At 35.9% G+C, this 72,089-nt stretch overlaps 3 protein-coding genes and 1 pseudogene across 13 annotated transcripts; all 4 read left to right on the top strand.

Annotated features, from left to right (window-relative positions):
- The first annotated feature begins 18,000 nt into the window (after nucleotides 1-18,000).
- LOC107647944 (RNA-binding protein BRN1-like) lies at nucleotides 18,001-21,312 on the top strand (annotated as a pseudogene). Its single transcript, XR_002348255.2, has 4 exons — nucleotides 18,001-18,079; nucleotides 20,304-20,645; nucleotides 20,771-20,898; nucleotides 20,982-21,312. The product of XR_002348255.2 is annotated as an RNA-binding protein BRN1-like (transcript).
- Nucleotides 21,313-31,683: 10,371 nt separating this feature from the next.
- On the top strand, nucleotides 31,684-65,759 carry LOC107645585 (uncharacterized). 10 transcript variants are annotated; one of them, XM_088491366.1, is made up of 13 exons: nucleotides 31,684-31,991; nucleotides 32,294-32,526; nucleotides 53,801-54,208; nucleotides 54,511-54,583; nucleotides 54,680-54,763; nucleotides 55,123-55,227; nucleotides 55,809-55,919; nucleotides 56,031-56,317; nucleotides 56,406-56,576; nucleotides 57,972-58,115; nucleotides 58,214-59,060; nucleotides 59,137-59,254; nucleotides 60,634-60,817. In XM_088491366.1, exons 4-8 carry the CDS (start codon nucleotides 54,553-54,555, stop codon nucleotides 56,171-56,173), a joined length of 474 nt encoding a protein of 157 aa, XP_088347492.1. In that variant the 5' UTR covers nucleotides 31,684-31,991; nucleotides 32,294-32,526; nucleotides 53,801-54,208; nucleotides 54,511-54,552; the 3' UTR covers nucleotides 56,174-56,317; nucleotides 56,406-56,576; nucleotides 57,972-58,115; nucleotides 58,214-59,060; nucleotides 59,137-59,254; nucleotides 60,634-60,817. The 10 variants fall into 10 exon arrangements, with proteins under 10 accessions (XP_088347492.1, XP_088347485.1, XP_088347491.1 ...); XM_088491359.1 differs by lacking the exons at nucleotides 31,684-31,991; nucleotides 32,294-32,526 and adding exons at nucleotides 65,294-65,418; nucleotides 65,523-65,759 and having other exon boundaries at nucleotides 55,123-55,299; nucleotides 60,634-60,666; XM_088491365.1 differs by lacking the exons at nucleotides 31,684-31,991; nucleotides 32,294-32,526 and adding exons at nucleotides 65,294-65,418; nucleotides 65,523-65,759 and having other exon boundaries at nucleotides 55,123-55,299; nucleotides 56,031-56,320; nucleotides 60,634-60,666.
- LOC107646339 (indole-3-pyruvate monooxygenase YUCCA4-like) lies at nucleotides 31,851-49,099 on the top strand. The gene is made up of 3 exons (XM_088490359.1): nucleotides 31,851-31,917; nucleotides 32,294-32,526; nucleotides 48,731-49,099. Exons 1-3 carry the CDS (start codon nucleotides 31,851-31,853, stop codon nucleotides 49,097-49,099), a joined length of 669 nt encoding a protein of 222 aa, XP_088346485.1.
- LOC110270253 (uncharacterized) lies at nucleotides 49,283-52,464 on the top strand. Its single transcript, XM_088490358.1, has 4 exons — nucleotides 49,283-50,530; nucleotides 50,848-51,439; nucleotides 51,523-51,962; nucleotides 52,120-52,464. The coding sequence occupies exons 1-4, from the start codon at nucleotides 49,283-49,285 to the stop codon at nucleotides 52,462-52,464; spliced, it is 2,625 nt and encodes an 874-aa protein (XP_088346484.1).
- Nucleotides 65,760-72,089: the final 6,330 nt, after the last annotated feature.

Raw genomic sequence — 72,089 nt, 5'->3', positions numbered from 1 at the left:
TTTCGGACTTAAAAATGCAGGAGCTACATACCAACACTCGATGGATAAAGTCTTCAAACAACAAATCGGTCAGAACATTGAGGTCTACGCCGATGACATGGTGGTCAAATCAAGATCTGAGGCTAAACATGAAGCCGATCTCCTGGAAGCCTTTCAACAAATTCGGAATTATGACATGCGACTAAATCCAGAAAAGTGTGCGTTTGGAGTGTATGGGGACAAATTCCTCGGGTTTTTGCTAACACACCGGGGGATAGAGGCAAACCCAGATAAATGCTGCGCTGTGATACAAATGCAATCTCCTCAGACAATTAAAGAAGTACAACAACTCACCGGTCGCATAGTGATGCGTGAGCATCTTTCCTATCTTTTCCTAGTGAATTTGAATTTAAATTGTTGAGTTTAATCAAGAATTAATTATCTTTTAGCCACTATGGATGATACTTTGAGTTGTGTGCAGTTCTGTTTATTTTAGGTAGCATTTGACTGGATTTGATGGAGTATTCACAGAAAAAGAGAAGAAGGCGAATGATGCTGTCAACCCTGACCTCTCTGCACTCAAACATAAATAACTCGAGCTACATAAGTCCAATGGACGTGATTCTAGTGGCGTTGGAAAGCTAACTTCTAGAGCTTTCCAACGATGTATAATAGTTTATACTTCTTTTCCAAACACACTATTGTTGTGTCTTGCAAAAATACAAGGAACACAAGAAACCAAGGAGCTGACCAGTGAGGAACGACGCGTGCGCGTATCTGACGCATACGCGTGACACCCGAAGAAGACCATCGATGTGTACGCGTGACTGACGCGTACGTGTGACATGCGCCACATGCAGAAAATGCAGAAAACGCTGATTGCTATAATTAATTCTGATTTAAATTTAAATTTTTTTTATTTTAAAATTAGGAAAAGATATTATTTAGTTTTAAACTAATTAGGATTAGATATAAAAGAGGAAAGAAACTTTTCTTCTGGGGATCATTCCACCTCAGCCCAATTTACAATTCACCAGAATCATAGTTTTCACTCTTTTCCATGAGCAACTAAACCTCCACTGTTAAGGTTAGGAGCTCTGTCTATTGTATGGATTGATTTTATTGCTTTTTCTATTTTAATTCATGTATTGATTTATAATTCAAGAATTGTTTTCATTCTCTATTTTATAAAATTGGGTGGAACGGAAGTATGACCCTCTTTCTAATTGAATTCTTGTATAACTTGGAAAAGCTTTTTACTTGAACAACAGCTTGAAAATATATTCTCCTGAATTTTTAATTGTCTGTATTTAACGGGATACATGACATATAATCCTCTTATATTTGGATAATTAGGATTTTTGTGGCATAATAACTAGAATTAAATTTCACCCCCTAATTGGAATTAATTGACCAAGGAATTGGCGGTTGATGGGAGTTAGAGAAAATTAGAAAGGTCTAAGGAATTAGGGTCTAGTCACATATAGTTTGCCAGGAATTAAATCTTGCATGATTAAAATAAATTAATAAGAAAAGTCAATCCATAAAATAGATAACTCTGAAGCCTTAACTGCTTTATCCATATTTTGTTTCCAACTTATTTACGTGCCTGTCTTCTAATTTTCTGAATTTATTGTTTAATGCTCTTTGAACTCTCAAACACCATTTTCTGTTTGTCTAACTAAGTAAATTAATCAACCATTGTTGCTTAATCCATCAATCCTCGTGGGATCGACCCTCACTCACCTGAGGTATTACTTGGTACGACCCGGTGCACTTGCCGGTTAGTTTGTGGTTGTAAATTCTGCACCACATAGCAGCATTGTCACGATTCCTACCTGCAGTCGTAGCAAAATTGTCACATTTTTTCCATATCCTAATAAAAGATAGAGAGTTCAAATGGACAAATGAGTGTGAACAGGCATTCATCAAATTTAAGAATCTACTTAGCTCACTGCCCATACTTCGAAAACCACAACAAGGTAGGACACTTTATCTATATTTGTAAATTTTTCTTGATGCAATTAGTTCTGTACTTGTCACAGAAATTGATAAAGAACAACACGCAGTATATTTCATAAGCAAAGTATTGCAAGGTGCAAAAACAAGATATCCTGCAATAGAAAAATTGGCATTTGGATTGATAACAATGGCTCGGTGGTAGACATTATTTTCAAAATAATCAAGTCATAATCCAAACAAGCCAACCATTGCGTCAGGTATTAGGATGACTGATGAGCGGATAATTTATACGCTTTTTGGCATTGTTTTTAGTATGTTTTTAGTATGTTTTAGTTAATTTTTATTATATTTTTATTGGTTTTTATTTAAAATTCACTTTTTTGGACTTTACTATGAGTTTGTGTGTTTTTCTGTGATTTCAGGTATTTTCTGGCTGAAATTGAGGGACCTGAGCAAAAATCTGATTCAGAGGCTGAAAAAGGACTGCAGATGCTGTTGGATTCTGACCTCCCTGTACTCGAAGTGAATTTTCTGGAGCTACAGAAGCCCAATTGGAGCTCTCTCAATTGCGTTGGAAAGTAGACATCCTGGGCTTTCCATTAATATATAATAATTCATATTTTGCCCGAGATTTGATGGCCCAAACAGGCGTTCCAAGTCAGCTCAAGAATTCTGGCGTTTAACGCCAGAATGGGCACAAAAGCTGGAGTTAAATGCCCAAACTGGCACAAAAGCTAGCGTTTAACTCCAAGAAAAGTCTCTACACATGAAAGCTTCAATGCTCAGCCCAAGCACACACCAAGTGGGCCCGGAAGTGGATTTTTACGTCATTTACTCATTTCTGTAAACCCTAGGCTACTAGTTCGCCATAAATAGAACCTTTTGCTATTGTATTTTCATCTTCGGATCATCTTCGAGTAATCTTATGCTATCTTAGATCACTTTTTGGGGGCTGGTGTCACGGCCATGCCTGAACCTTGTTCTTATGTATTTTCAACGGTGGAGTTTCTACACACCATAGATGAAGGTGTGAAGCTCTGCTGTTCCTCATGAATTAATGCAATTACTATTGTTCTTCTATTCAATTCACGCCTACTTCTTCTCTAAGATATCACTTGTTCTTCAAAATAATGAATGTGATGATCCGTGACACTCATCATCATTCTCACCTATGAACGTGTGCCTGACAACCACCTTCGTTCTACCTTCGATTGAGTGTGTATCTCTTGGATTCCTTAATCAGAATCTTCGTGGTATAAGCTAGAATCCATTGTCGGCCATTCTTGAGAATCTGGAAAGTCTAAACCTTGTCTGTGGTATTCCGAGTATGATTCAGGGATTGAATGACTGTGACAAGCATCAAACTCGCGAGTGTTGGGCGTAGTGACAGACGCAAAAGGATCAATGGATCCTATTCCAACATGATCGAGAACCGACGGATGATTAGCCGTGCTGTGAAAGAGCGCGTAGAACATTTTTACTGAGAGGACAGGATGTAGCCATTGACAATGGTGATGCCCAACATACAGCTTGCCATGGAAAGGAGTAAGAAGGATTGGATGAAGACAGTAGGAAAGCAGAGAGACAGAAGGGACAAAGCATCTCCATACGCTTATCTGAAATTCTCACCAATGAATTACATAAGTATCTCTATCTTTATTTTATGTCTTATTTATCTTTTAATCATTAATCCTCCATGATCATTTGAATCCGCCTGACTGAGATTTACAAGATGACCATAGCTTGCTTCATACCGACAATCTCCGTGGAATCGACCATTACTCGTGTAAGGTTTATTACTTGGACGACCCAGTGCACTTGCTGGTTAGTTGTGCGAAGTTGTGATAAAGAGTTGAGATTACAATTGTGCGTACCATGTTGATGGCGCCATTGATGATCACAATTTTGTGCACCAAGTTTTTGGCGCCGTTGCCGGGGATTGTTCGAGTTTGGATAACTGACGGTTCATCTTGTTGCTTATATTAGGTAATTTTATTTTATTTTATTCTTCAGAGTTCTTAAGAATGAATTCTAGAGTTTCAGATGATGTTTTTATCATCACAAAGGCTGATTGATTCTCATCAATTTAGCTCTTGAATGTAATGTCCTGCTGAAGCTTGGCTAGCCATGTCTAATCTTTTTAGACTGCAGCTTTAAACTAGCATTGCATGATTCCTGGAATTCTCATTAAGAATTTTGAACCCTTTATTTTTCTTTTCCATATAACTTTCGAAAAAAGCACAAAAAAAATTTTAAAATCATAAAATCAAAAATATTTTATGTTTCTTGTTTGAGTCTAGTGTCTAATTTTAAGTTTGGTGTCAATTGCATATTTTTATTCTTATAATTTTCGAAAATTACATGCATTATGTTCTTCATTGATCTTCAAGATGTTCTTGATGATTTCCTTGCTCTGATCTTTAAATTCTCTTGTTTTGTGTGTTTAGTTGTTTCCTACATGCATCTTTAAATTATTATAGTCCTTAGTATACAAACTTCTAAGTTTGGTGTCTTGCATGCATTGTTTAAATTGATCTTAGTTGCATTTTTATTATTTCTCATCATTAAAAAAATTCAAAAAATTTTCAAAATTGTGTCTTTTCAAGTCAATAATACAGAGAATTGAAGACTCAGAACATGCAGCAGAGGAATTACACAAAAAAAGCTGGGCGTTCAAAACACCCAGTGAGGAAGGAAAACTGGCGTTTAAACGCCAGCCAGGGTACCTGGCTTTGGGCGTTAAACGCCCCAAAAGGTAGTGTTTTGGGCGTTAAATGCCAGAATGGATACCATTCTGGGCGTTTAACGCCAGGATGACACAAGAGAGAAGATTTTGTTTTTAATTCATTTTTTTTAAGTTTTCATAATTTTTCAAAATCAAATCTTTTTCAAATCATATCTTTTCAATCATATCTTTTCAAAATCAATTTCAAAAATACTTGCTAAAAATTAATGATTTGATTCAAGAATTTCAAGTATGCTGCTTTTTTGTTAAGAAAGGTTTAATATCTGAATCATATCTTTTAAATTACTTGTTAGCCAAGTCATTAATTTTAAAAAAAAATCAAATCTTTTTAAATTGTTTTTCAACCATATCTTTTCAATCATACCTTTTCAATCATATCTTCTTAATCACATCTTTTTCAAAATTAATTTTCAATCATATCTTTTTTATTTCTAATTTCAAAAATCTTTTTCAAAAATCACTTAATTTCTTTCCCAACTCTAATTTTCGAAAATCATCAATCAAATTTTCAAAATTTCTTTTAATTATTTCAAAATCTTTTACTTTATTTTCGAAAATTCTTCCCCTCTTTTCACATCCTTCTATTTAAGGACTAACACTCCTCCACTATCAACAATTCGAACTCTATCTCTCTTGATAAGTTCGAATTCTTCTCTTTCTACCTCCTCCTTCTATTCTTCTTTTCCTCTGACACCTCAAGGAATCTCTATACTGTGACATAGAGGATTCCATACTTTTTTATTCTCTTCTCTTTCATATGAGCAGGAGCAAAGACAAAAGCATTCTTGTTGAGGCTGATCCTGAACCTGAAAGGACCTTGAAGCGAAAGCTAAGAGAAGAAAAAGCACAACTCTCTAGAGAGGACCTGACAGAAATCTTCAAACAAGAAGATATGGCAGCCGAAAACAACAACAATGCCAACAATGCAAGGAAGGTGCTTGGTGACTTTACTGCACCTACTCCCAACTTCTATGGGAGAAGCATCTCTATCCCTGCCATTGGAGTAAACAACTTTGAGCTTAAGCCTCAATTAGTTTCTCTGATGCAACGGAATTACAAGTTTCATGGACTTCCATTGGAAGATCCTCATCAGTTCTTAGCTGAATTCTTGCAAATCTGTGACACTGTCAAGACCAATGGGGTTGACCCTGAGGTCTACAGACTTATGCTATTCCCTTTTACTGTAAGAGACAGAGCTAGGATATGGTTGGACTCACAACCTAAGGAAAGCCCGAACTCTTGGGAAAAGCTAGTCAATGCCTTCTTGGCAAAATTCTTTCCACCTCAAAAATTGAGCAAGCTTAGAGTGAAAGTTCAAACCTTCAGACAGAAGGAAGGTGAATCCCTCTATGAAGCTTGGGAAAGATACAATCAATTAATCAGAAGGTGTCCTTCTGACATGCTTTCAGAATGGAGCATCATAGGTATCTTCTATGATGGTCTGTCTGAACTGTCCAAGATGTCATTGGATAGCTCTGTTGGAGGATCTTTTCATCTGAAGAAGACGCCTGCAGAAGCTCAAGAACTCATTGAAATGGTTGCAAATAACCAATTCATGTACACTTCTGAAAGAAATCCTATGAATAATGGGACAAATCAGAAGAAAGGAGTTCTTGAGATTGATACTTTGAATGCCATATTGGCTCAGCACAAAATATTGACTCAGCAAGTCAATATAATTTCTCAAAGTCTGTCTGGAATTAGGGCTGGCAATTCATATCCTACCCGCGGGTACCCAACCCGGTCCTACCCGTTCGGGTAGGGTAGACTACCCTACCCGCTGCGGGTAGGGTAGGGTACGGTCCGGGTATGCCTGCGGGTAGGGTAGGATACGGGTTTAGGGTGTACCCTACCCTACCCTACCCGCACCTTAAATATATAATACATATTTTATAAAAATTAAGAATATAGTGAAAGAAGTGAGAGTTAAACCTACAACATCTTTTATGTAATGACTTACAATAAGTGAACAACCACTAAACTAGTTAGTTAATTTAGTAATTTAGAGTATTAGTTTGTTATTTTTTATGTTATTAATATGTATAAAATTTGAAATGATTGAATTTTATATTTACTTTGAAAAAATTTGATATATCTGCGGGTAGGGTAGGGTAGGGTAGGGTAGGGTTTAGAACTTTAGGGTGCGGGTAGGGTTAGGGTTGAGAGATTCTCAACCCGCGGGTAGGGTAGGGTAGAGTTTTAATAGAATTTTCAACCCGTGGGTAGGGTTAGGATAGGGTCCAAACCCTACCCTACCCTACCCATTGCCAGCCCTATCTGGAATGCAAGCTGCACCAGGCAGTACTAAGGACGCTTCATCTGAAGAAGAAGCTTATGATCCTGAGAACCCATCAATGGAAGAGGTGAATTACATGGGAGAACCATATGGAAACACCTATAATCCTTCATAGAGAAATCATCCAAATCTTTCATGGAAGGACCAACAGAGGCCTCAACAAGGCTTCAACAACAATAATAGTGGAAGAAACAGGGTTAGCAATAGCAAGCCTTTTCCATCATCTTCTCAGCAGCAGACAGAGAATTCTAAGCAGAGCCACTCTGACTTAGCAACCATAGTCTCTGATCTAATTAAAACCACTCAAAGTTTCATGACTGAAACAAGATCCTCCATTAGAAATTTGGAGGCACAAGTGGGTCAGCTGAGCAAGAAAATTACTGAACTCCCTCCTAGTACTCTTCCAAGCAATACAGAAGAGAATCCAAAAGGAGAGTGCAAGGCCATCAACATGACCCACACGGCCGAACTTGGAGAGGAGGAAGAGGCAGTGATCACCACTGAGGAAGACCTCAATGGACGTCCACTGGCCTCCAAGGAGTTCCCTCAGGAGGAACCCTGGGAATCTGAGGCTCACACTGAGACCATAGAGATTCCATTGGATTTACTTCTGCCATTCATGAGCTCTGATGAGTATTCTTCCTCTGAAGAAGATGAAGATGTTACTGAAGAGCAAGTTTCTAAGTACCTTGGAGCAATCATAAAGCTAAATGACAAGTTATTTGGTAATGAGACTTGGGAAGATGAACCCCCTTTGCTCACCAAAGAACTAGATGACTTGACTAGGCAGAGATTACCTCAAAAGAGACAGGATCCTGGGAAGTTCTCAATACCTTGTACCATAGGTACCATGACCTTTGAGAAGGCCCTGTGTGACCTAGGATCAAGTATAAACCTCATGCCTCTCTCTGTAATGGAGAACCTAGGGATCCTTGAGGTACAAGCTGCAAGAATCTCACTAGAGATGGCAGACAATTCAAGGAAATAGGCTTATGGACTTGTAGAGGATGTCTTGGTAAAGGTTGAAGACCACTACATCCCTGCTGATTTCATAATCCTAGAGACTGGGAAGTGTATGGATGAATCCATCATCCTTGGCAGACCCTTCCTAGCCACAGCAAAGGCTGTGATTGATGTTGACAGAGGAGAATTGATCATTCAAGTGAATGAGGACTCCCTTGTGTTTAAAGCTCAAGGATATCCCTCTGTAACCATGGAGAGGAAGCATAAAGAGCTTCTCTCAATACAGAGTCAAACAGAGCCCCCACAGTCAAACTCTAAGTTTGGTGTTGGGAGGCCACAACCAAACTTTAAGTTTGGTGTTGAACCCCCACATTCAAACTCTAAGTTTGGTGTTGGGAGGTTCCAACATTGCTCTGAACATCTGTGAGGCTCCGTGAGAGCCCACTGTCAAGCTACTGACATTAAAGAAGCGCTTGTTGGGAGGCAACCCAATTTTATTATATCTATTTATTTTCCATTGTTATTTCATGTTTTCTATAGGTTGATGATCATGTGAAGTCACAAAAACAATTGAAAAAGCAAAAACAGAATAAAAAACAGAATGAAAAATAGCACACCCTGGAGGAGAAACTTACTGGCATTTAAACGCCAGTGAGGGTAGCAGAATGGGCGTTAAACGCCCAGTCTGGCACTATTCTGGGCGTTTAATGCCAGAAAGGGGCACCAGACTGGCGTTTAAAGCCAGAAAAGGGCAAGAAGCTGACGTTAAACGCCAGAAATGGGCAGCAGCCTGGCGTTTAACACAGGATTGGCAGAAAGGGGGCATTTTGCACGCCACTTGGTGCAGGAATGAGCTATCCTTGACACCTCAGGATCTGTGGACCCCACAGGATCCCCACCTACCTCATCTCTCTCTCTCTTCTTCACCCATTCACCAATCACCTCAATACCTCTTCCCCAAAAACCCCTCACCTATCAAATCCTACCTTCTTCTCCATAAACCCTTCACCAATCCATATCCCTCCATCATAAATCCCACCTACCTCACCATCCAAATTCAAACTACTTTCCCTCCCAAACCCACCCATACATGACCGAACCCTACTCCTCTCTCCACCCCTATATAAACCCATCTTCACCCCCTCATTTTCACACATCATACACACTACTTCTCCCCCTTGGCCGAATCACTCCCACTTCTCCATCTCCTCCATTTTCTTCTTCTTCTAATCTTTTCTTTCTTCTTTTGCTCGAGGACGAGCAAACCTTCTAAGTTTGGTGTGGTAAAAGCGTTACTTTTTGTTTTTCCATAACCATTTATGGCACCTAAGGCCGGAGAAACCTCTAGAAAGAGGAAAGAGAAGGCAAAAGCTTCCACCTCTGAGTCATGGGAGATGGAGAGATTCATCTCAAGGGTGCATGAATACCACTTCTATGAAGTTGTGGCCAAGAAGAAGGTGATCCCCGAGGTCCCTTTCAAACTCAAAAAGAGTGAATATCCGAAGATCCGACATGAGATCTGAAGAAGAGGTTGGGAAGTTCTCACCAACCCCATTCAACAAGTCGGAATCTTAAGGGTTCAAGAGTTCTATGCCAATGCATGGATCACCAAGAACCATGATCAAAGTGTGAATCCAGACCCAAAGAATTGGCTTACAATGGTTCGGGGGAAATGCTTAGATTTTAGTCCGGAGAATGTAAGGTTGGCATTCAACTTGCCCATGATGCAAGGAGATGCACACCCCTACACTAGAAAGGTCAACTTTGATCAAAGGTTGGACCAAGTCTTCGTAGACATTTGTGAAGAGGGCGCTCAATGGAAGAGAGATTTAAGAGGGAAGCCGGTTCAACTAAGAAGGCATCACCTCAAGCCCGTGGCTAGGAATTGACATAGAGGAAGACATCCTCATTGATGAGGACAAGCCCATCACTAAGAAAAGGATGGAGCAAACAAGAGATCCCACTCATGGACATGAGCATGAGGAAATTCCTCATCATGAAATTCCTGAGATGCCTCAAGGGATGCATTTTCCTCCACAAAACTATTGGGAGCAAATTAACACCTCCCTAGGAGAATTAAGTTCCAACATGGGACAACTAAGGGTGGAGCACCAAGAACATTCCATCCTCCTCCATTAAATTAGAGAAGACCAAAGAACCATGAGAGAGGAGCAACAAAGGCAAGGAAGAGACATTGAGGAGCTCAAGCACTCCATAAGATCTTCAAGAGGAAGAACAAGCTGCCATCACTAAGGTGGACCCGTTCTTTAATTTCCTTGTTCTTTAATTTTCTGTTTTTCGAATTTTTATGCTTTATGTTTATCTCTGTTTGAGTCTTTATTACATGATCATTAGTGTCATAGTATCTATGCCTTAAAGTTATGAATGTCCTATGAATCCATCACCTTTCTTAAATGAAAAATGTTCTTAATTGAAAAAGAAAAAGAAGTGCATGAGTTTTGAATTTTATAACAGATTAATTATTTTGATGTGGTGGCAATACTTTTGTTTTCTGAATGTATGCTTGAACAGTGCATATGTCTTTTGAATTTGTTGTTCATGAATGTTAAAATTGTTGGCTCTTGAAAGAATGATGGAAAAGGAGAAATGTTATTGAGGATCTGAAAAATCATCAAATTGATTCTTGAAGCAAGAAAAAGCAGTGAATTCAAAAAAAAAAGCAAGCAGAAAAAGCCAATAGCCCTTTAAACCAAAAGGCAAGGGTAAAAATAAAAAGGATCCAAGGCTTTGAGCATCAGTGGATAGGAGGGCCTACAGGAATAGAATCCTGGCCTAAGCGGCTAAACCAAGCTGTCCCTAACCATGTGCTTGTGGCGTGAAGGTGTCAAGTGAAAACTTGAGACTGAGCGGTTAAAGTCGTGATCCAAAGCAAAAAGAGTGTGCTTAAGAACCTTGAACACCTCTAATTGGGGACTCTAGCAAAGCTGAGTCACAATCTGAAAAGGTTCACCCAGTTATGTGTCTGTGGCATGTATGTATCCGGTGGTAATACTGGAAAACAGAGTGCTTTGGGCCACGGCCAAGACTCATAAAGTAGCTGTGTTCAAGAATCAACATACTATACTAGGAGAATCAATAACACTATCTAAATTCTGAGTTCCTATAGATGCCAATCATTCTAAACTTCAAAGGATAAAGTGAGATGCCAAAACTGTTCGGAGGCAAAAAGCTACTAGTTCCGCTCATCTAATTGGAGCTAAGTTTCATTGATATTTTGGAGTCCATAGTATATTCTCTTCTTTTTATCCTATTTGATTTTCAGTTGCTTGGGGACAAGCAACAATTTAAGTTTGGTGTTGTGATGAGCGGATAATTTATACGCTTTTTGGCATTATTTTTAGTATGTTTTTAGTATGTTTTAGTTAATTTTTATTATATTTTTATGGGTTTTTATTTAAAATTCACTTTTCTGGACTTTACTATGAGTTTGTGTGTTTTTCTGTGATTTCAAGTATTTTCTGGCTGAAATTGAGGGACCTGAGCAAAAATCTGATTTAGAGGCTGAAAAAGGACTGCAGATGCTGTTGGATTCTGAGCTTTCAATTGCATTGGAAAGTAGACATCCTGAGCTTTCCAGCAATATATAATAGTCCATACTTTGCCCGAGATTTGATGGCCCAAACAGGCGTTCTAAGTCAGCTCAAGAATTCTAGCGTTTAACGCCAGAACTGGCACAAAAGCTGGCATTTAACTCCAAGAAAAGTCTCTACACATGAAAGCTTCAATGCTCAGCCCAAGCACACACCAAGTGGACCCAGAAGTGGATTTTTACGTCATTTACTCATTTCTGTAAACTCTATGCTACTAGTTCTCTATAAATAGAACCTTTTGCTATTGTATTTTCATCTTCGGATCATCTTCGAGTAGTCTTATGCTATCTTAGATCACGTTTTGGGGAATGGCCTCACGGCCATGCCTGAACCTTGTTCTTATGTATTTTCAACGGTGGAGTTTCTACACACCATAGATTAAGGTGTGGAGCTCTGTTGTTCCTCATGAATTAATGCAATTACTATTGTTCTTCTATTCAATTCACGCCTACTTCTTCTCTAAGATATCACTTGTTCTTCAACATAATGAATGTGATGATTCGTGACACTCATCATCATTCTCACCTATGAACGTGTGCCTGACAACCACCTCCGTTCTACCTTCGATTGAGTGTGTATCTCTTGGATTTCTTAATCAGAATCTTCGTGGTATAAGCTAGAATCCATTGGCGGCCATTCTTGAGAATCTAGAAAGTCTAAACCTTGTCTGTGGTATTCCGAGTAGGATTCAGGGATTGAATGACTGTGATAAGCTTCAAACTTGCGAGTGTTGGGCGTAGTGACAGACGCAAAAGGATCAATGGATCCTATTCCAACATGATCGAGAACCGACAGATGATTAGCCGTGCTGTGAAAGAGCGCGTAGAACATTTTCACTGAGAGGATGGGATGTAGCCATTGACAACGGTGATGCCCAACATACAGCTTGCCATGGAAAGGAGTAAGAAGGATTGGATGAAGACAGTAGGAAAGCAAAGAGACAGAAGAGACAAAGCAATTCCATACGCTTATCTGAAATTCTCACCAATGAATTAAATAAGTATCTCTATCTTTATTTTATGTCTTATTTATCTTTTAATCATTAATCCTCCATGATCATTTGAATCCGCCTGACTGAGATTTACAAGATGACCATAGCTTGCTTCATACTGACAATCTCCGAGGGATCGACCCTTACTCGCGTAAGGTTTATTACTTGGACAACCCAGTGCACTTGCTGGTTAGTTGTGCGAAGTTGTGATAAAGAGTTGAGATTACAATTGTGCGTACTAATGACCAGATCCAGCCGTATGACTCATAAAATGGTCAATTGAGCTTTCCAAATTTGACATCTCTTACCAGCCCTGAGAGCCTTTGAAAGCCTAGATACTAGCCGAATTTGTGTCCAAATTCACAGCCACACAAAACATCCTACCAGAATGGGAGTTGTATATTAATGGAGCTTTAAATGAACAAGGATGTGGAGCCAAAATCTTACTCAAAGATAGTTTCAGCGTACATGCCGAGCAGTTCATAAAATTCTCATTTCAAACAAGCAATAACCAGTCCAAATATGAAGCTTTACTGGCCGAACTGCAGCTAGCGCTAGAAGTGAACATTCAAAATATCAAGGTATACTGTGTCTCCCTACTCATTGTCCAACAGATATTAGGCCAATATCAAGTACGCGATCTACTTTTAACACAATATTTGAGCATGGTTAAAACTATGATACAACTCTTTCAAAATTTTACAATAACACACATTCCTGGAGAACAAAATCAAAGAGTGAATATTTTGTCTAAAATAGCCACTTCTAGAACATATGACACACCAAATATTCTATCTCAACTAACCCTGAATGAACCAGCAATATGTGATGAAGCCATTTAAGTACATGTCAGGATGCAGATTGGAGAAGCTCATACATAACATACTTAAAAATAGGAGCGATACCTGCGAATGAACAAAGGAGATCATTCAGCAGAAAAGCAAGCTATTACACAATAATAGGGGACGATTTATACCGACGGGAATTCTCCCAACCTCTGCTCAAGTGCTTAGGCCCAACACAGGCCGATCTGGCAATGGATGAAGTCCATGGAGGCATCTATAGGATGCACATAGGAGGTCGAAGCTTAGCTGCATAGATCTTACATGCCGGGTATTATTGGCTAACTTTAACCAAAGATTGTATCGACAAGGTAAAACACTGTGACAACTGCCAGAGGTGCTCACCTGTGATAAACATCCTGGCCAAACTCATGCACGCCACTGAGGTCAGTTGGCCATTTAATAGGTGGGGACTCGACATCCTTGGACCATTCCCAACATCGGTAGGACAGGTAAAATTCCTTTTGGTAGCAATAAACTATTTTACAAAGTGGATAGAAGCACAACCACTTGCAAAAATAACGTCAGACAAGGTACGATTATTCATTTGGAAGTTCATCATATGTAGATATGGTTTACCTAAAGAAATTATTTCTAATAATGGTCGTCAATTTATAGATAAAAGAATTGCATCTTTTTTACAAGACCTATGCATCAAACATCATTTTTCCTCTGCCGAGCACCCACAAAGCAATGGACTCACCGAGGTAGCTAACAAAATTATTTTGCAAGCATTAAGGAAAAAACTAATAGAGGCAAAAGGACACTGGGCAGAACTCATTCCTAAAATATTGTGGAGTTATAATACCACCCCATAATCATCAACAAAAAAAACCTTTTCGCCTAGTATATGGTGCAGACTCCATGATGCCGATAGAGATCTCTCAAGGATCACCACGAGCTGAGCTATTGGATGATTCAACAAATCAATAAGTCCGAAGAGCAGAGCTCGACACGCTGGAAGAAGATCAATTTATATCTCAACTACGATAGCAATCAATGTAACTTGCTATACAACGAAAGTATAACAAAAAGGTTCAGCCAAGGATATTGCACATTAGAGACTTGGTGCTTTGGAAAATTGAAGAAGTCCGAAAACCCCAAGGGCATGGAAAACTAGCCACAACATGGGAAGGCCCCTTCCGAATAGCAGAAACTTATGGAAAATGAGCCTTTCACTAGAAACTCTAGCTGGAAAGAAATTGCCTAATACATGGAACATCTTTTCCTTGAAGTCATACTATAGTTAACATGATCAATATACTGCGGGATCGGAACGTACTGTTTTTCCTAATTACAAGGTTTTTCCCACAAAGGTTTTACTCGGACAGGTTTTAACGAGGTCGACCACCCTGTACCTCCTATCAAGGAGGATCTGTCAATTTCCTATCTAAATAATGTCTCAGATATATTCTTTCTCTAGACGTTTTACTTTTCCTAAACTATCAATAATACTCAAACATGGATACTAAGCTACATTACTAAACAAAATTCAAACAAAGTCAAACCGATATTATAATCGGTATAGTATCCATGCACAAACAATTCAAAATATAAATAGTTTTGAAACAAACATAGTCAAATGTTACACATTCTAAACTTCTTTATCAACAGGCGCGGTATTCTCATCTTCTACCTCACCGGTTTCATCTTCCACAAGTTTTCCGTTTACCACTATTTTTGTCACATCAAATTTTCCAACATCAAACTCGGGTGCAAAAGCGACCATGCATTGTTGTTTGGCGTGAACCTATGAAAAATTCAGAAACAGTTCCAACAGTTTAAACTTATTCCTAAATCTACTAACAAGAATCAATAATCAACAATTTAGTAATCCAGATATCACAAACAGTTTCAACAGTCAAAGCTATTCCTAAATCCTATAACAAGAATCACTAATCAACAATTCATTAATCCAAATATCACAAACAATTTCAACAGTTAAAACCTATTCCTAAATCCACTAACAAAAATCAATAATCAATAATTCAGTAATCCAGATATCATAAACAGTTTCAACAGTTTAAACCTATTCCTAAATCCACTAACAAGAATCAATAATCAACAATTCAGTAATCCAAACATCACAAACAGTTTCAACAGTTCAAACCTATTCCTAAATCCATTAAACTAGAATCACTAATTAGCATATAAAAGACTTAGAGTAGTACTTACGCCGTCAAGCCATCAGGCCAGATCATCATCCATATGATGGGAGGTGTTGGAGCCTGATCAGCTAGCTGCTGGCTTTCGTGTGAAGATTCCGGCACTACGGTGGTGTCCGTCGCTGGAGGCGCAGTTACGGAGACAGTGGGATGTTGCTGAGCGTAGGGGGCGGCATCGCCGTGGACGCAGAGATGTAGTTGGGGTTAGGGACCATGATGAACGACTGATCTGCTACACCCGCAACCTGTGATAGCCTCAGGGTAGTTGGAGTAGAGGGAGAGGGTCGAGAATCTACAGGAGTACCGGTAGAAGCCCTCCCTCTACTACCACGACCATGACCACCACTAGTCGGCTAATCCGAGATATCTCTACATGTCGTCATGTCTGAAAAGAGCATAACAATTAACAACCAATAGCACAACAACAACGACAATTAATAACTATATCCTAATTTAAAACTAAACTGAAGTCACTGAACTGAAAAATGAGTTTTAACTAAATCATAATAATAATTTAACCCTAAATTGAAATCACTGAACAGAAAAATAATTTTTAACTAAATCATAATAATATATAATTAATAACTAAAACCTACTTTAACCCTAAATTGAAGTCAATAAACATAGAAATTAGTTTTAACTAAATCACAATAATATATAACTAATTCATAATATTATATAATTAACAACTAAAACCTACTTTAATTCTAAATTGAAATCACTGAATAGAAAAATAATTTTTAACTAAATCATAATAATATATAGTTAATAACTAAAACCTACTTTAATCCTAAATTGAAGTTACTGAACAGAAAATTGATTTTTAACTAAATCATACTAATAATAATTAACAACTAAAACCTATTTTAATTCTAAATTAAATCCACTAAACAGAAAATTCATAATAATAGTTAACAATTAAACCCTAATTTAATCCTAAATGTCACTCACTAAATAGAAAACAAGTCGAACCTAATAAGTACTAATTAACAAGTAAAACCTGAATTGATCCTAATTTTAACAGGAAAAAAAAAAGAAAATTAATTTACCAGAGATTGGAGTGGACGGTGGCTGTTGGTGGCGACTGACAGAAGTGGATGGCGGAGACAAGGCGAGGGGCTGCCGGCAAGGATGCAGCAGGCGGCGAGGCTGACGCGTGGCAAGCCTCTGGCTGAGCTGCAGGGGTTGGAGTGGCCAGAAGAGAGAGGGATAGAGAGAGCGAGGGTGGGAGAAGAAAGGGGATGCTAAGACAGAATGAGGAGGCGGCGACAGGGCTGACAGAGTGTCGGGAGGTAGAAGTGTTGGAGAGAGAGGCGGAGGAGAAATGGTAGAGAGAGAGAGAGAGAGGATGTTGGCGGTTTGAATTTAGGCAAAAGTTACCGTCGGATTTACCGTAATATGCCACGGTTCACAAAAACGTAGTGTTTCACAAAATGCGATTACCGTCGGATTTATTCGACGGTAAAATTCACTCCTTCTTTTTTGTTTTTCTGCCAATTGTTACCGTCGAATTTACTGTCGGAAAGGCGAATCCGCAGGTAATACTTTAACCTGACAAATTCGATGCCTATTTTGCCGATAACGCCGCCACTATTCTATGGCATTAAATCCGACAGTAAATTCGCCGGTACTCAACACTTTTTTTGTAGTGTTTCTGAATTGAGATTATTGATACAAACTTAATCTATATTTATGTCAAAATCGAGCAAAAATCAAGTAAAACCGTTAGAAATCATTTGGCACTGGAATGGTCCTGAACGGATTTGGTCCTTCTTATGGTTGGTGGCTCGCAAGGCTATCCTTACTAATGCGGAGAGGAGAAGAAGACACTTGTCGAATAACTCTTGCTGCTCTCGTTGTAACGCGGATGATGAGACTTTGATCCATGTCCTTCGAGATTGTCGATATGCAAAGTTGGTTTGGAATTTTCTCAACCTCGTACATCATAGTCAAGACTTCTATCATCTCAACTGCCGAGAGTGTGTATCTAGCAACCTTTCAAATAAATTTGATTAGTCTATTTTGTTTGGAGTGACTGCGTCGTTCTTGTGGTTCTACTGAAATAAATTAATCTTTGAGGGGTTGATGACTCACCCTGCTACTGCTGCTGCTTCCATTAAATCGCCAACTAATGAGAGTTTGAAGGTGATGAAGAGAACTCTTGATCTTAAGAAACGTGACCATGACCATGACCAGTTGACTAAATGGACACTTCTTCCTGAAACTTCCATCAAGTTGAAAATTGATGGCTCTTATTATTCGAGTACCACCAATGCCGCCTACAGGGGAGTGTTCCGTAATCATTTAGGCATGTGCTAGCTGAGCTTTTCATGCAATATCGGCAATTGCTCCATTATGCATGCAGAGCTATGAAACATTGTCAAAAGCCTTCAAATAGCATCAGCTAATAAATTCGAGCATGTGACTGTGGAGTCGGACTCGTTAATGGCCATCACTTTCATCCGAGAAGGTGCAGCTACTCAGCACCCTTGCAAAGCTCTGCTTGATGACATTGAGCTCTTAGGTAAGCGCTTGTAAACAGTGAATTGGAGCCATACTCTCCGTGAAGGCAATCATGTTGTTGATCTCTTGGCAAAAAAATGGCAGTCTCTATCTACTGGACTCTATGTTTTTTATAGTCCTCCACCTAATATAAAATATGCTTTGCTAGTTGATGGTTGTGGCTAGGGGTGGCAAGCGAGAAAGCCCGCCCCGCCAGAAGCCCGCCCTTTGGCGGGCTGGCCCGCACCGCTCCGCCTAGTAAGGCGGTCCTAAAATCCCACCCAGCCCCGCCTAATTACGGGCTGGCGGGCTAAGCCCGCCAAAGCTCCTTTTTTTTTTTATTATTAACTACTAAATAATATATATAATTTCACAATCATATTAATAAATTTATAATTTCTAAAGGCATAAAAATTATAGTTTTTATATTTATAAACATTAAAATCTTTGTAATTATAAATATTTAATAAATATAATTATAAACCAAGTTTTCATCCAAAACATAAGTATAAATATTCTCTCCAAAGCAAAATAAACATAATTTAAAACATAATTATAAATATTGTCTCCAAAGTAACATAAACATTATACAAACCACTCAATTTTTATCTTCATACTCTTGTAAGTTAGGTTGGGAGAAGTTAGGTTTTGGCCAAAACATTGTAAAAATACCCCTCACTAAAAAAATACTAAGCCCGGCGGGGAAGTCTGCCTCGCCCCGCCAAAGCCTGCGGTTTAAGCGGTGCGGGTTAGGCAGGATTTTGCTATTTGGCGGTCCCAATTTTTCAGCCCGGTCTACCTTTTTTAGCGAGTTACGCGGGTCGGTCCGGCGAGTTTAGGCCCGTTTGACACCCCTAATTGTGACTCTTTTAGGTTAAAAAGAAGGTGATAATGTTTTGTCTTTTTATTTTTGGGATCCTAAACCCCCTACCCCACCAAAAAAAAATTGTTATTCTTTATTGATGTCTATTTTTATTTCTTTATATATTTATAAATATAATAAAAGATAATGAAAAAGATTTTAGGCATTTGCTTTTCTTTATGTATCTTATCTAAATAGAATGCAACTTAAAGATTGTCATATTGTTATATTTCATACTGGATCTCATTTTTGGTATGTCTATAATCAAAATTATTTTTATTTTTGGTCATAATAATAAAAATTATTGGATCGGATAAAAAGGTCTATATGAATTTTATTAGGCCTATCTTCTAAACAGAAAGTATACTAAAGGCCCAAACAATTGAATTATAACATTTACTTTTCTTTTTCGGCCATTACACAACACTATAGCCTTTACTCTTTTTATACCTCTAACAAATATTTGGGCCTCAATCATATACCAAAGAAAACTCTGAAACCAAATCCCTTCCCAAATAAAAGCTAACAAAAACATTCTTCGGAAAAGGGGATTGAAAAAGAGAGAGTAAGAAAGGAAGATATAGGATTTTGGGCCAGCAATGAAATAATGTTATTTTCTATAAATCGTTAGATAATTCATAGATAACGAAACTAAAAATAATGATTTCTCACTCATTTATTAGGGTTTTGATTACTCCCCATTCAATCTATAAATAACTACCTATTCTCATCGGTAAATCATCTTGGATAAAGTATCTCACGCTTAGAATATATATATCATTGTCTCATAAATTATTTTTAATGATAATGTTAGAGAAATTAAAAAAGAAATAGTCTAAATTTATTTTATTTAGTATTTATTAATTTTTAAAAAAAAATATTGTGTTGTGAGTATTTTCATATTGCTCTTGTGTTGGATATTTGTGTCGTTTTCGTTGCTAGACTCTTTCATATTTTTCTTTTGCAAACTAAATGTAATCAAATTTCAATATAAGTGCTAACTCCTAGATTTTCTCAAAAAAAAAGAAAAAGAAGAAGACTATTACGGTAATTTCTATTCAAATAACAAAGATATAACTGTCAAGTCACCAGCAGTAATTTGGTGTTAAAAAATAATTTGGATAATAAACATAAAATTCGGATATTAAATTTTATTGTTGTTAAATCCTAATGTACCAAAAGAGATGTATCTTGTCATAATTTAAGTAATCTAACTAATCTTGTATTTTGTGAAAAACACAATTATGGTGTAATGTGAGGCCTAATTTGATGGGTAATTATATGTATTTTTATATGAATTAAAAAAAAGTACGTCCTAATTTTGAATGATAAGCGTTGAATTAATATATCAAAGACATTGAATATTAAAATATTAATTATTATTATTATGCTCCTGGAGGTTATGGGATCATGCCATACCGGATGCCACCGATGCAGAATCAACCCGGTTACCATAACATGATGCCGCACATGAATCAAGCAAATGCACTACGGCCCGAACTTGGCCCCAATATGAACCCAAGAAATTATCATGTGCCTCCTGCAAGTTATGTTGGCTCTTATCCTGCTGTTCCAGGCCTACAACATCCAATCGCATACGCAGGAGGCATGATTAGTCCAAGGCCTATGAGTAGTTCTCCTGGTTCTATTTCACCTGCAGGTGGTAATGGCAACTCTGGTACATCATCTTCAAGTGCTAGCAAGAGTTCTGGGGGTCAAGTTGAAGGTTGTTATATCTATATCTTATAAATGTTGGTACATGCATATTTATGTTGCTGGTTTCTTACATCTCTTTCATTATAAAGAGTTTAGGTGGTGAATATTTTGGTATCGTTTTAATTTATGTATTAGGACAACCTGGTGCCAACCTGTTTATTTATCACATACCTCAAGAATTTGGAGATCAAGAGCTTACCACTGCTTTTGTCACATACCTAAAGTTTTTGTCGATAAAGCAACCGGTGTTAGCAAATGTTTTGGTAAGCCCTTGCCCCATTTACTGATGAATTTGATAGGTAGTTTTCCTATGGAGCTTGTGCCTGATGAGCTCCATTTCCTGCAGGGTTTGTTAGTTATGATTCCCCAGAAGCTGCTCAATCAGCCATTAGTATGATGAATGGGTGCCAATTAGGAGGTAAGAAATTAAAGGTCCAGCTTAAGAGGGACAACAAGCAGAGTAAGCCTTACTGATGAAGCTTAACAATGGAATTTTGTATAATTCACGTTGTAATTCATGACCCATCTGATGTTTATACAATTTGTAATTTCTGTAACATGAAATTTCATTTAGACATTGATTATTAATTTATTGATTTTTCCCCCCAAGAATGGCTATTGATTGTATTGTCTTCTGTAGTTTCATCCAGGATAAGAGGACTCTTTTCCTTTGGCTCTCTGCGTCCTGCGGCAGCAACAAGGTTTTCTTTTTTTCCTCTGTTTTCGTTTGCTTTTCTTGTTTCTCACAGGTTGAGGTAGTGAGGCGAATATTGTTTTCACCAGCCGCTATCTATTGTTTAGCCTTTTGGCCAATTGTCAGCAGCACCATGGAAATTATGTGGCACCTAAAAAATGGCCCTTTACACACATATAGCAATTAATATAAAATAATACTGTGACAAAGCATAACATATAGATGGTTGATTGTATTTTTGCTCGGATTATTACTGCTAGATCACTAACTTTCCTGGAAAGTGGGCAGCGGGAAAGTGGACCCCGGATTTTTTAATTAGGATTCGTAATGGATGGCACAAGCATAATTATCCGAACCGAATCATGATCGAATCGGTTAATCTACTGGATCATTAATTCAACTGGTAAAGCGATCTACTGAATCATTAATTCAATTGGTAAATTACGGATCGAATCGCTTAATTTGGTTCCACATAAATAAAAAATAAAAAAATAAAATTTACATAAACATCGACAAACAATAACACTGTAAGCAGATTGAATAATTGCAAATTTCAAATTCAAGAATTATAAATAGATCTTGAACTATATGTATAATATTTAGAATAAATTACTCTAAAGAGGTAATTTTAAAGTCAGCATCTAAATGACTACATCTTTATAGGATAAATTTGGAATTTGACCAATATTTCTCTTATGATTAACAAATTAAAAACCATATTTAAATCTATTCTTTCCATAACAAATATGATAATTTTCAAACAAACAAATTAATCAACTCAGATTGATCGAGTAGTTCAATCGCATTAAGAGATAACATAAAAACCAATTAGAGATTAACATCGATAAAAGCAAGACTCTCAACTTTAGAGATGGTCTCAAAATTTTCAGGTATTAAATTATGTCAAACTCAAAAAGAACAAAAAAACAAAAAATCTATATAAACTACAGCAATATCATGCACTACAAAACTGAATTTTAAGATATTAGTTAGCCTTTGCTCAATTAGCTTAGCCTAATCTGTTGTAGTCACTGAACTTCTTGTTTACTGATCACTGAGTTCCTTGTTCACCATTATCTTGAGTATGGTACCTTCACATGTCTGGTACCTTTACCATTAAACCGGTTAAATTTTGATTGAACTATTAAACTAATGAATCAATTATTTTATCGGTTCATTGACGGATCCGGTTTTCGTAATCTTGATTTTTAGTTGGATTAAGAGAGATTTTATTTAGAATAATACTAGAGAGATAATAGCATAAAATTATCTTATTTAATTTAACATGTGTAATTTTATATATTTATTATATTTAAAATAATCTATTTATTTCAATAATATTTAAGTAATACAAAAATAAAAAATCAAATATATTAAAAAAAGGTTAAAAAAGATAAGTTATAACTTTTTATATTTTTCAATATATGCTCCCAAACATTTTTGTTTATTTTTACCATATATGTTACTATTCTTAGACTCTAGTATGGTATGTATTATTTTCGTTTCTACATGTATTTTTTATGTATTCAATTGTCTTATTTTTTTATTTGTTATCTATGATTCTATGTACATCCTTTTTTTTTTTTGAATTAAAAAAAGCTCAACACAGTAGGTGGAGCAAACAGAATCCATAAGCCATAAGTACAATTGAACGTAAAAACACTAACAACTGAAGAAGGTAAAGCAACCCCTAGTCATCTTCGGCATTGTCATCAACAACCTAAGGATGCACCGCCAATCCACTCGTCGGAGAACTCAAAGGACTTGTTGGTGATTTCCGCTACTCCTGAGCCTTTATTCTGGAACACTCGATTATTCCTTTCCAGCCAGATTGCCCATATTACAGCAAAGAATCCAACCAACCACCTCTTCCTCTCATCCTTTCTTTGTGCAGCAGTCATCCAGCTCTCAAAGTGTTGCTTTAGTGTACCTGGTATGGACCATTCTCTACCAAGCGCGTATAGCCAAGCACACCACACCTGCCAAGTGATCTCACACCCAAGAAACATATGAAAAGCAGACTCCACAGACTTACGGCATAAAGCACACAAATTATCAAGCTGGTTAATCACTCTTAATCTGCAAAGTCTTTCTTTAGTATTAACCCTCTCAATCAGAACAAACCAAGAAAACAATTCGACCCTCAGCGGAGCGTAACCCCTCCATATAGTACTAGTGAAGCTATAGCTTGTTACTGCCTCCGGAAGGACTGCTTCCTGCAACACCTGCACAAAGGGGTTAGTAGAGAAAATACCAGTTCTATCAAATTTCCATACCACCCTATCCTCTCTCTCTGTTGTTAGCTTAACTGAATGTAGGATCTCATGGAGTTGGTTCAATAGTTCCAGCTCCCATTGAAATAACTCTCTCCTCCACTGAAAGCTCCATATCCACTCTAGCCCATCCCAAAAGCCGCAGTCACCTATAACAGATCCTTTAAGGTTTGAAACCAAGAAGATTCTAGGGAACAAATCTTTCAAGGCACCACCAGTTAACCAGTCATCCTCCCAGAATCAGATTGTTCTGCCATTTCCTACTTCCATTGACAAGCCTCTAATCATCTTCTCTCTAATTTGTGGCTCTCTGATTTGAAGTTGACAAATGTCCTTCCACGGACCCCCTCTTAAAGGAACAGATTGACCATGCAGCATCTCAGAAGGATTCATGTTATTACATGAGCAAACTACTTTCTTCCATAAGGGACAATCCTCTTTCAAGAACCGCCACCACCATTTGAATAGAAGAGCTGTATTTCTAACCACTGCATCCCCCACTCCCAATCCACCTGTCTTTTTGGGGGCCATCACTACCTCCCATCTCACTAGTGGTATCCCGATCCTCCCATCCTCTTTACTCCACAAGAACCGTCTTTGTAAGGAGATCAACTCCTCTGCTACTGCCTTTGGCATCTTGTACAAACCGAAATAGTATATAGGCAGGCTATTAAGGACCGATTTAATGAGAACCAGCTTACCTGCTTTATTGAGGGTCTTCGCTTGCCACAAACTCAACTTTTCTTCCACCTTATCAATCACTGGTTTCCATGTCTTAACTAGCCTCGGGTTTGCTCCCAAAGAGATGCCAAGGTACCGGACAGGGAGTGAGGCCTCCTTACATCCCAACAAGAGACACATCTTTCGCGCCCACCTCTGTTCACAATTAACTGGAATGAAACTGGACTTCTCAAAATTAATACTCAACCCATACATTAGCTCGAAGCAGCGCAGTAGGCGCTTGTAATTCCGAATGGTCTCTTCCTCTGGCGGGCAGAACAGTATAGTGTCATCCGCAAACTTTAAGTGTGATAACTCAATGTTATCCCGTCCAACCAACAGCGGTGATATGCGCGCATTACGCACCGCCTCCCCGATCATTCTATGCAGCACATCAACGATGAGCACAAATAGAAAAGGAGATAAAGGGTCTCCTTGCCGTAGGCCCCTTTCCATTTTGAAGGGCTTAGAGGGAGATCCATTAATGAGCACCGACATAGACGCCGAGCAAACACATTCCTTAATCCACCCCTGCCACCTATGTCCAAAGCCCATCTTCTGTAGCACTATATCCATAAAACTCCATTTGACCCTATCATAAGCCTTCTGAAAATCCAATTTGATTATCGCTGAGCTCCTTTTCCTTGACCTTAGCCAATGTACTGTTTCACAAGCTATCAAAGCCCCATCGTGGATTTTCCGGCCCTGCACAAAAGCAGTCTGAGTCTCGCCCACTAGGTCCGGCATCACTTTCCGCATCCTCCGAACCAACACCTTAGATATGACCTTATAGACACACCCCACCATACTGATCGGCCGGAGATCTTTTATTTCTGTAGCTCCAACAAATTTTGGTGCCAGCGCCACCCATGTGACATTCGAACCCGCAGGTAGTAGTGTTGAATGGAAGAACCCCATCACTGCATTTGTGAATTCTCTCCCAACCTCTGCCCAACACTTCTTGATAAAATTCATGTTATACCCATCGCACTCTGGAGCTTTTGTTGACTCACAATCCCACACAGCAGACTTTATTTCTTCAGCATTCGGCATCAGCTCCAACTCTATTGCCTCGTCCTCAGTAATTCGCCTTACCAGCCCTTCCCTAAATCTAATATTTGGTGATGTCTCCTGGTGGTATAAATCCTTATAGAAATCCCGTATAGCAACCTTAATCCGAGATTGATTCCGCACTAAACGTCCTTGGATTCTTAAGGCCTCAATCCGATTGTTCCTTCTCCGAGCCGAGGCTAAATTGTGGAAGTACCTAGTGTTTTTATCCATCTCCTTGGCATGCCTGTACCGTGACATCCTGCTTCCAATGAATTTCCTTTCTGATATACCATTTCTTACATGAGCTCACAAGCGCCTTTCTTCTAGCCTCCATTGTTCCATCATATACTCCATTGCTCACCAAATCATCAACTTTCTTGATCTCCTCTTCAAACTTACTAATTCTCATATCCAAGTCACCAAAGTGCTCTCTATGCCACCTGCCCAGCAGAATCGTCAAAGCCTCCAACTTGTCCATGAATTGTATCTCCCCTAGGCACCTCCACTCTTCCTTCACCATCCTCAAAAACCCATCATGAGTAAACCATGCGTCCAGACTCCGAAAAGGTCGCGGTCCCCCTCCTAGCCTTGTGACATTCATGATCATTGGACAATGGTCTGACAAACCTCTTGGGCCTCCTCGTAATCTTGTTTTAGGAAATTCTCTTAACCACTCCAGACTAACCAGGACTTTATCGATCTGACTACATGACTGGCCCCTGAACCAAGTAAACCTCCGATCAGTTAAAACTAGGTCCACTAGTTCCATATCGTTAATCCAAGACTTAAACTCTACTGCAGACCTCGGCAAGGAAGTAACCCCTCGCCTTTCTTCCACCTGAATAATCTCGTTAAAGTACCCCAGAAAACAGAAAGGAACTTGACATAATCCAGACAAGAAACTCAACTCTTCCCACACAACGAGCTTTTTCTCCCTAACATGCTCACCATATACTAAGTAGAACGCACACCGAAAATTATTCTTTATCATCACTCCATCCACACATAACCACCTACCACCTTTATAACAGTTACTTAAGTTAAACACCGTTGCATCCCACATCAACAACAGGCCTCCAGACGCACCTTTCGCTTCCACAAACTCCCACCCCACCCCATCATTACCCCACAGCTGCACGACATCAAACTTAGTCACCACCTATTTTTTTGTCTCTACCAATCCTAGCATATGCAAATTGAACTTCTTTCTAAAGTTTTTAACCATGCTCAACTTCCCAATCCCTGCCAACCCCCTAACATTCCAGGATGCAAAACTCATTTTAAACCAGATGTACACACCTTTTTCCTGTTTTTCGGACGACTCCTTCTAGCTTTCTCTTTCTGTTTAGCTTGCTTTTTCTTCAGTGCTATTTCCTCATTCTGGACCTGAAGTATCGCCATTATATCCTCTTCCTCATTGTATAACACAGCACCAGATTCCACAGCTAGGTCCCATGTCTTTCTGTTCTCTTGCATTGCCTGCGTCCGTTCAGTTTGCGAAGTTTCAGAACCAGCGTCACTCCCAACCTCAGTTTGCTCATCCCCCGAGCCAGCTAACTCTTCCCCAAACCCCACGTTCTCCTCCACCGATGGCTTCATCAGACCATGTGCTTCAACTGCTGGTGGGTTAAACCCAGCTGTATCCTTTGCCAAACAACTTTGTTCATGGAAACAAACATCGCACCTTGGTCCCGCAGTTACACCCATCTTCTTTACACTGCCACTGCCTCCTTCCACCCGCCCGTCAACACCTACCCAATCTATTTGCCGCAAATCATCAGCCCTACCATAGTCATCAATCCCCAACCGAACTCCTCGTTCCTGGCTACCTTCCTCCACTTCCCCCTCAACCCCGTGCAGAACCGCCACACCCCCAGCCCCAAGCTGCCATCCCTTTCCTTCAGTCAAAACTGCCTCCGTACCACCGAGCTCACCTACCCGGCTATCCCTGTCATTCATCGCCACCCGCATCGCCGGTCTTCCATCAAGACCCAAACCGCCCGCCATCGCCCGAGCCGGCCGCCCAGCGCCCCCACAGCTAGGGGGTATCGTCACCTCTTCTTCGGACAGTGTCCAGGTACCAGATCAGAGGCCATCATCTGCGCCATTGGGATCAGCCCGTCTCTCCCAACCGAACGCGTCCCGAGCTGCGGTCTCCCCCTCCATTGGGTAACGTCTACGCCGCCTTGGAGGGTTTCAGTCTCATTGATCCGCTTGCTATCCTGTATGCCTTCCCCAGATCCGACCCGACCCGGTCCCCGCTCCATAATTAAGGCAGCCTGGTCCACCCCAACCCTCCTCTCAAACTTATCACGTGGGCTGCAATTCCTGAGGCCCAATTGAATATCCTGAGCCTTGGTCAACAAACTTTGGGCTATGGTATTATTGAGAACAACAGAGTTACTACGACCCACCCACCTCCTAACACTAGTGACGTCACCTGCAACCCTCACACCATTAGCCACATCCCAGGACATAGTTCTCTCCGAATCCTCATCCACTTCATGCGCCAGAGATCCCGCATATCCATCCTTCGTCATATTGGGAGCAGATTCCTTAATCATAGCCCTTTCCGGTTTCAAATTCAAATGTTTGTTACTCCATTCATTTAAATCTTCCGGGGATATTACAACTATACCCTTTATCTGTTCCTCCTCTCTTACCGGCAACCTCATCAGCTCCGCCGAGGCATTCCAACTCGGCAGCCGTCCATGGCTACACCTACCACCACCAGTGTTTTCACAGCCCCCATTATTGCAACCGTCTCCGCTGATGAGGCCTGGGTTACCTCCCACCCCACCCTTCATCTCATTACCCAGTGAGGGATAAGCCCCGTTTCCTCCCTCTGAGACAAACACATCAAATATAGCCGTGCCTACAGAGATGCGAATCCTTTCACGAATAACCTCATAAATGCACGTATCAATCAACACCCGGCCAGCGCTAAACGACGAGCACGAAGTTGTCACAGGATCACAAACCACCACCTCTCCCCACTGTTCGCCAATCAAGCGAAACGTAGCTTCGAACCATACATGTATAGGGACGCCGATGCACTCGAGCCATAATCGTCTCTTCTCACTCCGATCAGCCTCATTCCATCGCCCAACTCGATAGAAGAACTTCAGAAGGCCATTCATGCCAACAGAGAGAGCCTCGTCTGTTGAGTGAGTAGTATCAAAGATTAGCAAAGCTTTGTAGGCTCCCAATTTGCAAACTTTTACTACCTGAGGCCATTCCGTTCGAGCTACATTGTGCAGCAAACGGAAGTCAATCGCTTTCAGAGTACTCCCGACAACACTCTGCCGCAACCAACCTAAATTATTCTCAGCCATCGAAGCCTGTATGACCCTTGTCCCCGGGTCCTCCTTATCCTTCGACCAGCACCTTCGCAGAGAGTCAGTCTCATGCTCCAATCATTTCCTGCCGTCCCAGCAGTCATTACTTCGAGCAAGATTTAACCCACAATCACTCACTCCTTCTACCATATGATCCTCACCCTTATCAGGGACGTTTCCACGATCACCCACCGTAGTATCTGCACCCCTCCTCATTCCGTCACTTCCCAGGCCCGTCTCCTCTTTAGAGGCATTCCTCCTAAACTTAGCCTCTCCGACGAATATCTCCTTTCCCCTTAAACATATGCGATTCATATCTGAAATTGCCTTCAAAGCGCCACTGACGTTAGAATTTTTGCTAGTAAAGAATTTTATAAAAATAGTCGCGTTGTAGATATAGATTCTAAACCAACAGAAATCCCTTCGTGCAAACGTTTTGGTTGTCACAAGTAACAAACCCCTTTAAAATTGATAATCGAGTATTTAAACCTTGGGTCGTCTTCTCAAGGAACTGCAGGGAAGTATGTTCTTATTATTGGTTATGAAGATTGTAAATTGGGGTTTGAGAAAGAGGAATAAATATGATAAATAATTTAAATGACAATTAAAATAAATAATTAACTGTAAAGCAAACTTTTGGCAAGGTATGAGAAATTGGAAGTCCAAGCCTAGTTACCCTTATCAATGATAATGAAAATTGAATCTTAATTCCACTTAGTTAACCTTTACTAAAGCAAAGGAAAGTCAAGTGACTAATTAGTTTGATCTTCGAATCCTATTTATTTCCTAAGAAAAGATTGGGATTATTGAAGTTCAATTCAATTAGCAAGGATATCAATTATCAATTATGTTGAGTTTGATAACTCCTGAGTTACTGATTTCTTAACCAAGACCAAAAAGGGAAAAAGTAAATCTACTGGAATAAAAATGTCTTCAGATTGGGAATAACAATAATGTAAATAAAAGAAAGCAATCATAAACTGAAATACCTCAAATAACATTAATCCAAAGAGTAGTCTGGAACATAGAAGAATTCATAAATTAAATTGAGAAAATAAATAAAAAATGAATATTGAACCTGATAAAAAGATAATTCTGAAAGCGAATAAAATCCTAAATCTAAATCCTAATCCTAAAGAGAGAGGAGAGAACCTCCCTCAAAACTAAATCTAAATCATAGAAAGTAACTAAATTGGCGAGCTCCCTCCTGAATGGATGCATTCTCCCACTTTATAACCTCTAATATGTGCTTTCTGTACTTGGATCTGGGCCAAAAAGGCTTCAGAATTCGCTGGGAGCGTTTTCTGTAATTTCTGGTGCGTGGCCTCTGTCACGCGTCCGCGTGGGTAACGCAGTTGCGTCATCTGGAGTTTTCCATGTCACGCGGTCGCGTCAGTCATGCGTCCGCGTCATATGCGTTTCGCTCAAGGCACGCGATCGTGTCAGTCATGCGTTCGCGTCGCGCTCTCTTCACACTGGCACGCGGCCGCGTCGTCCATGCGATCGCGTCACTGCCAGTTTCTCCAAAAACTCCGTTTTATGCTTTCCTTCCATTTTTGTATGTTTCCTTTCCATCCTTTAAGTCATTCCTGCCTTAGGAGATCTGAAACTACTCAACACACGAATCACGGCATCGAATGGTAATAAAAGAGATAATTAAAATGATTATTTTTAAAGCATAGGAAACATGTTTTTTACATTCATCACATAATAAGGAAGGGAAAGCAAAACCATGCAATTAACATGAATAAGTGAGTGAAGGATTGAATAAATTACTCAAATTAGGCACAAAATATATCATAAAATATGGGTTTATCAGCCACCCTTCGTAGTATATCGGATAAACGCAAACAAGTAAATCACCCCACTCCTCATCTTCTTGGAAAGGTAAATGTCATTAATCCTCCCCGTCCATGAAAACAATCCATACAGTTCCTTCTTAGATATGTCTTCCGGTAGCCTGTCAACAAAAATGGTGAACGAGTTCTGTTCCAAACGGAGAAAAGCTTCTCGATTCCAAACCCTTGAATCCTTACCAAGATGTTGAACATGCCTAGCCCTACCCCTCCCGGTGTTTCCCCACCCCTCTCTCTCTCTCTCTCGCACTCGTACTCCAGGTGTTATAGTTAACAAAAATTTTAGTAGATTATTCTATTTTTAATTTGTAGGTAACCTAAACTTCATTCCCGACTAAACGGAAACTACTTCAAATTTAATGATGGATTTTTCTTTGTGAAAGCGAATTGAACAAACCAAACAAATTATAATGGTATGTTATTCAGTGTAACTGTGTAAGCACAATAATTGAGAGAGAGAAAAAACAAGATGATGTTACTGGAAACAATGTTACTAGACAAGTGAAGAAGCACGTATACGTACACCAGTGTGACTTGTGTGTGGTCGAGATTGACAAACACAAGATGTGAGCTTCCTCCAAATCCACACCTCACTCATCTCTCCTCATTTTCTGATCCAGACTCTGGACAAAATCATAGTACAATTATGGTGTAAATTTTTCGTAAACAGAAGTGAATGTACAGAAACTTATTATAAATAGTTTTAAAATTGTATAAAATTATATTCCAGAAAGTATAGTTTGGTTTTTATTTAGTGTTTTACTTAAAAAGATTTATTCATTTAAAATAGTTTGAGGTAGACTTTCCATCCGAAAGCTTTAAATGTTTTTTATGTTGGGTGTGGCAACCGTTTCAACCACAATTGTGGAATTCTTTCTTTTTCGAAGTCAGAAACCACCTTGTTAAAAGAAAAATTAAAATTAAACTAAAAAGAATATAGAGAAATTGAAGAAGAATAATAATGGTGGAAAAAGCAGCAGTGATTAATTGATAATCGTAGGTGCTGGAACTTCAGGTTTAGAATTGATAAATTGATAAATTGATAAACTGCAGCATGCTTAACACAAAATTCAGTTCCATTCATCCTTCAACATCAACCCTTTGTACCACAGATCTGTGGAGCTTGCGGAGTTCGATGAGGTGGATCGGGAGTGGAAGGTGAAGGCTAAGAATAGAAGCTCCGGTGAGGTTGAGGAGTATTCTGGAAGGTTCTTGGTGGTTGCTACTGGGAAGACTGCTGAGCCACGTGTCCCTCTAGTTGAAGGTTTGAAAGGGAAATTGATGCATTCCACAGGGTACAAGAATGGGAAGGATTTCAAAGATGAGCATGTTCTTGTTGTTGGTTCCGGTAATTCTGGCGTGGAGATTGCTTTGGACTTGTCGAATTTCAGTGCCAAATCTTCCATCATTGTTTGAAGCCCGGTAGGTAGTTTCCTGTTTCCCTCTTACCCATCATAACTAATTTTGATAACTAATATTTAATATTTATGAAATATTATTTAGGTGAAGATTCAGATGTAGCTATTTTTTTTAAGTTAACAGCCAAGATTTTTTAAATTATTATGTTTTCGACTAATAACTTTATACGAAAACATATGCTTTCACCTATTTTTTAAGCCATTAATGTGTTTGGAAGTATTTGTATAGTTTCTGATGTATTTTGTAGTTTCTAGCTCTGTTTTGCGGATTAATATTATTATTTTCTTGTTTTGATTATTATGTAGGTTCATATTCTATGAAGGGATATGATGTACATTCAGAGATGTTGTTGAAGTATTTGTCCCCAATCACGGTGGAGAAGCTGCTCGTTATAGTGAGTAGGATCGTGTATGGAGATCTGAGCAAGTATGGGTTACCTTGGCCAAGTGAAGGACCTTTCACCATGAAGATCATGTATGGCAAGTTTCCTATAATTGACTTGGGAACTGTCAAGAAAATAAAGAATCGAGAGATACAGGTATATTCATCATATATGTATGTTTCTGCATGATGTTGTGTCCTAGGAATGGATAATGATAATATAATTAATCTAATAAAAAAATATCAATGTAGGATGTAACATAAGAATTTTTTTTCATATAGAAGTGAAACAAGTGATATATTTATTTTATATTGTGATTTTTTATATTTTTTAAAATTGTGGAAAAAACTAAAATCGAAGAACTTGATTTCTGTAACTAAAATTTTTTAATATTTTTAAAAACAAAAATCAAAAGGTCCGAATGAGAGGGTTTAATTTTTTTTATTCTCAGAATTTGATTTCTGCACCTTAGATTAAGGATACGTTTGGGAAGTAGCAAAAACTACTTTTTCTAACTTTTGAATTATGAAAAGTCACGATATGTGTGTTTGACACTATTTTAAAAAGAATTTTTAACTTCTCGAAAAGTTAATTCATAACTTTTTGCAAATATATGACTTCTTCTCTTGATAAGTCATTCTATCATTTCTTTAAAAAAAAGATTTCAAAACAAAAAAAATTTACTTTTATTTTTGGCTCGGTAAAAAAATACTGAAAATACTGCTCCCGCACCATTATTTTCACTTAAGGTTCCATCTGCTAGAAACATTGGCCTTCCACAATCATTTTTACGTAATGATTTATCTGCTGAAAACATTGACCCTCCATCACCATTTTAAAACAATATTCCATCTGAACTACCTATTGCATATATTTCTTCCCGTTTTTTTTTTTTTTTTATCATTTTACCATTTTATTTTTATTATTAAATTTGTATTTAACATTGTGTGTGGTATAAAATCTTAGTTTTAATTTTATTTTTTTTCATGTGATTTTATTTTTATATAGATGCTATTATTTTTATAGTTAGTTATAGCAAGTTTTTGACCCCAATAAAAGAGGAGAGAATTCTATTAGAAGTAAAAAAAAAAAACAGCAATAAAATATACATTGACACACATTTTATATTTATTTTTTATTTTTATCTACCATATCATACACAATAAAACAGCAAACACTAACTACACAATAATTTCTTTGGCATTGTCATCAAGATTATTGTGAATTAAAATTTTATTACTATTTAACATATACAAGAACATCGTTGTGGTAAAGATAAAGTAGAAGAACTAATTTCTACCTAAAAAATAGAACTAATAAGAGAGCAAAATTGTCTAAACAATTGTAATCTTAGTGATTAGGTTATAGAAAATTAACATTCAATATTGAAAAATATTTGTTATCATCGTTGTTTTAATATCCATTTTTTTGTGAAAAAAATTGTATTTTTTGAGTTATTTATCCAAATGCTACAACTTTAAAATAAGTATTTCTATAACTAAAAATCCAAGCACAAAATAACTTATTTATATGCTGCTATTAATAAAAGTTCTTATCCTTTAAACTCTTTTTCCAAAAGAACTTATTTAAGTTATTTACCCAAACTGGACCTAAATGGTGTCACATTTAAAATTAATACTATAATTATAAAAAACAGCATTATTTAATCAAATATCAAAATTGGAAAGCCATAGAATCTCCTACTAGTATAATAAGCCACGCGTCACTCCCTCAATAAATTGCAATAAAAAATTGATACGATGAATAATCTAAAAGTAGGGATGAGCACGGATAGCAAGTATCGGATTACCTGTCCGAATTCAAATCGAGCCAATTAAATTGGTTCTGGAACTAACGAGTAATCGGATTCAACCCGAACTAAACCGATGACTTTTGTTAATGATTCGTTCGGATATCGGTTCTAAAGGTACAAAATCCAAACCAACCTGTGAACCCGATCATGTATTAATTAAATAAAAAATTTGGTGTTTAATTAAAAAAATTATATTTTCATTAGACAAAAATTATTCACTATTAATTTGTTTAGGTTTTAATGAGTTTATTTTTTAATGTATTTAATACTTAACATGTTTGGATTATTTCTATTGATGTTATTGTTGAATTTTTAAGATAAAAATTTGGTTTTTTTATAAATTATTTCAAAGTTATCAGGTACCAAATTATCCGAACCGAACTAAATCGTTCTTTATCGATTTGGTTTGATTCGAGTACATATACAAAAAAATATAAATCCAAATCAAACCGAACTAATTACATTTTAATTGATTCGGTTCTAATTTCATCTTGAACCTAAACCAATTACATTTTGATTAATTCGATTCTAATTTTATATTAAACCCGAACCGAACCCGTGTTCACCCAACTTAAAAGCCTTTCATTCTTCCCTTCATCTTCTTCCTCTATTCTCTATCTTTCACTTCAAGCAGTCCCCTCCTCTCCCTATCTCGCTCGAAAACCCTAAATCCCATTTTTCCCTTCATTCTCTTCTAGATAGCCAACTCCTTCCTTCTGTCCTATATCATCTCTGTCGATGTTGTGATCCCCCGTCCAACTCCTCTGTGCGACCTCCTGTTTTCTCCCCTTTTCTCACTTTGTCTCTCACAGTGTCGCGGTCACTCTCAAACCCTAGCCCTTCAACCCCGATTTTTCCCCTTCTAGATCGTGTTTCTCGAGCCTTTCTTGCATTATACCATTCTATGCTTGAGACACTCTCTCGCTCTCTCTTGCTCGGTGTATCTTTCGATCCGAAATCCTAGACCTTCCTTCCCGCTGTCCTCCTTCCAGTTCGGGTTTCTCTCTCTGGGTAAATTATTGATATCGATGGATCGGTTCTAAAGGTAAAAAATTCGAACCAACCTGTGAACCCGATCATGTATTAATTAAATAAAAAAATTGGTGTTTAATTAAAAATTTTATATTTCCATTAGAGAAAAATTATTCACTATTAATTTGTTTAGGTTTTAATGAGTTTATTTTTTAATGTATTTAATATTTAACATGTTTGGATAATTTCTATTGATGTTATTGTTGAATTTTTAAGAAAAAAAATTGGTTTTTTTATAAATTTCAAAGTTATCAAGTACCCAATTATCCGAACCGAATTAAATCGTTCTTAATCGATTTAGTTTGGATTTGGATCCTCTAAAGTTTGAATTTCACTTTAAAGAGTAAAGTGTGATCTCTCACTATTGATTTCATAGGTAGGACCAAAAATAAATATGAAAGAAAAACTATTCAAGGGTAGAAAATCACACTTTACTCTCTAAAGTGAAATTCAAACTTTAGAGTATCCAAATCCATTTAGTTTGATTCGAGTACATATACAAAAAAATATAAATCCAAACCAAACCGAACTAATTACATTTTAACTGATTCGGTTCTAATTTCATCTTGAACCTAAACCAATTATATTTTGATTAATTCGATTCTAATTTTATGTTAAACATGAACTGAACCTGTGTACACCCAACTTAAAAGCCTTTCATTCTTCCCCTCATCTTCTTCCTCTATTCTCTATCTTTTACTTCAAGCCGTCCCCTCCTCTCCTTATCTCGCTCGGAAACCCTAAATCCCATTTTTCCCTTGATTCTCTTCTAGATAGCCCACTCCTTCCTTCTGACCTATATCATCTCTGTCGATGTTGTGATCCCCCGTCCAAGTCCTCTGTGTGACCTCCCGTTTTCTCCCCTTTTCTCGCTTTGTCTATCACAGTGTCGCGGTCACTCTCAAACCCTAGCCCTTCAACCTCGATTTTTCCCCTTCCAGATCGTGTTTCTCGAGCCTTTCTTGTATTATACCATCCTGTGCTTGAGACGCTCTCTCACTCTCTCTTGCTCGGTGTATCTTTCGATCCGAAACCCTAGACCTTCTTTTCTGCTGTCCTCCTTCCAGTCCTGGTTTCTCTCTCTGGGTAAATTGTTGATATCGATGGATCGGTTCGAAAAGTACAAAATCCGAACTAACCTGTGAACCCGATCATGTATTAATTAAATAAAAAAGTTGGTGTTTAATTAAAAAATTTGTATTTCCATTAGAAAAAAAGTATTCACTATTAATTTGTTTAGGTTTTAATGAGTTTATTTTTTAATGTATTTAATACTTAACATGTTTGGATTATTTCTATTGATGTTATTGTTGAATTTTTAAGATAAAAATTTGGTTTTTTTATAAATTATTTCAAAGTTATCAGGTACCTAATTATCTGAACCGAACTAAATCGTTCTTAATCGATTTGGTTTCGATTTGGATCCTCTAAAGTTTGAATTTCACTTTAGAGAGTAAAGTGTGATCTCTCACTATTGATTTCATAGGTGGGACCAAGAATAAATATGAAAGAAAAACTATTCAAGGGTAGAAGATCACACTTTACTCTCTAAAGTGAAATTCAAACTTTAGAGTATCCAAATCCATTTGGTTTGATTCGAGTACATATACAAAAAAATATAAATCCAAACCAAATCAAACTAATTACGTTTTAATTGATTCGGTTCTTATTTCATCTTGAACCTAAACCAATTACATTTTGATTAATTCGATTCTAATTTTATGTTAAACCTGAACCGAACCCGTGTTAACCCAACTTAAAAGCTTTTCATTCTTCCCCTCATCTTCTTCCTCTATTCTCTATCTTTCACTTCAAGCCGTCCCCTCCTCTCCCTATCTCGCTCGGAAACCCTAAATCCCATTTTCCCCTTCATTCTCTTCTAGATAGCCCACTCCTTCCTTCTGGCCTATATCATCTCTGTCGATGTTGTGATCCCCCGTCCAACTCCTCTGTGTGACCTCCCGTTTTCTCCCCTTTTCTCGCTTTGTATCTCACAGTGTCACGATCACTCTCAAACCCTAGCCCTTCAACCCCGATTTTTGTAACACCCTAACTTTTAGCACCTCATGATCGTACTAAAAGTCTGAGTGCTACTTACCTCTAAACCTTTTTATTATATACTATATTTAATATTGAGCCCTCGCGAATACGAACCGAAAATTTAATTAAGAAAACGAAAAGAGACTTTATTTTACGCCACTAAATCACAAAAGTATATATATTCACATAGAATTAAATACATAAACTTATTTCAAGATTTCCAAAAACAAATCCTACCCCTCTAAAAACTCTAATTAACAAGGCGAGGGGAAAACAAATCCTAACAACTCAACTTATAAACATATTCCTCTGTGCTCCCGTAACTTGACAATGAGCCTTTGCACCTGTAGCTGAAAGGGGTGGAGATAGGGGGTAAGAACTGGGAAGTTCTTAGTAGGGTCGGGGTTAGAAGTTAAGTTCATTTTGCCATTATTAACCGATCGCAACTAACAACAAAACACTTATAAGCATGAATAATAAAAGAACTCAGAAGTCAATCAGTCATGCAGCACACACACACAATCACAGAGTTACATAGCACAGAGATATGCGCAAACAAGCATGATGCATGTCTATTTCTATCGCAGGTAATGAGCTCATTTGTCGGTTTCGACCCGCACTCGACGCAATCCGACTCGCAAGTCAGATAAGGCATTCCAGCGGCATAACCTCTGCAAGTTTCCACTTCTTGCAGGCGCTGATTCTCCAGCTGAAGCATGTGCCACTTTCTCCTGGAAGCCGTTTCATATACACGGGCGTCCCCGCACAATCATTCAAAAACAAAGCCTACGGCTTAACACTTTCACATCGGCACCATAACTATTTACTTTCCGTCACCCTCTCGTGACCTTTCAATCATTCTCATAAGTACACGTGCCGATTTATCTTCTCTTTTTCTTTTAAAACTAAAACCACATCTTTATGCCATTCTCCAAAATCTTTTAAACAATTAATAATCTAACCGACTCCAGCAGCAAAAATATTTCTTTAATAATTCAAAATCAGTTAATATATTTCTTAAAGCTTTTGAAAATTCCATTTCTTACTCCCAAAATAATCAAAGCATCCCAACTAGTTGTTCATACATAACTGAATCAAAATCTCAAGCAAACAACAATAATTCAAAAATAATTTAACATAAACTCATTCAAATTCAAGCAATAATCAACTAAATTAACATTCACTTATCAAACTCACATTTAATTATTATAAAGTTACCAAATCCTACCTCCATACGAAGTCAAACTAACGGGACCTCCGGAAAAGTTTTCTGACCAAGCTGCTGAAGAGGAAAGCGTCAGAAATCATCTGTGCCTCCTAGAACTCCAGTTGGTCGAACTCAAAGGAAAGAGGAGCTACGTCACCGTCAGCTTCCACCGAATAAAAGATATGCCAACGTGTAGAGGAGAAGAATACGAACACTTTTACCGAATTAGATTTTTTATTGGAGTTACGGATTTAAAGAAATCAGAGCCAAAAGCTCATGGAAGGTCACGGTCCTTCGAGAGACACTCTCGGCCTCTCTCACTTCATACCCTTTCCCAGTTTTGATTTCGGTGGTGATATTGAATATAATGAAAGCAGGCATGATGATGGTTAATGAATAAGATTGTGTCAGGATAATATATATGTATATAAGCATTGCAAGCCACGTTGCCAATTCTTTCTTTTCTTTTGCCTTAATGACTTTGGCCAAGTAAATGAATCCAAGTTAAAAAAAAATATGATTATATATATGTATAAGGCATATCAGCCATGTTTCAAATTTTCTTTCTTTCCTCCCTTAAAGGCTTCGGCCAAATTTCTTTCTTTTTTTTTTTTAACTTTAATAATAATAATAATAATAATAATAATAATAATAATAATAATAATAATAACTAAATTAAAATTTATTTTATTAAATTAATTTTCGAAAACTTGGGGTCTTACAATTTTCCCCTTCCAGATCGTGTTTCTCGAGCCTTTCTTGCATTATACCATCCTGTGCTTGAGACGCTCTCTCGCTCTCTCTTTTTCGGTGTATCTTTCGATCCGAAATCCTAGACATTCTTTCCCGCTGTCTTCCTTCTAATTCGGGTTTCTCTCTCTGGGTAAATTATTGATATCGATGGATCGGTTCTAAAGGTACAAAATCCGAACCAACCTGTGAACCCGATCATGTATTAATTAAATAAAAAAATTGGTGTTTAATTAAAAAATTTGTATTTCCATTAGAAAAAAAGTATTCACTATTAATTTGTTTAGGTTTTAATGAGTTTATTTTTTAATGTATTTAATATTTAACATGTTTGAATTATTTCTATTGATGTTATTGTTGAATTTTTAAGATAAAAATTTGTTTTTTTTTTTAATTTCAAAGTTATCAGGTACCCAATTATCCGAACCGAACTAAATCGTTCTTAATCGATTTGGTTTGGATTTGGATCCTCTAAAGTTTGAATTTCACTTTAGGGAGTAAAGTGTGAACTCTCAATATTGATTTCATAGGTGGGACCAAGAATAAATATGAAAGAAAAACTATTCAAGGGTAGAAGATCACACTTTACTCTCTAAAGTGAAATTCAAACTTTAGAGGATTCAAATCCATTTGGTTTGATTCGAGTACAAATACAAAAAAATATAAATCCAAACCGAACTAATTACATTTTAATTGATTCGGTTCTAATTTCATCTTGAACCTAAACTAATTACATTATGATTAATTCGATTATAATTTTATGTTAAACCCGAACTGAACCCGTGTTTACGCAACTTAAAAGCCTTTCATTCTTCCCCTCATCTTCTTCCTCTATTCTCTATCTTTCACTTCAAGCCGTCCCCTCCTCTCCATATCTCGCTCGGAAATCCTAAATCCCATTTTCCCCTCCATTCTCTTCTAGATAGCCCACTCCTTCCTTCTGGCCTATATCATCTCTGTCGATGTTGTGATCCCCCGTCCAACTCCTCTGTGTGACCTCCCGTTTTCTCCCCTTTTCTTACTTTGTCTCTCACAGTGTCGCGGTCACTCTCAAACTCTAGCCCTTCAACCCCGATTTTCCCCTTCCAGATCGTGTTTCTCGAAACTTTCTTGCATTATACCATCCTGTGCTTGAGATGCTCACTCGCTCTCTCTTGCTCGGTGTATCTTTCGATCCGAAACCCTAGACCTTCTTTCCCGCTGTCCTCCTTTCAGTTTGGGTTTCTCTCTCTGGATAAATTGTTGATATCGATGGATCAGTTCTAAATGTACAAAATTCGAACTAACCTGTGAACCCGATTATGTATTAATCAAATAAAAAATTGGTGTTTAATTAAAAAATTTGTATTTCCATTTGATAAAAATTATTCACTATTAATTTGTTTAGGTTTTAATGAGTTTATTTTTTAATGTATTTAATATTTAACATGTTTAGATTATTTCTATTGATGTTACTGTTGAATTTTTAAGATAACTTTTTTTTTATAAATTTCAAATGTATCAGGTCCCAATTATCCGAACCGAACTAAATCGTTCTTAATCGATTTAGTTTGGATTTGGATCCTCTAAAGTTTGAATTTCACTTTAGAGAGTAAAGTGTGATCTCTCACTACTGATTTCATAGGTGGGACCAAGAATAAATATGAAAGAAAAACTATTCAAGGGTAGAAGATCACACTTTACTCTCTAAAGTAAAATTCAAACTTTAGAGGATCCAAATCCATTTGGTTTTATTCGAGTACATATACAAAAAAATATAAATCCAAACCAAACCGAACTAATTACATTTTAATTGATTCGGTTCTAATTTCATCTTGAACCTAAACCAATTACATTTTGATTAATTCGATTCAAATTTTATGTTAAACTCGAACCGAACCCGTGTTCTCCCAACTTAAAAGCCTTTCATTCTTCCCCTCATCTTCTTCCTCTATTCTCTATCTTTGACTTCAAGCCGTCCCCTCCTCTCCCTATCTCGCTCGAAAACTCTAAATCCCATTTTCTCCTTCATTCTCTTCCAGATAGCACACTCCTTCCTTCTGGCCTATATCATCTCTGTCGATGTTGTTATCCCCCGTCCAACTCCTCTGTGTGACCTCCCGTTTTCTCCCATTTTCTCGCTTTGTCTCTCACAGTGTCGCGGTCACTCTCAAACTCTAGCCCTTCAACCCCGATTTTTCCCCTTCCAGATCATGTTTCTCGAGCCTTTCTTGCATGATACCATCCTGTGCTTGAGACGCTCTATCTCTCTCTTGCTCGGTGTATCTTTCGATCCAAAACCCTAGACCTTCTTTCCCGCTGTCCTCCTTCCAGTTCGGATTTCTCTCTCTGGGTAAATTGTTGATATCGATGGATTGATTCTAAAGGTACAAAATCTGAACCAACCTATGAACCCGATCATGTATTAATTAAATAAAAAAATTGGTGTTTAATTAAAAAATTTGTATTTCCATTAGACAAAAATTATTCACTATTAATTTGTTTAGGTTTTAATGAGTTTATTTTTTAATGTATTTAATATTTAACTTGTTTGGATTATTTCTATTGATGTTATTGTTGAATTTTTAAGATAAAAATTTGTTTTTTTTTATAAATTTCAAAGGTATCAGGTACCCAATTATCCGAACCGAACTAAATCGTTCTTAATCGATTTGGTTTGGATTTGGATCCTCTAAAGTTTGAATTTCACTTTAGAGAGTAAAGTGTGATCTTTCACTATTGATTTCATAGGTGGGACCAAGAATAAATATAAAAGAAAAACTATTCAAAGGTAGAAGATCACACTTTACTCTCTAAAGTAAAATTCAAACTTTAGAGGATCCAAATCCATTTGGTTTGATTCGAGTACATATATAAAGAAATATAAATCCAAACCGAACAAATTACATTTTAATTGATTTGGTTCTAATTTCAAATTGAACCCAAACCAATTACATTATGATTAATTCGATTCTAATTTTATGATAAACCCGAACCAAACCCGTGTTTACCCAACATAAAAGCCTTTCATTCTTCCCCTCATCTTCTTCCTATATTCTCTATCTTTCAAATCAAGCAGTCCCCTCCTCTCCATATCTCGCTTGGAAACCCTAAATCCCATTTTTCCCTTCATTCTCTTCTAGATAGCCTACTCCTTCCTTCTGGCCTATATCATCTCTGTCGATGTTGTGATCCCCCGTCCAACTCCTCTGTGTGACCTCCCGTTTTCTCCCCTTTTCTCGCTTTGTCTCTCACAGTGTCGCGATCACTCTTAAACCCTAGCCCTTCAACCCCGATGTTCCCCCTTTCAGATCGTGTTTCTCGAGCCTTTCTTGTATTATACCATCCTGTGCTTGAGACGCTCTCTCGCTCTCTCTTGCTCGGTGTGTCTTTCGATCCGAAACCCTAGACCTTCTTTCTCGCTGTCCTCCTTCCATTTCGGATTTCTCTCTCTGGGTAAATTGTTGACATCGATGGATCGGTTCTAAAGGTACAAAATCCGAACCAACCTGTGAACCTGATCATGTATTAATTAAATAAAAAAATTGGTGTTTAATTAAAAAAATTGTATTTCCGTTAGACAAAATTTATTCACTATTGATTTGTTTAGGTTTTAATGAGTTTATTTTTTAATGTATTTAATATTTAACTTGTTTGGATTATTTCTATTGAAGTTATTGTGGAATTTTTAAGATAAAAATTTGGTTTTTTTATAAATTTCAAAGGTTTCAGGTACCCAATTATCGGAACCGAACTAAATCGTTCTTAATCGATTTGGTTTGGATTTGGATCCTCTAAAGTTTGAATTTTACTTTAGAGAGTAAAGTGTGATCTCTCACTATTGATTTCATAGGTGGGACCAAGAATAAATGTGAAAGAAAAACTATTCAAGGGTAGAAGATCGCACTTTACTCTCTAAAGTGAAATTCAAACTTTAGAGGATCCAAATCCATTTGGTTTGATTCGAGTACATATATAAAGAAATATAAATCCAAACCGAACAAATTACATTTTAATTGATTTGGTTCTAATTTCAACTTGAACCCAAACCAATTACATTATGATTAATTCGATTCTAATTTTATGATAAACCCAAACCGAACCCGTGTTTACCCAACTTAAAAGCCTTTCATTTTTCCCCTGATCTTCTTCCTCTATTCTCTATCTTTCAATTCAAGCAGTCCCCTCCTCTCCATATCTCGCTCGAAAACCCTAAATCCCATTTTTCCCTTCATTCTCTTCTAGATAGCCTACTCCTTCCTTTTGGCCTATATCATCTCTGTCGATGTTGTGATCCCCCGTCCAACTCCTCTGTGTGACCTCCCGTTTTCTCCCCTTTTCTCGCTTTGTCTCTCACAGTGTCGCGGTCACTCTCAAACCCTAGCCCTTCAATCTCAATTTTTCCCCTTCCAGATCGTGTTTCTCGAGCCTTTCTTGCATTATACCATCCTGTGCTTGAGACGCTCTCTCGCTCTCTCTTGCTCGGTGTATCTTTCGATCCAAAACCCTAGACCTTCTTTCCCGCTGTCCTCCTTCCAGTTCAAGTTTCTCTCTCTGGGTAAATTGTTGATATCGATGGATCGGTTCTAAAGGTACAAAATCCGAACCAACCTGTGAACCCGATCATGTATTAATTAAATAAAAAAATTGGTGTTTAATTAAAAAATTTGTATTTCCATTAGAAAAAAAGTATTCACTATTAATTTTGGTTAGGTTTTAATGAGTTTATTTTTTAATGTATTTAATATTTAACATGTTTGGATTATTTCTATTGATGTTATTGTTGAATTTTTAAGATAGAAATTCGGTTTTTTTTTTTAAATTTCAAAGTTATCAGGTACCCAGTTATCCGAGCCGAACTAAATCGTTCTTAATCGATTTGGTTTGGATTTGGATCCTCTAAAGTTTGAATTTCACTTTAGAGAGTAAAGTGTAATCTCTCAATATTGATTTCATAGGTGTGACCAAGAATAAATATGAAAGAAAAACTATTCAAGGGTAGAAGATCACACTTTACTCTCTAAAGTGAAATTCAAACTTTAGAGGATCCAAATCCATTTGGTTTGATTCGAGTACATATACAAAAAAATATAAATCCAAACCGAACTAATTACATTTTAATTGATTTGGTTCTAATTTCATCTTGAACCTAAACTAATTACATTATGATTAATTCGATTATAATTTTATGTTAAACCCGAATTGAACCCGTGTTCACCCAACTTAAAAGCCTGTCATTCTTCCCCTCATCTTCTTCCTCTATTCTCTATCTTTCATTTCAAGCCTTCCCCTCCTCTCCCTATCTCGCTCGGAAACCCTAAATTCTATTTTTCCTTTCATTCTCTTCTAGATAGCCCACTCCTTCCTTCTGGCCTATATCATCTCTGTCGATGTTGTGATCCCCCGTCCAACTCCTCTGTGTGACTTCCCGTTTTCTCCCCTTTTCTCGCTTTGTCTCTCACAGTGTCGCGGTCACTCTCAAACCCTAGCCCTTCAATCTCGATTTTTTCCCTTCCAGATCGTGTTTCTCGAGCCTTTCTTGCATTATACCATCCTGTGCTTGAGACGCTCTCTCGCTCTCTCTTGCTTGATGTATCTTTCGATCCAAAACCCTAGACTTTCTTTCCCGCTGTCCTCCTTCCAGTTCGGGTTTCTCTCTCTGGGTAAATTGTTGATATCGATGGATCGGTTCTAAAGGTACAAAATCCGAACCAACCTGTGAACCCGATCATGTATTAATTAAATAAAAAAATTGGTGTTTAATTAAAAAATTTGTATTTTCATTAGACAAAAATTATTCACTATTAATTTGTTTAGGTTTTAATGAGTTTATTTTTTAATGTATTTAATATTTAACATGTTTGGATTATTTCTATTGATGTTATTGTTGAATTTTTAAAATAAAATTTGGTTTTTTTATAAATTTCAAAGTTATCAGGTACCCAATTATCCGAACCGAACTAAATCATTCTTAATCGATTTGGTTTGGATTTGGATCCTCTAAAGTTTAAATTTCACTTTAGAGAGTAAAGTGTGATCTCTCACTATTGATTTCATAGGTGGGACCAATAATAAATATGAAAGAAAAACTATTCAAGGGTAGAAGATCACACTTTACTCTCTAAAGTGAAATTCAAACTTTAGAGGATCCAAATCCATTTGGTTTGATTCGAGTACATATACAAAAAAATATAAATCCAAACCAAACCGAACTAATTACATTTTAATTGATTCGGTTCTAATTTCAACTTGAACCTAAACCATTTACATTTTGATTAATTCGATTCTAATTTTATGTTAAACCCGAACCGAACCCTGTTCACCCAACTTAAAAGCCTTTCATTCTTCCCCTCATCTTCTTCCTCTATTCTCTATCTTTCACTTCAAGCCGTCCTCTCCTCTCCCTATCTCGCTCGGAAACCCTAAATCCCTTTTTCCCTTTCATTCTCTTCTAGATAGTCCACTCCTTCCTTCTGGCCTATATCATCTCTGTCGATGTTGTGATCCCCGTCCAACTCCTCTGTGTGACTTCCCGTTTTCTCCCCTTTTCTCGCTTTGTCTCTCACAGTGCGGTCACTCTCAAACCCTAGCCCTTCAACCTCGATTTTTCCCCTTTCAGATCGTGTTTCTCGAGCCTTTCTTGCATTATACCATCCTGTGCTTTAGACGCTCTCTCGCTCTCTCTTGCTCGGTGTATCTTTCGATCCAAAACCCTAGACCTTCTTTCCCGCTGTCCTCCTTCCAGTTCAGGTTTCTCTCTCTGGGTAAATTGTTGATATCGATGGATCGGTTCTAAAGGTACAAAATCCGAACCAACCTGTGAACCCGATCATGTATTAATTAAATAAAAAAATTGGTGTTTAATTAAAAAATTTGTATTTCCATTAGACAAAAATTATTCACTATTAATTTGTTTAGGTTTTAATGAGTTTATTTTTTAATGTATTTAATATTTAACATGTTTGAATTATTTCTATTGATGTTATTGTTGAATTTTTAAGATAAAAATTTGGTTTTTTTATAAATTTCAAAGATATCAGGTACCCAATCATCCGAACCAAACTAAATCGTTCTTAATCGATTTGGTTTGGATTTGGATCCTCTAAAGTTTGAATTTCACCTTAGAGAGTAAGGTGTGATCTCTCACAATTGATTTCATAGGTGGGACCAAAAATAAATATGAAAGAAAAACTATTCAAAGGTAGAAGATCACACTTTACTCTCTAAAGTAAAATTCAAACTTTAGAGGATCCAAATCCATTTGGTTTGATTCGAATACATATACAAAAAAATATAAATCCAAACCAAACTGAACTAATTACATTTTAATTGATTCGGTTCTAATTTCATCTTGAACCTAAACCAATTACATTTTGATTAATTCTATTCTAATTTTATGTTAAACCCGAACCGAACCCGTGTTCACCCAACTTAAAAGCCTTTCATTCTTCCCCTCATCTTCTTCCTCTATTCTCTATCTTTCACTTCAAGCCGTCCCCTCCTCTCCCTATCTCGCTCGAAAACCCTAAATCCCATTTTCCCCTTCATTCTCTTCTAGATAGCCCACTCTTTCCTTCTGGCCTATATCATCTCTGTCGATGTTGTGATCCCCCATCCAACTCCTCTATGTGACCTCCCGTTTTCTCGCTTTGTCTCTCACAGTGTCGCGGTCACTCTCAAACCCTAGCCCTTCAACCCCGATTTTCCCTTCCAGATCATGTTTCTCGAGCCTTTCTTGCATTATACCATCCTGTGCTTGAGACGCTCTCTCGCTCTCTCTTGCTCGGTGTATCTTTCGATCCGAAACCTAGACCTTCTTTTCCGCTGTCCTCCTTCCAGTTCGGGTTTCTCTCTCTGGGTAAATTGTTGATATCGATGGATGGTTGCTGTAAGTAGCACTACAAGAAAATTGAACATTTGTAACAAAAAATTTGTATCAAATTTAAAATTGTTACAAAAAAATTGTTGTTTGTAATAATAATTAGTGATTGTTACAAAAGAATAATGTTTTGTAACAACATTATAAATTGTTACAATACATGATAATATTTTGTAACAACTTGTTTTATTTTGTTACAAATTATGTTAGTTTTTGTAACAAGATGATGTTTTGTTACAAAATATTGTAATATTTTTTAACAAAACAAAAAAGAAGTTGCGAAAATTTGAAATATTTTGTAACAATTTTTTTTTTCAAAAACTCCAATTGTTTTGTAACAAAAAATTAGTTTGTCACAAAATTCAATATTGTTTATAACAAGTTAATTATTTGTCACAAATATAAGTATATGTTATAACAATTTTTTTTTGAATATTAAACACTTTAAGAATAAAAAAAATTGTGTATATAATTTTTTTAAAATAATTTTATTTTGTTTCAAAAATAAAATTTTTTTACATACTATTTGTATTCATTAGCCGCTAGTTATAACATCCAATATTTTTTAAAATATAAATATAAATAAATTGTGATTTTATCTTTTTAAATTTAAATTTTATTATTTTAAAAATTATTTTATTAGAAATAATTAAATAAATTTAAAAATAATAAAAAATTAAATAATTTAAATTAAATAATTGATATTTTAAATTTAAACGGTACTTTATAAAATATATTTAATATATTTATTTTATAATTTAAATTAAAAATTATTATTAAAACTAAATAATATATTAATAAATTATGTTCTTAAATATTTTTAATAAAGTACATTTAATTTTAAAATTATTATTTCATCATTTAATTTTATCGAAATATCTATTTTATCTATTCTTCTCCTTAATCATATAAACTAAAAATTCATCTGAAACTAAAGAATTAAGCTGTGTTTTCCTGTAGGCAAACAAGATTTGATCTGTTATTTATCTGATTGATTATTGTTTTTAGAGTAAAAGACATATCGGTCCCTGACCTTTTTAAAATTGGACATTTTCGTCCCTTAAGATTTGAAAATACTTTTAAGCCCCTCACCTTGTAAAATCTGGGACAATTGAACCCCTCCGTCGATTTGGGTTGAAAAACATCACCGGAGAAGGCTGATGTGGCTGGGGGGAGTGTGACCTGTCCGTTTAGGTTGCTGAGCTGGAGGGGTACTAAAAATCGAAGGACAGATCGATCCCTGAGCCCATTTCACATATTGTTATTCCCATAACACCCAGAAGCCATGCCTGTAATTACTGAAAATCCTACCTGAAGATAAACAGTTTCTTTCTCCCTCCAAAAAAAAAGAACGTCTTCAACTCGTTGAGAAGGTGTTGTGTGCTCAGTGGACGTTGCGGGTGGTGAAGGATTTGACAGGCTTCGTCTTGCAAGAAGGTGCCTTCTGCTACAGAGGTAAGGGTATTAGTCGAATCACACTGTTCGTTCTTATTTAAGTATTTGGTAGAATATAATGCATGGGGTTGGGGTTAGTGATGATCGCTTGCTCTGTTTCGGGGAAAAGACTGGAAAAAATTCTATAGGGATTTAACTGATTTCAAATTCTCAGGCACTTGATCTAGGGTTTAATGTGTGATTGCTATATCTGTGCATAATGCAGATGGTTGATATATATGCTGTACCTGTTTTTCACCATGGAGGTCATTTTGATAGAGGACCCGGTGGCACTCTTGAGTATATTGGTGGGAAGGTTGAGAAATTTCCAGAGATGGATTTGGACTTTGTGAATTTTGGGGATTTGGTTACACTATTCAAGGGTCTGGGGTATGCAACATACAGGGCAGTCTATTGGTATGACCCAACCAGTAATGATCTTGAGTCTGGACTGCACATACTGAGGGGGGATGCTGGAATCAATGAAATGCGAGAGAACAAGTTGAAGAATTCAAATATCAACGAGTTCTATATTTACTTCGATCACCCTGTTGATGAGCCACAGATTGTGGAAGAAGAAGCTGCTGCAGAATAGGGCCCGGAAGAATTTGATGATGCAGTTGATGTGGACAGTATCATGCGGGAGCTTCAGTCATCACCATCGACAGCAGGGGATGGGAATGGTAGTGGGGAGGACGAGTTGTATGAACCTCCTCCGAATGGCACTGAAACTGGTTCTGATGATGACTCCTGTAGTTGTGATGAGGAGAATGATCTTATGAAGAAAAGAAGCACTGTGAAAGGAAAGGAGAAAGTGATGCCAAAAAAGACTGCAGAGTCAAGTGGGAACAAGAGAGGTGCTGGGAGAAAGACTGCAGCTGTGCCTAGTGGCAAAGGTACCATGCCAGCTGCCAAGCCCAAAGGAGCTGGGCCTAGTGCGAGGCCCAAAAGAACCAGGCCTACAGCCAAGCCCAAAGGAAGTGTTCCTCATCACAAGCCCAAAAAAACTGGTGCTGCTGTGCATGCTGAAGAAGATGTTCCATCTGTGCAGCCCAATGACAGGCCTCCAATAGGGCTCTATGTGAATGAGGAGGAATCAGATGATGATGACCCGGTTTATGAGTATGCATCTGAGGACCTTCACACACCAGTGTCATCAGAGGATGAGGGAGACAAGCATGAATTTCCAGTGTTTAATGAAGACTATGGATTTGGAGAGGGGAGGTTTGAGGTGGGTACTAAGTTTGCAACCATAGATGGCTTCAAAGAGGTTGTGAAAGATATGTTCATAGCTGAGGGGAGAGAATTGTTGTGGATAAAGAATGATAAGGAAAGGGTGAGAGTTGCATGCAGAGGTGAAAACTGTCCATGGCTGGCACATCTATCTTACAACAAGACACTGCTATGCTTCCAGGTTAAGACTTACAAGTCTGAGCACACATGTGCAAGAGATCTGGGTAGTAATGCTGCTGATCAACACTGGATCAGTAAGAAGGTGGAAAAGCGAATGGGAAGTCAACCTCATATGACAACTAATGAGGCAACTGATTTTCTCAGAGAAGAGTTTAACTTAGTTGTGCATCCGAAGATGGTATATAGGGCAGTAAAGGAAGCCAAGGAAAGGCTAGTGGGAAACGAAAAAGAACAATATGGAAAGCTCAGGGAGTATGGGATGGAGATTCTCAAGAGTAATCCTGGGTCAACAGCAAGAATTGATGTGAAGCCTATCCCTCAGTCCCTTCCTGTTTTTGACAAGATATATATCTGCTTCGAGGGCTGTAAGCAAGGCTTCAAGAGTGGATGTAGGCCTTTCATCCATCTAGACGGGGCCTTTCTTAAGACATACCATGGAGGCCAGTTACTATCAGCAGTGGCACAGGATGCTAACAATCAGTTCTATGTTGTGGCATTTGCTGTTGCAAGATCTGAGACAAAGGAATCATGGAAATGGTTCCTTACACTACTTCAGGAAGACCTGGGTGATGCCTCCCAATTCGGTTGGAACTTTATGTCCGACCAGCAAAAGGTAACAATCTTACTCTCCTTTATGTGTTTAGTTGTTGGTGTTGATAGAATTAGCCTATAACCTGCTTAGTTGTTGTTGTTGATAGAATTAGCCTATAATCTGCTTAGTTGCTGATGTTTAGGGTAATAGCCTATAATCTGTTTATATCTTGTTGTATATTGAATTAGCATATAACATGTCTAGATGTTGGTGTTTATTGAGTTAACCTATTTGCTGTTTATTTTTTGGTGTTTATTGACTTAGCTTATAATGTGCTTAGTTGTATAGTTTGTTAGGTTAGCCTATAATGCTATTTAATTGTTGGTGGAAATGAGTAGGGCCTGCTGCCAGCCTTAAAAGAGGTAATGCCAAGGGCACATCATAGAAACTGTGTCATGCATATATGGAAGAACTTTATTAATAGGTTCAAAGACATGCACATTAGAGACATTGTGTGGGAGTGTGCTAGGTGTACAACTGAACCAGAATTCAAGGAGAAAATGGATAGGCTGAAGGGGGTTAACAATGCGGCATGGGAATATTTGATGAAGTTTGAACCTACCACCTGGGTTAAAGCCTATTTTAGTCATGGACCCAAGGTGGATAACCTGACTAATAATATGTGTGAAGTGTTCAATGCAAAGGTAGTAAAATATAGAGTAAAACCAGTTTTGACAATGTGTGAGGAGATTAGGTGCTACTTAATGAGAAGGATGACTAAGCACATTAGATTGTTAGAACACCATAGGGGTAAGTTAGCACCAGTTCAAGAGAAAAGGTTGCAGATGAAGATAAAACCAAGCAGTAGGTGGATAGCTGAGTGGGTGGGGGACAATGAAAGAAAAAGGTTTGAGGTAACCAGAAAGAAGACGAAAGTGGACGTGGATCTAATCAAGCACACCTGTTCATGCAACACCTGGCAATTGACTGGTAAAGAGTTTAAGCCTAACTAATATGTTTTCCTCGTATGTAAAATTATGCTGGTTTACATGTAACTTTTGCTGCTTATGCAGGCATGCCATGCATACATGCTATTGCTGCTATCAGAAAGAGGCATGACCAGGTTGAGGATTACGTGCATCCGTGGTTGTGTATGGAGTCCATTCACAAGACGTATGCACATTGCATCAAGCCCGTTCCTAGTGAAGAATTCTGGACCACAACTGAGCAGTTGAGGCCTGCCCCGCCACCTATCAAACGGCCTATTGGGCGGCCAAAGGTGCACAACCGCAACAAGGACCCTGCTGAGGCTCATATGCAAGGAGAAAAGCTGAAAAGAAGCTTCCAGGTTACATGTAGCAAGTGCAACGAGAAAGGGCATAATTATAAAACTTGTAAAGGAGCTCCAAGTAACCCGAACTGGAAACCAAAGAAGAAGAAACCCAAGAAGACAGTTGACAACTCACAAACTCTGGTGCTGCTTCCCCTTTCACAATCAGCCCCTCCACCAGAGGTAAGCCGGCACCCGAAAATGCTTTAGACCTCAGTTGGTTAAGCACTAATCAGCCCCTCCATTTTATGCTTCTTATTATTAGTCAGTAATACATAATTGATACTGCTTAAGCACTAATTACTCCATTTGGTTACATTGTTGTGTCTTTCTTACATAGGATCAAAATCAATCACAGGGTGAAACATTGGGTGAACCTCGTGCTGGGGAGGCAGCTGGGTCTGCACCAGTTCCTGCACCATTTATGGCCCAACCTTCAGCTCCAGCACAGACTCCATTCAGACCTCCATCCCAGGTGCCAAGAATGGACCAACCAGACTCCAATGCTGCTGCACATACTTTCAGACCCAAGCAACCAATTGTTCGACCACCAACAAGTGCAAATCCACCAACAAATCCAACACCACACACAAAAAAAACTCCAACCAGCAGGGGACCCTCGAAGGAGACCATGAAAGCAGCTACCAGTGCCACAAAGAGAATTCTCAAATCTCAGAAGAAGTGAACAAAGCAGCATGATTTCTGTGTTTTGTTTTTGGCTAGTTATTAGCATGACATTAGACAATGCTTATTAGCAAAGTAATCTTGGCAAACTTGTTTACATGCCAACCAGAAATTATGATATTTTGGAGTTAACTCGTGCTGTTTAGCTATGTTTTGGATTAAATCAGATACAATGTCATTCTAACGTTTTGCTTTAAATCTATCCAGAATTACTATCTTGTTTAATGCCTTGAATAATGTCTAAATGTTTTAAATTATATGCATGCAGCAACAAGAAATTCCAAAAAAACATACATACAGCAACCACAACAAATTCCATGTACATCAATCATTTTTACATCAATTCCATGTACATCAACCATTTTTACATCAACCATTACAACCAATTCCATGAACATCAATCATTTTTACACCCTAAACATACATATAGCAACAACAACAACTACTAAACCAATCACAATTATATGCCACAAACTCAATTTTTTTGGCTTTCCATAGACAACAGCTTCCTCTCCAACTCTTCTACTTTTTTCTCAATATCCTTATTTCGGAGCAGCTGTTCTTCAATGGCTACTCTATCAGCTTCATCCACCGCACCCAAGGCTTCAAACTCGACGGCCCTAATTTTTTTCAAATGTTCATCCAGCCAGATAAAGTATCGGCAATACGGTTCTTTAGCCTGGAACAAAATTTCAGTGAATCACCCATTAACACCCAGCACACTATAATCCAACTACTGTAAAAATTGCTCACTTACCTTGAACAGTGGACACCCAAGAAACACTCTATTAGGGTTACTGGTCGTTCTTGACTTGTACATAATGGCGTAGACGCCACAGTAGCACTTGGGCGCAATCCCAACTCGCTCACATCCTCCTGGCACAGCCCATGAAGATCCCCCTCCAGGTCTTGTGCATGCAGAGCTCCCTTCACTCATCATGGACGATCGCAGCATCAACACCCATGTCTTCCTCAAAGGTTTTCGATCAAATAGGGCTCAGGGAAGGGGACGACGTCGTTTTGTGGCTCAGGGATCGATCTGTCCTTCGATTTTTAGTACCCCCTCCAGCTCAGCAACTTAAACGGACAGGTCACACTCCCCCCAGCCACACAGCCTTCTCTGGTGACGTTTTTCAACCCAAATCGACGGAGGGGTTCAATTGTCCCAGATTTTACAAGGTGAGGGACTTAAAAGTATTTTCAAATCTTAAGAGACAAAAATGTCCAATTTTAAAAAGGTCAGGGACCGATATGTCTTTTACTCTTATTTTTATTTTTATGTTGGTTATGGTGTACTGATATAAAATCAGGACATGGATTTGTTGTTGGAAATGAAGGGTACAAGCAAGACAGTGACATTCAGAAAGCTAAGCTTTCAAGGGAGGCATTGAGCCATTGACACAGCTCTTCAAAGCACACTTAGGGAATTTTTTTACCCTTTCCCCACAAAGCACACTGATCAGATCGCGCCCTCACCTTCGATTCACCATCAGAGAAACCCTTCGTGCCCTCGCCTCTCACCTTCGCCACTCACCTTCCCCACTCACCGTCGCCACTCACGTCGCTCCTTCCCCACTCAGCACTCACCACTCACGACTTCCCCACTCACCGTCAGCTTCCTGCATTGATCGTCAGCTGCGCCCTCCTGCATTGATCGTTAGCTGCGCCCTCACCATCGTCGTATCTGCCCTCAGCTCATCCTCTCAGCGCTCAGCTCGTCTCTCTGCGCCCACATCATTGAGAAGGTATCTATAGATTTCTGTATGGTTCTGAAATTTGGGTGGTTAGGGTTCCAATTTTAGGGTTTTTAATTTGGGGGTTTTTTATCTGGTTTATATGCAATTGTGAATTGTGATTTGATGAACTACCCATGTATTGTTGATGAACATGCATGCTATTTATTTATTTCCATCCGCGTCTACTCGTTCTTCTTGCCTCTTCTGGTTCCATTTTCTCCTTTGAATCTGCCGCTGCTTGTGCAATCTGATGATGAACATTTTTTTTTAATGGTTGAGTATATTGCTAAATTTATTGCTTTAATCACTAGGTGCTATGTTAAGGAAGAAACAAAATTTTTCTGCAACCCAGCATGTTTAAGGAGAGTCGCAAGCTTCTGCTAGGTCCATACGTCTTTGTTGTATGCTATAATTGCTAGTGCTTCCTCTAATGAACTTGTATTCTATAGTTGGAAAATAATTAATGTTTTTCATATGTAGGGCTATGTTCACTCTGCAGGAGCGACTGTTGTTCATCAATTCTGCCATCTTGGCTCTTTCTCTTTTCTTGGTGGTGGTTATGTGGTACGTCTTACTTTGAATCTCTTTGTTTTGAATTTTTCTGTTTGTAACAAAAAAGATATGATTGTTATGATATCATGTAAGGATAGTATACAACACTTAAGCCAATTAGAAAAAATGTTTATGAAGGCTGTGATTAGTAAGTATTGTATGAGGAATCTGGTTGTTCTTGATTTTGGAATTCAATAGAGCATTATTGGTCATCGGGATGATTAATAGAAAGTTGATTAAACTGGGTCTAATGTGTTATTGATATTGAATTTTCCTTGTATAACTTGTTAAAGCAAATACTGTTACCATGCCAAGTGATTTAACATTACTCAGGTGTGGAACTACAATGTCATGTTCTTATATAAATGCAGGTTTCGCAAGATGTTCCAAAGTACACAATGGTAGCCGGAGAAAGAGCGGAGCTTCGGGGTCTAAATTTAGTGGGCCTGACTCGACGTGGATTCAGCACTGCAGAGGTTATACTAACAAAAATTTTAAAATTACTCGTCTTCGATGTCATCGGTGCGAGCTCGTGGAGGGAGAGAGGGGTACAAAAATGTTCAATTTCCATGTCTTAGTTTTTTTTTTGTTCTTGTTTTAATGTTTCACATTTTTCTTAAGCCATTAATTTGTTATATGTTTTGTTTGCTTTTCTCAATGACCATAAACTTGTGTACAAGGCTGGATCTACTTTCTATGTTGGTTGTTATTGTTGTTTTTTCTTCTTCTATTTGTACTGAGATGTTGATTAGCACAAACCCTTGTTGGTTCTTTGTGAAAGGCCTCCTATGAGATTAGAAAACTTGGCCCCCTTTCTTTTTTCAGCTGAGTTAATGTTAGAAACCATTGAAAAAATAGGGAGTAGATTAGGTAATTAGGAGCAAGAAAATAAGCTGTTGCATTTGGTTTTCCAATATGTGAAATTGTAGTTCAAATTCTATCTATGTTTGAAATAATATCAATGGTGGTATCTAGTGGATGTGGATTAAGTTGAGTAGTGTAATTTTCCCCCATTCATTGCATATATTGAACGTCTTTCTTTTATGTTGGGGTTTAGAATCAGAAGAATTGCAATCAGATGAAAATAAAGCTTCTACAGAGAGAAAAAAAAATAAAAGAAGACTCAAAATACCTTCCCAGATTATGGCCTTGGAGAAATTTTATAACGGTACGAGTTCCTTTAATTTTGTTTGTTTTTAATTGTCTGTGAATGTTAATGCATCTTTCTATTGACTAATTTAGTGATTTTTGAGGAATTGCTTTTTACCTTTGTTTCCAGAGCACAAATATCCCACGGAGGAAATGAAACAAGATCTTGCTGAGGAGTTAGGGTTGACTGAGAAGCAAATTTCTGGATGGTTTTGCCACATAAGGTTAAAAGATAAACAGTTGTTGAAAGATGAAGCGATTGGTAATGGATGACAAGATCGTTCAAGTGATGTCATCTAGGATCGTGGTAGTGGACGGCAAGATTCATGCGGAAGCAGCAAACATGGTGATTACCGTTATGTGGATCCGAAAGAAGTAGAAAGTCATGATAAATGCTTTGCTTGCTTTTCTGAAAGGGTTGTGAGTTTGTTAAATGCTTTGCTTGCTTTTCTGAGACTGGATTATAATTCATAGCTTGATATATTTTATAAATCTATTTTATTAGGCAATAGACTTTGATCCAAACTCCTTGCGAAATATTCTACCTAAAGCAGTCTCATCATTGGAATGGGCAATCTCAAAGGGAAAAGGAAGAGTTTATGTGCATTGTACTGCTGGACTTGGGAGAGCACCAGGGGTGACAATAGCTTATTTGTTCTGATTTTATGACATGAATGTGAGTTCTAAACTTCCACCTATCTTTGATTCAAGAAATGATTATCAAATTTGATATTGTTAAGTGTAATGTTATGGTTGCACTAATTTTCTTGTTAGATATGAGGTTTAGCTCATGTTATGGAAAAACAGTATTTTTAATCTATATGACAGATTAGTTCACAGTTTTTTAAGAAGTCTTAATTATCAAGAAAAGAATGTGTTATCTTTCTTGTGACAGCTAATTGCCTTGTGTTATCTTTCATGAATGCATTGCTAATTGCTAATTGCTTTGAACCTTGCTTGATTTTCTGCCGCCGCCATTCTTTATGAATGCATTGCCAATTATTGATTGCTATAAACCTTGCTTTATTTTTTATAGCCGTCATTCTCTATTTCCAAACTTTCTCTGCATCACTATTGCTTCTGCAATAACAGAAACTCTGTTCAGGTGCTTCTCTATGTTCTTATTTTGTGTTTTGACATAAAACTTATTATGGAACTTTATGAGTGTAAAAGCATTAAAAAAAGTCAAGTATATTTGTTATGAAGATTTTGGTGAAAATTATGTTTTGTAATGATTGTTTGACAATTGATACTTATAGTAAATTTAATAAAATTGTTCACTAAGTTGTGATTAGTTAGCCCAAGTTTATATATTGAATTGTTAATTCTTGATAATTTGCATTTTTGATTGGCTAGTTTTGAACTCTGAGAATATATTCTTAAGGAATTAATTAATTTTAACTTCTAAGTTCTAAATTTTTATTCGAATGAAGATAGTGTTATGTGTTATTTTTTAATTTTGGTTTTCATTGTTTATATTTGCAGGGGTACAAAATTAATGCCAACATGCTAGACTTTATATTGACTGAAATATGCTAGAAGAGTCAAGAATTATAAATTTGATATGATACAATTTTATGTTAGAAAAAAGTTATGTTTAGTTGAATTTGTAGAAATTATTTTATTGTAAAAGAATATTAATGACATGTAAGATATTTTAATTATCTATATTATTATATATCATATAAATGTTGGGTTAGTGGGATTAGAAAATTAATTGATATATCAATTATTTAATTAAATATTTTAAAATCAACTTTTTATTTTTGTAACTAAGAATAAAAAATGTTACAAAAGTAAGTAGTATTTTGTAACAAAATATTATGACACACAAATCTAAATTGTTACGAAAAATATTTTAAAGGTAAAAAAGTGTTACCACTTTCGTAGCAAATTTTGGTTTTTGTATTAAAAAAATTTGTTACAAAATATTACTTTGAATTGTAACAATTCCCTTTTTGTAACGGGACATACTGCAACGACCCTCTTTTTTTGTTACAAAATTCTTTTGTTTCAAAATTTCGATTTTTTGTAACAATTTTTTTTGTACAAATATTGCTTTTTCTTGTAGTGGCCGCGCAGCTGCAGTGACACCTACAACATCTATGAAGAGGAAGAAAGGGTTTCTTCGATTACTCAAAACGCCGGTATATGCCGAGCGGAATCAAGAGCTGGTCCAGTCGAAGCCCGATGGCTGGCGATAGAAGCCCTGAAGGTGAAGGTTATCATCATGTTTTCTAGGATTTATTAGATTATGTTTCAAATAAATGTTAATTTACTGTTATTTATACTGCGATCTGTTGGTATATGAAGGTGTTTAAAAGATCAATTGAGAATCCATGCTAGATTCTGATATGAGATTGCAACATAGTTCTACTGGAGTCAGAAAGTTTGCAAGAAAGTTAAGTTAAATAATTTTTTTTCTTGCTTTTTCTTTATAAATTATGTTTAATTTGTTCTTTTTTGTGGTTTTAAAATACTTATTTGTTATTCGAGATAATGTATATTTTAATATTTTAAATTGATAATCTTTTTATTATTACTCTAATCACTGTTAGTATTTCTTACCCTTATTTCAAATCTATCAAATTAAGTGTAAGATTTGGGAAGTGCAGGAAGAAAAAAGAAAATATTTGTGTTTTTAGCAAGTGCCATGATTTGATAGGATCTTTAGGGTGGGTTTGGAATTGTATATTGGTATATGTAGTTTTTTAAAAGCAAGATATTTGTATTTCAATATTGATATTTGTATTTTTTCTGTTGATTTCCTTTGGCTAAGGCACGTTTATATATTTCCAGTGTTGTTTTAGTGTTGCAAAGCAATGAATTAGCTCTTTTTATATATAGTATATGTACGTGTGCATTGGACTAGCTACCTTAGTTCTTCTTGCAATTATCACACTTTAGAAATAACTACCCCATGCATGTTATAAATGGATTTTTAAAATAAATTTTGTCTAACTCTTATTCTTCTAACTGTTATTTTTTTATTATTATGAACACATCAAAATCACTTTGTCAAGGGTGCTTCTTCATCTTTTTTGCAAATGAATACTGCTGATGGGTTTGGTGCCTATTTTCTGGAGAAACTCATTCCATCAAAGTTGAGGAGCTCCTCTTCAAGGATCAGTCATAGTACCAAGAAGCCTTGGTTTTTGAGGTTCAGCATCTTCCTCTCAAATTGTTCTTTTAATTTTTTTTTCACAAGCAATTACGTAAGCTTTGTTTGTTTGCAGTCCGCGGCACAAAGTGCTGGTGTTTGACGGGGTTGTTCAGTTGACCAAGAAGGATGAATGTGCTTAGCACGAGATGATTGCTCATCTTCCCCTTTGTTCAGTTGAGTCCCCCAAAAATGTGAGTCAATTTGATATAATGAATTTTATGGTTGATCCTATTCAAGATATTTCTTTTTTTACTGAATCATTCCCTAAGTATGCCTTCAATTGTTCAGATAACCTTTTATCCTTTTTTCCCGTTTATTACTATTACTATTGAAAGTTGTTCATATTTGTTAATTGTGATCTGTTAGAATATGGAGTTTATATATCATGATCATGTATTCTAGTGTTTCTTTGTTTTTTGTTTCAAATGATTGTGGGTTTTCTTTTCTTTTTTCTTTTGGTGATTGTCTGTTAATCAGACTATTTGTTTGTGAGAAAGTGCTGAAAATTTTGAACTAATTAACAACTAAGCAATTCAGATTGTAGTTTTATATCCTCTTTTTTGGAGTATTATTTTTGCTCACTGAAAATATAGCTCAAAGTAAACAAAATTTCGTGAGAGTTTGCTTTGATTGATTTTTGGCATGGTGGTGTTACCTATCTTGATTTGATTGATGATGCTAAATTAGATTTTGATCTTTGAATTATTGATGCCCGATTTCTTCTTGGGTATTTAACTAAATAAATAATTAGCGTTGTTGTTCTACCTTTTTTTTCCCGCCATTTGGTTCGCACTGGAACTCTTAACTTTTATTTTTTTTAACTCTTAAATGATTCATTTTTATGCATTTATTTTTAAAAAACTTCTGTAGTAAAAAGTGAAAAATTCTATAAAGATCAATGCAATGCACTTTCTTTCTATTGAATCTGTAACCACCAAATATCTCTTCTTTGCCTTTTCATCTTCTCCTTTCATATCATTTACTTTTTTATTATTTTATTCGTCATTATTAATACTAAATGCCAATTAACAAGTTCGGGTCGTCTTTTGCCACAGTAATTGACTAATCCTTGGCATGTTTGTGCATTTACTAAATGCCATTTTTTTAGTGTTCTCATTTTAGGGACCAAAAAAAAAAGAAAAATAAAAAATAAACATGATCTTTTGGCATATCTAGATTTTTTTGCTCTAAGATAACTTTATTAAGATATTATTGTAGCTTTTCTGCACTTTATCCACTTGGATGTGTTTATAAATAGATTCAGTTCCCCTTGGTTTAATCACAGCTGTCTCAGTTCTTTCTACTTTCTTGGTGTTGTTAGTTTACAAAGTTTGTTAGTGTTTTGGCAATTGTTAGTTTACCAATTCTCTTTGTCCCTTAACTTAGAGGAGAACATACATAATAAAAATGAAAACATATTATTCTTTCAAATAAAAAAATAACGACCTTGAATTTCAGTTGCTTAATAATTTTTTTTCATAAACAATGACGTAATCTTTTATTATTTCATTCGTTATTATCATTATAAACTTTTTTTCTTTGGTTTGTATTTTTGTATGTTAATTGGTAGGTGAAAAACGTTAATGCATTGCTGGAGGTTGAGGTGAGTTTTATTATTTCTCAGTTTTTTATTTTTCCCAAAAGTTGATTCTGCGTAGGTGGGAGCAAATTTCTAATTTTGGACTTCTGCGTCTCTTTGATTTTTATTTTATTATTTGATAAATAAAATCTTGTGACAGTTTGCTTTGATTGAATTTTTGGCATGGTGGTGTTTTTTATTTTACTTTTATTTATGATGCTAAATTAGCTTTTCATCTTTGAATTATTGATGCCCTATTTCTTCTTGGGTATTTAACTAAATAAATAATTCGCGTTGGTGTTCTGCCTTTTTTTTTTCACCATTTGCTTCATACTGGAACTATTATTTTTCTAACTCTTAAATGATATATTAGTCATTTAATTTTAAAAAAGCTTCTGTGGTTTTAGGTGAAAATTTCTATAAGATTCAATCCGATGCACTTTTTCTCTATTGAATCTGTAACCATCAAGGATCTCATCTTTGCCTTTTCATCTACTTCTTTCATATCACTTGCTTTTTTATTCTTTCTTTCGTTATTATTATGATTTTTTTTTTATTTTTGGTTTGTTTTTCGAATATTAGTTGGTAGATGGAAAACATCAAGGCATTGATGGAGGTTGAGGTGTGTGTCATTATTTCCCAGTTTTTAGTTTTTCCCAAAATTTGATTATGCTTAGGTGGGAACAAGTTTTAAATTTAGGAATCATGCGTCTATCTGAGAATTTTATTTTATTAATTGATAAACAAAATCTCGTAAAATTTGCTGTTATTGATTTTTGGCATGGTGTTATTAGTTATTTTATTTTCATTTATGATTTTACATTAGCTTTTATTTTTTTTGATGCCCTATTTCTTCTTGGGTATTTAACTAAATAAATAAATAGTATTGCTATTTTTTTTCATCATTTACTTTGCACTGGAGCTCTGAACTCTTATTTTTCAAACTCTTAAATGATACAGTTTTATGCATTTAATTTTAAAAAGGTTCTGTGGTAAAAAGTGGAAAATGTTATAAAAATCAATCCTACATTTTTTTTCTGTAAGATTATTTAATTTCTGTAAGAAATATTCTATCGAAAATTATAGGGTGAAATTTCAGCTGCTGGCTTCGTTAATTTATATTTTGAAAAATCTTCATTTGTTTTGTTACTATTCTTTATTTTGTTCTTTTTCTGTTTCTCTGATTTTTTGGTTTTTATCTTCTTTAGTATTTATTTTATGAATACATATTTTGTTTCTCTGTTTTCTGAAATAATATTAGTATTATTCTACGGTGCTAGAATTGTACTTAAATTATTCACATTTTTCTCTTTCAGAAATTTTTGCACCCAAACGAATTGAGAGCATGTGCCTTTTTGACTCTTTTTTTTTCATTGTGTTGTTACTTGTTAGTAACTAGACTTCATTTGGATAATAAGCACTGCTGTTGTGAATGTGATAACTGACACTGGAATCAAATTTTTTAATACATGAATTTTGTGTCTCTGAGAGTTTTATTTTATTATTTGATAAACGAAATTTTGTGAGAGTTTGCTTTGATTGAATTTTTGGCATTGTGGCATTATTTATTTTATTTTCATTTATGATGCTAGATTAGCTTTTAATCTTTGAATTATTGATGCCCTATTTCTTCTTGGGTATTTAATTAAATAAATATTTAGCGTTGTTGTTCTGTTTTTTTTTTTTTTTTTAACCATTTGCTTTGCACGGGAGAACTCTTAACTCTTATTTTTCTAACTCTTAAATGATACATTTTTATGCATTTAATTTCTAAGCTTCTATGATAAAAAGAGAAAAATTGTATAAAATTCAATCCAATGCACTTTCTCTCTCTAAGTTTCTTTAATTTCTATAACAAATAATCTCTCTAAATTTATACTGTGCAATTTCAAGTGCTGGTTTCTTTAATTTGTATTTTGAAAAGTCGTCACGCGTTCTGTAACTATTCTTTAATTTGTTCTTCTTCTGTTTCTCTCATTTTTATTATTTTTATCTTCTTGGTTATTTATTTTAGAAATACATATTCTCTTTTTCTCTTTTTTGAAATAAAATTAGTGAGAAGCTTATCCTTATTTGTATTATTATACACCACTTGAATTGAACTTGGATTATTTAGATTTTGTTATTTATTTTTTGTAATTTGTGGTACAATTTATTTTTTGTAGTTTGCTCTTAGATAATTTTATTAAGATATTATTGTAGTTTTTCTGCACTTTATCCACTTGGATGTGTTTTTAAATAGATTCAGATCTCCTTGGTTTAATTACAGCTGTCTCAGTTTTTTCTGCTTTCTTGGTGCTGTAAGTTTACAAAGTTTGTTAGTGTTTTGGCAATGGTTAGTTTACCAATTCTCTTTGTCCCTTAACTTAGAGGAGAACATACATTTTAAAAATGAAAACATATTATTCTTTCAAATAAAAAAATAACGCCTAATAATGGAGGTTGAGGTGAGTGTCATTATTTTTCAGTTTTTAGTTTTTCCCAAAATTTGTTTCTGTTTAGGTAGGAACAAGTTTTAAATTTAAGAATCATGCATCTATCTGGAAATTTTAATTTATTAATTGATAAACAAAATCTCGTGAGTTTTTGCTGTTGTTGATTTTTATTATGGTGTTGTTAGTTATTTTATTTTTATTTATGATTCTAAATTAGCTTTTAATTTTTTTTTTATTGATGCCCGATTTCTTCTTGGATATTTAACTAAAATAAATAGTATTGCTATTTTCTTTCACCATTTGCTTCACACTGGAACTGATCTCTTATTTTTGAAACTCTTAAATGATAGTTTTATGCATTTAAATTTAAAAAGGTTCTATGGTAAAAAGTAAAAAATTCTATAAAAATCAATCCAATACATTTTTTTTCTTTGTAAAATTATTTTATTTCTATAAGAAATACAACAACAACAAAAAAGTCTTGTCCCACTAGGAGGAGTCGGCTATAAGAAATTTCAGCTATTGACTTTATTAATTTGTATTTTGAAAAGTCGTGATGTGTTTTGTTATTATTCTTTATTTTGTTCTTTTTCTGTTTCTTTTTTTTTGAAATAAGATTAGTAAGTAGTTTATCCCTTTTTAGTATTATTCTACCATGTTAGAATTGTACTTGAATTATTCACATTTTTCTTTTTCAGAATTTTTGCACCCAATCGAATTGAGAGCTACATTTACCTTTGTGCCTTTTTGACTCTTTTTTTCCTTGTGTTGTTAGTAACTAGAGTGCATTTGTATAATAAGCACGTTTTGAATTTGATAACCGACATTGGAAGCAAATTTTTTAATATAGAAATTGTCTCTCTGAGAGTTTTATTTTGTATCTCTATATCTCTATATTCAACAATTCGTAACTGATCTTTTGTTTACTTTGTCTTTTAGATGGATTTCTTAGATACATGTTGGCCAAATTAGTTAATGTAGCCTAAGTGGCAAAATAGTATATTCTTTTTGTTTTAACTCTTTATATCGGCACTTTCTTTTAATTTTACTAGGGCTTTGCGGAGAATGTTTGATCCATGAAATGTTTATTCATGTCTAAATTGAGTGTAGAGATTTTGGCTTTATTTTTCATGTCCCACTTCATATTGCTCTCAGTTCAAGATTGAATTTTTAATCTAAATATATATAGCATCATATCTCATTTTTTGTGATTTGTGATAGTGTGATATTATTGATATTTTAATTTTCTTTGTCCTATATTAGCAAATTCAAAATTTATCTTATAAAATATCCTTATGAAGGCAATACGTTTATACCTCATGTGTATTTTATGTTTGGTTGATTATTTCACTTCAATTTATCCGAAACTAATGATCAAAAACTTATAAAATCAGTTGTTAATCACGACAATTATATTTTTCACTTTTCACATTTGTTTAAGATTTTGTAGTTTTTTAAATTGAATTAATTAGTTTTTGAAACACATGATTAGATATATGTTAAATATTAAGTTGGTATGGCTAAAAAAATAATCTTAATAGTTAATTAGTAAAAAAAATTTCAATAGTTACTTTTATTTTTATATTACAATAAATGTATCTTTTTTTAAAATTTAGTTAAAATTTGTTCTAAAAGTTGTCTAAAAATTAATGTTAAAATACTTGAAAGCATAGGTATTTTTTTGGTTATAATCTTGAGGAGAACATGACATATGAAAACAATCTAAATGCGCGATTGATATTTTAGTTTTTTTTTACAATATAAGTCTTCAAATCAACTACGTCATTGGCTCTAAGCCATGCTTCGTTTTAGGAAAATTATTCAAACTACAATGTTTTGGTCAGTGTTGAATTTTATTGTATCTTTTGTTGAAAATGATATAATTAAAATATTGTTTATATTTTTTTAGTCAATACATATTACACGTAATTTTTAACAAAATAATAATAGAATCATTTTTAGGAGCATAATCAAATAGAGAAATTTAACAAATAGAAAATTTTCAGCCGTGGCACCGGTCTTCTGCTAGTACAACATATACAATAAACAGGACAAGATGTAAAGGCGATTTATCTATGTACTTGTATAGGTCTTTGTGTAGTCCTTGCGAAGGACTACTGAAAATGTCCAGGCATACTATATTACATAACAATACTTAAGTAGTGAGTTGTATTATTAGTTTGTTGTATTGTATGACATATAATGTTGTCGTGTAGGTGTTATCGGCAGAAATAGAGAAATTAGAGGTAACGAGGTATTGTTGAGAGATGGCAAGTGCCACTCATTTGATTCGATCATATTCTGCACTGACTTCAATACATCAACACAAAAGTGGCTCAAGGTACAGGACAGATTACATAATGCCTACACTACTTCACTTATTAAACATATCTAAACTTTATATATCAATCGTGACATGGTTATATATACGAACTACTTATACAGGGGGGGGGGTGATGATCTTCTGAATGAGAATGGTTTAGCCAAGGCAAGTAATTTTTCAAATTACTGGAAGGGTAAGAACAATTTGTACTGTGTTGGGCTTGCACATAGAGGATTCTTTGGAGCTAGCAATGATGCTCAAAATGTAGCTAATGATATTGCCTCACTTCTCAATTAACTTTCTTGGCTTGTATGGTTACTTTGTAGAATAATTTAGAATAAAAAAATTTAATTTGATTAAAATTAATTAAATATATTATGAAAAGAAAAGAAAAAAGTATGAAAAAGATGACTATTATTTTCATTCATTGTCATTGTAAAATTTACAAAATACAATTCAATGAGAATTAATTGGAAGAATAAAACTAGTCAAATATGAAACTACAAGACTATAAGTAATAACACTAAATAAAATAAAAATAGCTGAAAAACATCTTCCTCCAATCGTACTATATGAATAATCTCCAAAACCTACTGTTGTCATGGAAATTATAGTTAAATAAAAACTATCAAACCAATTTATATCCTCTAAAAAATGGGTTATAATTGTTCCCATAATAATGACTACCATGACAATACCAATGGCTATCCTAACTTTTATTTTATGGACTATCTTATCCTCAACTACCCAACCATTTGGTATGTATTGTGGAAAATTTGTAATGATGTATGTTTCTAGTTTTTCAAGAAAGTATTTTATGAAACTTTCAAGAATGTTAGAAACAAACGGGCAACAGAGAGCTAAAAATATAATTCCTATTTTAGTCAATACAGAAACAGGGATAATATCCCCAAATCCTACCGTACTTAGAGTAACTGATATAAAATAGAGTGCATCTACCAATTTTTGTGTAAAATTACCCTTAAACCTCCCATGCATATAAATTATAATTCCAATAAAAAAATAAAATAAAAAACATACTAAAACTAACATAAAAAATGAGGTAGTAGGATGTCCCTGCAATAAAAAAAAAATTAAATTATAATTTTTTTATAATAAATAAATTAAAATTATATAAAAAATAACATTAAAGAGCCATATATTAATTATATCTAAACAGATATTTTTAAATTATATATTTATTAATTTTTTTGTTTTAAATAATTATTTTTTAATAAAATAATTAAAAAAATAGAATTAATTTCTTTAATTATTCTAAATATTTTTTTAATATTTTTTTCTAAATTTAAATAAAAAAATATAATTAAGAATATTTTTTTTATGGCCAATTTAAACATTTTATTCAATCTATGATATAAGTTTTGTATCAGAAGCTTAACGTTTAGCACACACCTGTAAAAAAGTTGGTTGATTTTCAGCAACATCTTCATGAGAAAGTAAAGGTATAGCAATTTCATCATCTTCACCTCCACTTACAGTTTCAGATGCACCTATGGGCTGCCTAGTGGTAGCGATGATGGGGGTGGTGTAGGTGTTGGTGGGTGGTGGTGGTAGTGTGGTAATGGTGGGGGCGGTGAGGGTGCGGTGTGGGGGTGGGGGGGTGGAGGTGGGAGTGGTACGGGTGCCCTGGGTTGCGAGGGTGGCGGTGAGGGTGCGGGCTGGCGGTGGGGGTGGGGTGGGCGAGTGGGTGAAGGTAGGGGGGGAGTTGCTGGGTTTGGCGGTGGGGGTTGGAGACTGGGGATGGGGGGTGGCGGTGAGGGTGGGGGGAGACTGGGAAGGGGTGGAGCTGGGGCTGTGACTGGCGGTGTGGGTTGGGGTGGGGCTGGTGGGGGACTGGGAAGTGGCGGTGAGGGTTGTGGGGGTGGCGGTGACGGTGGGGGGAGAGTGGGAAGGGGTGGAGCTGGGGCTGTGACTGGCGGTGTGGGTTGGGGTGGGGCTGGTGGGGGACAGGGAAGTGGCGGTGACGGTGACGGTTGCGGGGGTGGCGGTGACGGTGGGGGGAGAGTGGGAAGGGGTGGAGCTGGGGCTGTGACTGGCGGTGTGGGTTGGGGTGGGGCTGGTGGGGGACAGGGAAGTGGCGGTGACGGTGACGGTTGCGGGGGTGGCGGTGACGGTGGGGGGAGAGTGGGAAGGGGTGGAGCTGGGGCTGTGACTGGCGGTGTGGGTTGGGGTGGGGCTGGTGGGGGACTGGGAAGTGGCGGTGACGGTGACGGTTGCGGGGGTGGCGGTGACGGTGGGGGGAGAGTGGGAAGGGGTGGAGCTGGGGCTGTGACTGACGGTGTGGGTTGGGGTGGGGCTGGTGGGGGATTGGGAAGTGGCGGTGGCGGTGACGGTTGCGGGGGTGGCGGTGACGGTGGGGGGAGAGTGGGAAGGGGTGGAGCTGGGGCTGTGACTGGCGGTGTGGGTTGGGGTGGGGCTGGTGGGGGACTGGGAAGTGGCGGTGGAGGTGACGGTTGCGGGGGTGGCGGTGACGGTGGGAGGAGAGTGGGAAGGGGTGGAGCTGGGGCTGTGACTGGCGGTGTGGGTTGGGGTGGGGCTGGTGGGGGACTGGGAAGTGGCGGTGGCGGTGACGGTTGCGGGGGTGGCGGTGACGGTGGGGGGAGAGTGGGAAGGGGTGGAGCTGGGGCTGTGACTGGCGGTGTGGGTTGGGGTGGGGCTGGTGGGGGACTGGGAAGTGGCGGTGACGGTTGCGGGGGTGGCGGTGACGGTGGGGGGAGAGTGGGAAGGGGTGGAGCTGGGGCTGTGACTGGCGGCGTGGGTTGGGGTGGGGCTGGTGGGGGTGGGGGACTGGGGATGGAGGGTGGCGGTGAGGGTGGCGGTGGCTGACGGTGGGGGTGGGGGTTGGTCCTCTCCAACATAAGCCTACAAGTGGAAAAAGTCAATTTTTTTTTTTAGGTGAACATAGTCAATCAATAGGCTTTGTTTTTGTTGGGCTTTTTAATTAACCATACATGCACACAAAGTCAATCTCTTTTCTTCAATAATTATATAATGGGCCTTGTTAATAGGAACAAAAATTTTGTACATACACATATGTAACCAAATATAACTGTGTATATAACCAATCATCATTTTTTTTCCAGGTTAACAAAGTTAATCATCTACGGAACCTCTTTTTGTTGGGCTGTTTAATGGAACAAAAATTTTACACATACACACATACATGTACATATATATAACCAAATATAATAGTATATATTAATTTAAAATATGTCATTTAATATATCAAAATATAATGATTAATCCAATTTGATTGAAAAAAAATTATTACTATTTTTTCTACTGTTTACATTATGAAAATATTAAATAATAATTTTAATAATATTTATACAAGACCAATAATAGTATATTGAATTTATTTTCTTTAGGACAATATTAAAAATATTTACTTTTTTTGTTAAAATAATAGTAATTTTTTACAAAATTAAATTTTTTGTATCTCATTTGAATTTAAAATAATATATTTAACTTTCATTTTTTTATTATTTTTAATTAAAAGAAGCCATTTTTTTAGAAAAACAAATAAGTGGAATAATAAAATTATTGTACTTTTTTAAGACACAAAAAAAATTGATCATTGTATTTTTTTTTTAGTTAAAATAAATAGTTAAACAACAAATAAAGCACTAAAATATACCTATAGAAACTACATTTTAAAATTTAAAATGGAAGTAATACTCATATATAAGTATGAAATTACAAATAAGTGAAGAAAAGAAAACTTAATGAAAAGAAAACTTAATAAAAAGAAAACGTACATCTTGATGATGAGCCATGAGGAGACAATGGTGTTTTGTGTATTCAATATCAGTAGAGAAGAATCATATGATGAGCCTTGAAGAGACAATGGTGTTTTGTGTATTCAATATCAGTAGAGAAGTGTATTCAATATCAGTAGAGAAGAATCACAGTGACAAAGGAACAGTGAAAAAGAAAAAAATAAACACAGTGGAGAAGGAAGGTCTCTTAGACACAATGAAAAACATATAGAGAAGATCACCATTTTATAAGATAATTTTTGGCAATACATTGTACGAAGGGGTGAGTGTGATTATGACCTAGTGTTAGGGATAGTGGTGGTGTGTGCATTGTTGAAAGAGGTAATCAAAGAAATTCGTACCATGGTAAGGACGTACGAATGCATGCTTTTTGTTTTCTCTTTTTCCAAAGTTGATAACAATTCCATTATGAACCAAATGTTTGATATATATAAGTTTATAACAAAAAAATAGTATAGCAAATTCCTGCGTGTAAGTAGTCAGAATACGTATTTGTTGGATAGTTTTGTAAAATATTTGAGTAATTTTATTAAAATAATTCAATATTTCATAAATATTAAATTAGTTTATGTCTTTTATAGTTAAAATTATTAGTAATAAAATATTTTATAATAAAATTATACTTTATCAAACACATATTATACATTAGTCTTGTGATTTCTAACAAAACTAACTATCACTGGTTTTGGACATTTATTTCACTTTCAGATGTCTTTTTAGTGGATTTTTTTGTTTTTCTTGTTTGTGATTTCAGATATTATTTAAATGTTAGTGTGAGTTAAAAATTGATATTTTAGTAAAGATTTTTATTTTAACCCCATTCAAAAAATTATGCATAATATATAATAATGTTAAATTAAATCATTAAGTATAATTTTAAAAGATAAATAATACTACTATTTCTATTTTTGATAATGTCATTTTGTATATAATTTATATTGTATGTTTGCATGAATTTATAAAAAAAAAAAGAGCGACAATATTAAAATAGAAATGATCATATTCATTCTTTAATTATAACATATAATCAAATATTTATATATTATATTATTTTAGAAAAAGAAAAGAACAAAATCAATTAAAAAAAAATAAACAATTTTTAATATGCTATTGAAACAATAGTTCATCGTTAATTACTATTGAAATAATAGTTTTTTAAATAATTTGGACAAAATAAAAGTTTAATAGCTAATTTAATTACTAAGTTATTCTTTAAACTAAGCTCATCATTTTATTTTTTAATAAATTTTAATTACTAAGTTATTCTTTAAATTTTATTTTGTTAGAAAAATTATTCTTATATTAAATAACTAAAAGTTGTGAAGTATATTTTTATCGAGTAGTGTAGTTTTAAATACTCTTAATTAGTGAAATTATATTCTTTTCTAAAAAAATATATAATTATAAAATAAAATAATTAAATTTGCATAAATTTATGAAATTAGCATGCAAAATTCTTATAATTTTAGCTTACTGCTACTAGTTTAAATTACATAAATACAATGAAAAATATTGGATAAACATATATATTGTACGTTATAATTCTTTATTAATTGTTCTTTTATTATAACGTAGCATATACTTATGCTATGTATTAGACTATTAGTATTACCGATGATAACTATTGGTCTATTGTATTCTTAAAAGAAAAAAAGAAAATAATATTTATTTAATTTAATAATATTCGTGATGATAAGTTTGAATAATATTAAATATATACTTAATAAATTGTTAATTTAAGTGTAAAGAAAGAAATGTAATTTAAAATAATTAAGCAACATTTTATTAACTAAGGTGTGATAATAATCCCTCTCGTCGTATAATAATAGACAAATATACAAATAAAAATTACATTAATAAAAGCAATAAAAAACTACACTTATAAAAGAAGTAATTTGTTCTTTTTATTTAAAATAGGTTGTCGTGTTGCTAATAGAATTAAGTGAATGGCTCGAGTTGACTTAAGATATATAATTATATCTAATTTTTTTAATACTCGTATAAAAAATATAGTAGTTATTAATTAATTATATATTTAAATTATTTTTTAATTAATAAAATAAAAAATAATCCCTAATTATTAAAATATATTAATATCAAAATGATATTTATAATAAAAAATATATAAAAATAGAATTTTTTTTACTTGATTGATAGTTTGATCTGAGCAGCTTATTATAAGCATGAAATTTTTTAATTAATTTGTTTTTAAATATGATTACTATTAACAACCTTATTTCTTAAACAAAAGTTTACTTATAATTTTTTATTTAATATACAAATATTTGAAAATTATATATATTTGTTCAATTAATTTAAAATTACATTTGAACATCCGATTAAGCTCTGAAATTTTTAATATATTTCATTTACAAAAATTTTGCTCTTCATACAATAAATCAATTTTATCCAAATTTTAATTAATATTTCAACATCAAATCGAAACAACTTTTTAATTTCTAAAAAAAATGTAATTTCTTTTTGAACAACAAATAAAAAAACACCATTTCTCAAATTTGTTTTCCGTATTATATTAAGTAAATTTTCTATTAATTTAAATGAACATGTGAGTGTGAGTATGAGTATGAGTGTGAGTGTGGCTTGAAAATATGTACATTTTACAAGTTTCATTTGCATTTGGATACTGGTGCATGCGTTGGTAAGAAATGGTAATGCGAAAGAAATACGTAGTACGATAGTCGTTTGAAGGATAATAACCAGAATTTTTAGTTTTTGTTTTTTTTTTTTCAAATCATATGTCCTAGAGTGAGTTGTGCCATATTAAGTTTGAAGTCATCTTTTTTAATGACTCCTTCAAACAAAAACAAATATGAAACTGGTATAAAAATAAAAAAAAATATTTGATTATTTGGACAATTAATCAATATT

Source organism: Arachis ipaensis, chromosome B6 (assembly GCF_059453495.1).
Source record: "Arachis ipaensis isolate K30076 ecotype BB chromosome B6, ASM5945349v1, whole genome shotgun sequence".
NCBI lineage: Eukaryota > Viridiplantae > Streptophyta > Magnoliopsida > Fabales > Fabaceae > Arachis > Arachis ipaensis.
This window is presented reverse-complemented; position numbering and strand designations above follow the sequence as displayed.

Excerpts from the sequence above, each read along its gene's own strand:
- LOC107646339 (XM_088490359.1), top strand. The coding sequence starts at position 31,851 with ATGCATTCCACAGGGTACAAGAATGGGAAGGATTTCAAAGATGAGCAT. Across the intron at positions 31,918-32,293 it reads TGTTCTTGTTGTTGGTTCCG|GTTCATATTCTATGAAGGGA; the intron begins GTAATTCTGGCG and ends ATTATTATGTAG. Across the intron at positions 32,527-48,730 it reads TAAAGAATCGAGAGATACAG|ATGGTTGATATATATGCTGT; the intron begins GTATATTCATCA and ends TGCATAATGCAG.
- LOC110270253 (XM_088490358.1), top strand. The coding sequence starts at position 49,283 with ATGAAGAAAAGAAGCACTGTGAAAGGAAAGGAGAAAGTGATGCCAAAA. Across the intron at positions 51,440-51,522 it reads CAACACCTGGCAATTGACTG|GCATGCCATGCATACATGCT; the intron begins GTAAAGAGTTTA and ends CTGCTTATGCAG. Across the intron at positions 51,963-52,119 it reads AATCAGCCCCTCCACCAGAG|GATCAAAATCAATCACAGGG; the intron begins GTAAGCCGGCAC and ends TTTCTTACATAG.
- LOC107645585 (XM_088491362.1), top strand. The coding sequence starts at position 54,553 with ATGTTTAAGGAGAGTCGCAAGCTTCTGCTAG. Across the intron at positions 54,764-55,122 it reads TTCTTGGTGGTGGTTATGTG|GTTTCGCAAGATGTTCCAAA; the intron begins GTACGTCTTACT and ends ATATAAATGCAG. Across the intron at positions 55,920-56,030 it reads CTTGGAGAAATTTTATAACG|AGCACAAATATCCCACGGAG; the intron begins GTACGAGTTCCT and ends CTTTGTTTCCAG.